We start from the raw sequence: 72,089 nt of genomic DNA, 5'->3' as shown, positions 1-72,089 counted from the left end.
ATCAGTTGTCTTCATCACAGGCTGAGGTGCTGACAGGGAGGTTGCCTTCTACAGTGCTGGAGATCTCTGGTAAGGGGCAGTATGCTGGAGGAGACCTGCTGAAGAGAAGGTATGAAGAGAGGGGTCTTCAGATCTTTAGATGTCTTAAGGAGCAGCTCTTGGATGAGGAGCCAAAAACTTCTGTTCATCTGAGCTCTTTCATTTGGAAAGTTTAAAAGTCCAGCCAGTGCACCCCCAGCTGTGAGCTCCACCTGGACCCCAGGCATCTTAGGCTTCTGATTGGATGACAAGAAGCTTGTGACCACCTCTCCACCCTGGCCAATATTTACTTCCTCAGCAATGAGACAAGTCCAGAAGACAATATCAGGTGAAGCTCCAAGTGCTCAGTGAGGTCACCACCTAAGGACTACTACATCAAGGACTGAGATGAATTCATACTTGGATTATGCTGGGGATGTTCTTGCTTTTTCACCTAAATTCTGCCGCAGTGACCAGAGAAATGCTCCCTTACAGCACTATCCTGGACCTGGTGCTGACAATCAGTATATGGGGAATTTATCACTTGGTGTCCACCCAACATCTTCTCACCAACCTCCACATCAGGCTCCAGCACTTTATGCCCCATGCAGTCTAGATGTCCCCTATGAACCAGCTGCACCTGCAGATTACAACTATCTCCCTGTCAGCTCAGAATATGACTATTCCTATGGATCTACTCATCCGATGGAGGATACTGGTGGACACATGCAGTACACCAGCTTTCCTGGGAATGGATCTTTCCTTATCGGTGGGCAGCTGGCATACAAAACCCTTGGAGAAGACAATCACTTGGCTCCACCTAAGGAACAACTAGACTTGTATTCAGGAAACTTTCAAAACTTCTCCCCCTCTCCTGGTTCTTATCCAAAGCAAAACTCACCAGTTTCTGAGACCCAGACTTCTCTAAATACTTTTGACTGGATGAAAGTAAAACGAAATGCTCCAAAGAAAGGTAAGTCTATCAATCTATGTACCTTATAGTCAATATACTTAGTATATATGGAGAGATCTATCTACCCATATATCTATACCTACCTTATATCCATTATACTATCTATTCTATGTATATATGTGTCCTTCTTGTGTATATATATATATATCACATATATATGTATTCTATATACCTACCTTATATCCATTATGCTATCTATTATATCTATTAATCATATCATCTATCTATCCATCAAATGTATGTCCATTATACTATATATTTATATATCACTACTTATCAGTTACGCATTTTCTATGTATTATCTATTTCTCATATATTTCGTATATAAATATAGAAATATCCATATGTCTACTTATCTATGGATGTCATAGTTTTTACTATATAACAGGAATATATACAATGTTACAATGATGTTTACATTATGGAAACGTCTTAACAATAATAATAAATATTTGACACATTGTAATCATTTGTATCATTGGTTTTGCAGCAATGCCTCCAGAGTGTGGGCTCTCCACTTCCTCCAGCACAATGAGGACAAATTTCACAACTAAACAACTCACAGAACTGGAAAAAGAATTTCACTTTAACAAGTATCTGACCAGAGCCAGACGTATAGAAATTGCAAACTCCCTACAACTGAATGACACTCAGGTCAAGATCTGGTTCCAGAACCGGAGAATGAAACAGAAGAAGAGGGAAAGGGAGGGGGTTCTGCCAAGTCCTCCATCCACAGATCAGAAGCAGAAATCCCTACATAAGTCAGAACCTCATTCCCCTTCCAGTGATGTCTCATCATAGATGTCTCTAGAACTCTAGGACTATTCAGAGAGGACTTTGCACTATGCAGTGACTTATGCAATATGAATGACATTTAACACATAGATGTACATATACAAATGGTGACTGTTTCGATCTATACTATGTCCAGTCCAGTATGTACTACAGTATATGCAGATCATATTGCATGCATGAGAATGAGTATTATTGCTAATGAATTAAACTGACCTTATACTACTGGGGGGTCATGCCATGTATGTACCCCTGCATTACTACTTATGCAGTTTATGACCAAAGACAGACTATTTACACATCTGCCTTCTTTTATTATTTATATTTGCACTATTCTATACATGTGAGATGGCTTTTTCCCTGTGCCTGAATAATAATATGCAATTTTACAAGAAAAGAAGGGAGGTGACTTTTGGGACTTCAGGTATTATTTGGCCATATGGCTGAATGTCAAAGATTGTATTTGTTGTATATAGATATATATTTTAATACAAAATAAAATTGTAATAGTTATAAAAAACAAAGTTGTGTGATCAGTACAATCATTAGAATATTTGGTGTATGGAATAATATTGGAAAAGTGTACCCCTTTAGGGACATGTGTGGTCAAGAAGGGGATGAAAAGGTCACCAGGAGTGGAGCCTGGGAACATGAACACTGTCTACTTTGTAATCCAAAAGAAAACCAAGTGTATGTGTAAGGTTGGTTGTTCTTTTAGATTCATCCACTTGCATATAAAAAGGACTGATACACTTCAAACGGGGATCTGACTGGGAGAATTACAAATTCTCACTTTCAAAGTGGGAATGACAAAAGCCTGATCAAATCAAAGACACACGTGTCAACAAGTTCAGGGGGTCAGCAGAGGTGTCAGAGATAAGAAAACTTACTAAATATCTATATTATAGGGTGGTGCATACAGTGCAATGTGTGATATTTGTCATATATATGATACAGTGTATCCATATAATGGATAGTGTCGTGTGGGAATCATACATGTATTAAAGGGTATATAATCAGAATATCAGAGATCAAAGTACTGTATGCTGGACTTTTAAAATTAGATAAAATATTTATTTTAAAATATATTTATATATAATCCCTTTAATGTAGTGTCCAATACACTAATAAGGACCCGACAATTGTATATATTGTATATTTATAGAATCTATGGTATGCTAGGGGGTAATTTGTGGACATATCATTAACCAGAGGCTGTGTTTGGCCACTTTGCTTATATTTATATCACTGATATGTAGTTTGATTTCTCTATTTTTCACCATCTGCCTTTAGCAATCTCATGTAAATGACCTGTTGACTACAACAACAGCTTTTCTGAGTGGTTGGTGACATCAAAAGAAGTCACCTCAGTCATGACCCCAGGTTTCCCCTGGTGGCCTTTGATATTGCAATGTCTTCTTCTTTGATAAGCATCAAAATCCTCTCCCTCCAAAATAAGACACATTTAGGAAACAAGACGTCTTGGCTTTGGTGGGACACAAAGTGTAGCAATGTATACACTTTGGAGTGACCTGTGTCAGAGAAAAGAGGCTGTCTACTTGTGAATGTCATCTCAGGTGTCCTTTGTGGAGATCAAATGTGTCAAGAGACAAAAGTGTATTTGGCAAAGGAAGTTTCAGTGTACAGGCGGCCATTTAAATGTTTATTTCTGTAGAAAACTGAGTCCACCCTATCTGTGACACTTTGTGACAACAGGATGGCATCTTCCCACCCACAGTCCTTGCAGGACGCCAGGGTCACACAAAGTTCGTAGAAGACGATACCTTAGATGCCAGTGTGGACAGCTCCAAAGATATATATAAGATATATATGTAATGATATTAAATAATGCAAAATTTATTGTGACCAATTTATTGAACTATTTTAGATCAATATCCCAATTTCTTTATGCCAAATAGAATAATCATTTTCTTACATATGATGCATTCTACCACGTATACCACGTATACCATATCTACCATGTTTATAGGTAACTCATCCTGCCCTATAGTATCCTTTTTAATTTTATTTCCCTACATAGAGGGAATTGGCTATTCTACCCATCCATCTATTGAACTATATATGTATATATATATATAGTTATATGTATCATGGAATCTAGAGATGTTTTCTATGGAATATTTGTAAATATTAAGAATGTTGCAAAAAAGTATCTATATGTATGTATGTATATATATATATATATATATATATATATATATATATATATATCTAGTTAACTAGCTAGCTCTATCTTTCTATTTAGATCTATCTATCCATCCATCTGTCTATCTATCAATTTTTGTACTATATAAAGATAGAAAGGATGTATTTTTTAGTTATCTATTATGAATTTTACTATATTAAGAGAATTTATCTATTGATTATCTATGTCAGACAATTTGACCTCACCTATTTAATAGGAATAATAAAGCTTTATTTATATAGTGTCATCATATTCCACAGTGCTGTACAGATCATGGGGGACAAATACATATAAAAACAGGCATTGCAGAGAAAAAACATAATCAGATGAAACAAGAGCTTTCAATCTTACAATCTATCTGTAGTTCACTACCATTTAAGTGAACTTTGCTGAGGTGCAATATCAAAGTCAACCACTATAAAATGTAGAGCACTGTACTTGGTAGACAATGAAGAAGGGCAGATGCTGCAGTCTCTTCTAATAATTTTTAATAGGAAGAAAGATTCAAAGTATTTTCAGATACTAGATAGCTAGTCCCATTGTTGTTGGCTTGTGTGACAGACACTTATCTAATGTGTGATCATCCCATAACTGATCATTTGTTCACTTAGCGTTCATTCATTGAACCATATAAGAGCAAATATCATGACTCATCCAAGAGTTGCCTTCATAACGTCTAAATTTAAGAACAGACTGACATTTCCAATTGTGGCTTTAAAAGGGAGATGGGATCAATCTGGTCCTAGAGATGGAACAGGGGTCCCACCAATTTTAATCAAATCAAGTTAAAGGTAGATATTGTAACAATGTATTATACATTGTATCCTTGTCTTGCAATACAGAACATAATAATATCACCTCTATATTGAGCTTTTGAGAAACCTCACACTTTTTACTTAATTTTACGTAGTTTTAAAAGTTATTTCTTTTAAATACTAAATTCCAGTAATTTTTAGGCTCATCTTGGGTGACCAAATCTTGGTGGACCTTGAGTAGTGCAGAGTTTTCTGCTCTAAAACTAGGGCTCTCTAATGGAGATGAAAATGGAACCTCAGCTATGGCTTCTTGGTGGATACTGGAGTGGCATCCAAGGTAAAAGACTGGATCAGAATAGCATTGATTCCAGGATCAGAGGCTTTTGATTCCAAACCCTTGCTTCGCCACCTGGCTCCTGAAGGTTTGGGAACGTGTTATTTAGGAGAGTGCCTACAATAGACTAAAGATTAATGCACATTTGGCACACAGCACATTTTTGAGTTCAAGATCAATGAGTGAGTTAAAATGTTGTTTAGTTTGGGTTTGTTAAGCTAATCACACAAAAAAATCAAGTGATTGGTGGGGGTTCAAGTGGTGGGACCCCAATGGATCACAAGAATGTGGGTCCATGGTATCCCTAAATGAACAGCGCAGCTGGTCCCACAAGTGTCCTCTTGCTCTTTCATCTCTATGGCACTGGCAGAAATAGTTGAGCGCAGTACAGGCGGTCCCCTACTTAAGGACACCTGACTTACAGACGACCTAAAGTTACAGACGTATCTCTCTGCCCACTGTGATCTCTGGTGAACCTCTCTGGATACTTTAGTTTAGTCCCAGGCTGCAGTGATCAGCTGTAAAGTGTCTGTAATGAAGCTTTATTGATTATCATTGGTCCCATTACAGCAAAAAGTTTTTTTGCTACAATTATAAAACTGACTTACATACAAATTCAACTTAAGAACAAACCTATGGAGCCTATCTTGTAAATAACCCGGGGACTGTCTGTACTTGGCTCACTTTGTCAGTCTGATAGACAGTGAATGGAGCAGTGGTGTGCATGTCCGATCTGCCAATCCATTGTTTTGGGGTACAGTGGGATCCCCACTCTCATGATTGAAGGGGGAACTAACTTGATCAGTAAGTTATAGCTTACTTATCTAAATAGTTATAACTTGTTAATCATTAGGGGTTCCAGTGATGAGACCCCCGCACTTGTTGTGACTGGACAAACCTTTGAATGCACACAAAATAACAACAACAATGATAATCAAAAATAATATTTATAACAAATAATAAAGATGATTCCATAATTTGTCAGTTTTTCCTGTGCTATATTTTGTGATATGATCTATTTCTTTATTACTAAGTGTCTATCCTATCCAGCAATGTATCTTTTCAGATATTCCTCTGTGGTTATTATAACTGCTCCACAATACGGATACAATAAGAACTTCATTGAGGAAATCCATCTAGGCCAAGTGAAAAACCACAATACCTAGCCGGGGGGAATAAGGGAGAAAATGTTAAGTAGGATGTAGCAAAGTAAACGTCATGTGATGAATGGGTATTGTATGCACTAATATAATGTAATACGTGTAAGTGTGGGTGGAACAACACAGGATTGATGTAATGATCGCCTTGGGAGGCATAAGATAACAAAGCTAGCTGTCAATGTGGTAGGAGTAGGTGAAAAGTGAAATTGCCTGGACAACACTGGAGTTCAAAGAGATTATCACAATGTAATGAGAGCCAGGAAAAGAGAAGACCACATCTATTCCCTCTGCAAACTCTTTTTACTGGATGGAAATAGTTTAAGTAGAAAGGTGTACCAGGTCAGCCGGCAATGGCAGCAGCAAGCCTTGGGTAAGACAATGGGGCTCATTTGCTAAGGGTCCAAACGCCGCACTTTCGTTGGGTTTCCCGAATATTTCCGACTTGCGCAGAATTGCCCCGGGATTTTGGTGCATGCGATCGGATTGTAGCGCATCGGCGCCAGTTTTCACAGGACAGAAATCGGGGGCCACCATTGTAAAGCAGATGTTATTCTAAGTTTATGGGGGTCATTTATCTTTTCCTTCTGTTGGGGTGTTTTTGTGCCTTTTTGCAGAGTAATGGCGGTTTTGTGCCTCAATTTGCGGTGTTTTTGTGCCTTATTTGTCATTACTTTGCACCTCTTTACAGATGTTTGCACCCAATTTATTATACTATTGTACTATTGTGCAAATTATTTGTGCAATAACACAAAAGTCCTAACCATGCTTAGGAAAGGCAACAAATTGTGCCTTATAAGGAAAAGAGCCAAAACGACAAAGACGAATGAGGTGCAAAAAATAGTCTCACAACAGGCGCAAAAAGAGTGCAGAGAAGGGGAAAATAAGATAAATGACCCCCTATATGCCTTGTGTTTTGTGACTTGATTGTACACCTTGGCAGTGTTTATCTCCATATGTGCATGATTTGTGAGTAGTGATATCACTGTGTGCTTTATCCCTTTGGTGCTTTGCTCCACAGGAAAAGGAGATCAGTTTCCAATCACTGGTGTTCTCCAGGATCAGCTGTAAGGAACAGGGCGAAAAAGTCTTCATTGTATGGAGGCGGAGGACACTTACGATTAAAATAAATACTAATTTATTGATACCCCAGACAAAGCAAAGCAAAATGTGTATGTGTCCCTTATCCTCTGTTATTCTTTTGGGTGATGTTTAATACTTGTTTGCAAGCAAATTCCTTGACTTGTTCTGAGGACTATATGGACAATTATGATCGACTTTCAAACAGAAAACTGGCAGAATTTTTTCTCCCCTTGTTGCGCCTCTTGCACCATAATTTAAGAAGTGTCCGCGCCACAATTTTAGGTGTTTTTCAACACTCTTGACTTGTTCTATGTTTGGGTGCAAAATCGTGGCGCCGCTTGGAAATCTGACAGTTTTATAGCGCTTCTATTTTTCGAACTCCCTTTATGGCGCAAGATTAAAGCAGCATAAATCAAGTCTAGGGAGTTGTAAACCTTTTAGTCTGTGTGTCAATTCATGAATCCCTTGCACCACAAACTTACAGTCCATTGAATAATATAGCGCGGTTCCTGCGCCCAAAATAATAAATGCCCCCATATACCTCTATAAAGTTCTTCTGTTATCTATTTATGTATATTTAGTTATTTGACCTTTGGTGGACTATTTTTGTTTAGGTCTCTTTCTAATTGTATTTGTTTTAATTGATCTAATAAAGTGTTATTTTATGCTTTCTACATTTTGCATATTGTTTCCTTTTTTGTGGTGTAAACACTACGGTAGATGCATTACAGTTTCAAAGATTCTGCTCCTTTAAAGAGGACCTGTCACCCATAAGTTTGTTTAAGCATTAGGAGCTGCTTGTGGGGAGGTATGGGAGGGTAGATGAATGGATAAGGAGATGGAGCATAATAGTGGGGTTATTGCATGTTGAAGGCATTTCTAAAGAGGTAGCTTTTCAGGTTACATTTGAAGGTTCGGAAGGTGAGGACACTTTGATATGTTTTGGTAGAGAGTTCCAGTGCAGGGGGGAAGCCTCGGAGAAGTCATGGAGATGGCATGTTTTATTCTTGTACTATCCTATCACTATAATTATTATTCTGATGTTGACTTCAAATGGGAAGTGCAACATTTCCAACATTTTCTTTTTAAAGAACCTCAACCATTTGAAAAAACAAACAAAAAAAAAAAAAAATAGAAATACTCACTTCTGCTACTCTTGATTTTGTTCCCGGCGCTGCCCTCTGCTAGTCTTGACAAGCTGGGATCACCTAAAAAGAAACATATAATTAGCATCACGGAGCCCAGGGACAAGATGTCCAGTGCCCCGGGCTGCTAATTATGCACGCCCCAGACACCTCTCTCTTCCAGCATGGAACCCTTGGGGCTCATTAGCAAAATTTTAAAAGTTTATTTAAGAAGCAAGATTGCCACAGTCTTGCTGGTGCCTTTTCTTGCAGGATCTTCTCTTCTTTTAGCTTTGAAAATTATGCAAATAAGCCTAAGGGGCTCCAGTCTAAAATTAACAGCTATGGAGTCTGAAGCCCCTCAGACTCGGGACATGGGGCCCTTTTTTTTAAAAAAAAAACAAGAGCATAAGAAGCTAAAAGAAGAGCGGATCCTGTCAGAGGGGGCAAATAAGTGTGCTTAGTTTACAGTCCTTCATCCTGGTGGTAGAGTTACTTTAAATTGTCATCTGAAGGGTTTCTCAATTTAATACATACAAAATACATTTTCGATGCTATGTTCAGGTTATACAAGTTACACCTCTTAATATGTCTCCAGCTTAGGAGAAGATGAAATAATAAACCATTGGTGTCTAGCAATACAATGATGCTTCTCTCTCTCTGTGCATCAAAACTAGGAGTCTCCAGAGTATAGGGTAATGCTTCTCATGACTGGAGTTATTAATAATTGAATGGACAATGACTATTGAGGTGAATTTATATGAGAAATGCTTATTATATTGTATGGATTTCTTATTCCAAAACTGTTGTGTCTTTTCAGTGTTGTTAACACCCTTTTTTTTTAGTTTGTCCAGGCTCCAATTCCAAAAGGCATAACTTTTCATTTTTTATCCGACATAGGCATATGAGGGCTTGTTTCTTGCGGTAAGATTTGTATTTTCCAATGGGTTCATTTTTAATGTAGAAATAGCATGATGATTCAAATTTATTAACTCTTTCCTGCAGAGGAAAAGAATAAAACAGCTGTTTTGCCACTTGTTTTTTTAATTAAAACTTTTACACAGTTCACTGTACAGTTTAACAAACATGATACAATGATTCTGTAGGTTAGTACGATTAAGGAAACACCAAATATTAAGGTAAATGCATTATTTGTCTTTGTGTCGCCATATTCTGAAAGCTATAACGTTTTTATTCCTCACTCAAAAGATGATTATTAGGGCTTGTTTATTGCAGGAAAAGAAACACAGTTAGAATGGTACTGATGTACTGTACATCTGACTTTTTGATCATTTTCGATTACATATTTTTGGAAAGTAGGAAGCACAAAAATGTCAATTATTAATTATTTTTTTAAATTTTTTTTTATAGCCTTCACAATACGGGTATAATAATGTTATATCTGCTTGACCAAGGTTGCTAGGGATGCGACCATACCAAATTTTTGTGTGGGTGGGGGGAGGTAATTTTTTTTTTGTTAGCACAACATATAATAATATATAGGAAAATAAGTGATTTTTTGGTGTTTTTTTTCATGTTTATTTTGTTTAAAACCTTTATTTAACTTTTTGTTACATACCCATTAGGGGACTGAGGCCCGTTCCACACTTGCGAGTGTGATGCGATGAACTCGCATCACACTCGCAACGCAAGCTGCCGGGAACGCACGGCCCGAACGCTGCACACCGGGAGTGAACTGACATGCTGAGTTCACTCCCGCATCACACTCGCAAGTGTGGAACGGGCCTTACACTGGGGATACCTTGATCCCTTATACAATGCATTGCAGTACTTCTGTAAAACTTAGATTAAAGTTCTACCTTTTTATTCTGCAGAGAAAAAGAGACTAAGAAAAGTAAAACCACATTCATGAAGGGGTTTATAAGATTTGCTTTTTGTTGTTTTTATTATGTGCCAGACAATGCGCCAAAAAAGTGTCGGGAAACTAGAAGTGGATAGAAGTGCAGGAAAAGTGTTGGGATTGAAAAGCATAGGCGAATAGAGCAACAAAAAAAGTTGTGAGTGTTGGAAAAGAAGCTAAATTGTGGCCCAACATAATAAATATAAATATAATATAATATAATAAATATAGCGCACATGGAAACATGAAAAAATGGGGTAAAAAAATGCCCCCCCCCAGTCTGTTTTTCATGGATTGACCATGGTCATGTGCAGGCGGCCTTAGTGGGTCTTGTTGATAATAAAATGACATTAGGTTCTTGTTATGCTGCATAGGGTCATACAAGTAGCTATTGACTTGATTGAGCTGCAGATTGTTAATTCACATTTTCGTGAATTTAAGTTGTCGATTTTCACTGGAGATTTCACCCTTAGCAATGAAAATTTTAGAATTGTATCGCAGATTTGCAAAATCTGCAACAAATAATTTACAACATAATTTATTTTTTAATCATGCCAAACATTCATGTAAAGTGACCTACCTGAATCGTTCCTACTACTAGTGCCAAAAATAATGAAAGCCCCCATAGTATATCAGAGACCTGGAATATTAGAGAATCTGTATACAATTTCTATAATCTATAACAACACGATCTATGTACTCTATGCACTCACCGAATAATCTTAGTTCAAGACAAATTACCTAAACATAGAACTGTCTATATGGAAATCATCTGTCTATCTATATGTTTCTAAGTGTAGACTCCAAGTCATTTAATCCCACAATCTGCTTAGATCTGAAAGCAGCTGATAGATTGAGAGTTTAACCCTCATATCAAATCTAATCATAAAACAAAGATTATAAGTGATGGATTGTGTAAGGTGAAAAGCCCTGACATTGGATACCTGTGCTTCTAAAACTACAGATACAAGAGATCAAGCTCCGGGCCATAAATCACTGCACATTGTTCTGCTCTAGATAGAATCTCACATCATGGTCCACCTGAATGTAGGTCTTATTAGAACAAGGTTATGACTGCAGAGCTGGGAATTCACATGTTGGTTGCTGGCTGTTTGTATTCCAGTTTGATATATTTGTGGATTTCTATTCCACTATAATATGATAATTTAGCTGAGGAGAACATTATGATGGGAGGTTTTTCCCCATGGCAGCACATAACACTTGACCTTCAAGTTTTAATTTAATATTAGATGAATTCTATCTGCAGAGAATCTAAGAATATACCAAAACATAAATTGTATCCTTGAAGAGGACCTGCCAGGGCAATTTGGGACTCCAAACCATTCCTTATGGACCAGTGGTTTCGTGTCTATAAGGCTCTCCATATTAAAACTAAAAACTTAATACTCACCTTGGGCCAGTGCTCCGTGTGCCTGCTCAGTCACGCAGTAAATCCAGCGTACTACACCCCAGCTTCGCTGCGCATGCGCTGTAGTAATGGCACTTTCGCAATGAAGGACTTCATCGTAGAACGCCGCAGGCGCGGAGAGTACAAGAGATGGGTCCGAAGCGCCTATGTAAGTATAAAGTTTTTTTTTATCGTGGCCACGAAGAGACTTGGTAAAAGGCTATTTGGCACACTAAACCACTGGTTCCTAGGGACTTGTGGGTGTTTAGTGTCCCAAAATGCTCTGACAGATCTTCTTTAAAGTGGTTTTCTGGGATTTAAAAACAAAATAACCCTTATGGAAAAAGATCCATTCAGACCTGGTCCTGACTTAACTCTAAGTACAGCTATTTGTGTTGGAAATTACTCAGCATTACTCTAAATTTCTGACACTCCTGCACTCCACTCATTAGCAGTCAGATCCTCACCAATGAGCTTATTATCCTTCATTAGGGCCGGATTAAAGGGTGGGTGCACAAGGCGCGCACCCCAGGAGCCCCTACACTTTGCCCCTAAATGGGCCCCACTTATTGTGGACGATTCGGGTGGTCACATGGCCGCCCAAATAGCCCACTATGTGTTCAGGTCCAAGTCCAGCTCCGGTCTATGGCAGAGTCGGGAGTAAGACGTTTCCTAATCTGCCATAGACCACAGAGTGCACAGAACATCGGGGTCTTGGCGCCTGCGGCGCGGTGTTGTCAAGCCCTGCACCACCTGCGCCAGGACACTGACATCTTGAAAGAAGACGAGGTCGGTGTGAAATGGGGAAAGGCAGGTACAAAATTATGTAGGACGTAATGTGCCTGGGATGGGTGTATATATTTATATATTTCTGGGGGGGGGGGTATATATCTATGTATTCCTGGGGTGTGTGTGTGTATATATCTATGTATTCCTGGGAGGGAGGCTGTGTATCTTTGTGTTACGATAGTGATTTGATTACGCTTTGAAACAAAGCCATAGGAGGCGTGCCACGCCTAATCGCATGTGCGTTTCTATGCAAACACATGCGATCGGTGATCAGCACCCGGTGTCTTGTAGCGTCTAAATGCAAGACACCAGGTGGCCCAGGCCCCATGCGCTTTCAATCTTTTTCAAAACATATAATAAATATGTCACACATGGCACAGCAACAAAAGAAAAAATGCAGCTGCCAAAAAAAGGGTGCAAAGCAAATAATAAATGCCACCCTTTGTTTTTGGTATCCTATCTGAATGATTGCACTCATAGGGGCACATGTATCATAGTTTCAGCTAGGAAAATTGTGAAATTTTAGCCATTTTTGCGACTTTTATCTCTGTTGTTTTTCAAGTACGCCTTGTCTGCACCTTTGTACAGTGTGCCTTATGCATCTTTGTTTTGAAGATGTTCCATGTGACTTTTGCAGTTTTTGCACTATTTTTGGCGCAAATCTGCACGTGGTCCAGGGCAGGTGCAAAGGAAGTTTTTTTTTTTCATGGACCCAATTTTAACATGTAAATTGGAATTATTTCACATTCTTTAAATGTTTAACATTTTGCACAGTAGCCTCTTTTGTCAAAATTCTAAAATGTTTGCATTTTTTTAATGGTTATATCTAAGGGTGAGGTCACACATATCAGTTTAATTGTGTTTTAAATGCATTTTGAAACCAATTACAACAGCTGAGGAGAGGTGATTTGCCTTATTTCATTACTGTTAACATTTGTGTTTACAAAACGCAATATAAACGGCACGTTTACGCATGTGTTAACATTGCATTTACTGTGCGTTTTGTAAATTCAATTATTAACAGTAATGTAATTAGGAAAATCACCTCTCCTCAGGTGTTGTAAGAGGTTTAAAAATGCAGTAAAAATGCAACATGTTAAATCCAAAATTAACAGTAGTATCAGCTCCTGTATATAACCCCCTCATGTGGCTTGTGTCCTCTCCTGTATATAGCCTACTCACATGGCTTGTATCCTCTCCTGTATATAACCACCTCACGTGGCTTGTGTCCTCTTCTGTATATAACCCCCTCACATGCCTTGTGTCCACTCCTGTATATAGCCCCCTCACGTGGCTTGTGTCCTCTCCTGTATATAACCCCCTCACATGGCTTGTATCCTCTCCTGTATATGACCCCTCACATGGCTTGTGTCCTCTCCTATATATATATGACCCCTCACGTGGCTTGTGTCCACTCCTGCATATAACCCCCTCACGTGGCTTGTGTCCTCTTCTGTATATAAACCCCTCACATGCCTTGTGTCCACTCCTGTATATAGCCCCCTCACGTGGCTTGTGTCCTCTCCTGTATATAACCCCCCTCACGTGGCTTGTGTCCACACCTGCATATAACCCCCTTACGTGGCTTGTGTCCTCTCCTGTATATAACCCCCTCACGTGGCTTGTGTCCATGTGGATTTGAGACATTTGCAACAAAAAGTCACAAAAATAAGCCAAAATTTGCGGCTGCCAGGATAGGAAAAACTGAACATGTAGGATAGTAAAAAGACAGGATCATACGTAAGGCGCAAATAAGAGCCACCAAATGTCTCAAAAGTTCACCACAGAAAGACAAAACTATGATACATGTGGTCCATAGACTCATAGACCCTATAAAAAGGAACCTGACATCTACCAGACCAATAACATTTGAGGGTCGTGCTTATTCACATCTCCATTGTATCAATGAAATATCATCTGCAAAAAAAGTAACACAAGGTAACCAAATGATGAATGGGAATAGTTGGTGAGCGCTACATTGGAATATTAGTTATGCTGAACATGTTAGCCTGGAGCTAGCAAAGATGAAGTAAAATGAAGAACAATGTGATTACATAAATTCTCAAATGTACTGATCAATAAAGCTAAATAAAATTATTTCGCTAATATCTAGGACCCGGATCTATGTGCTGCTCTGAGAGGCAGAGTACAGTTTAAAGCGAAAGATGAATTATTCTTTACAGGAGGCAGTGGTTGGATTTTCTGTATTATAGTAACCAGATGTATGGGTAGGGGCAGTAGTGGTTTATAATACTGTATATGCGGTTTGGATGGTAGCCGGAGGGTCCAAGTCTATTGGGGGCCCGTTGCCACCCAAACCACACACCCAAATTTCATACCAAGAAAGAGGGACCTTCATCCATGAAATCCCTGTACATCTGTTAATACTCTCAATACACATGTATACAAGAGCCATTAAAGGACCTTTGAAGGTCCTTCAAAGTTCCTGAAACTGCAGATTGACAGATTTCCCAAAAAGCTGATTCTAATACCGTATGTAAGAAGTGAATTACGGACTTGTACAAGCTAAAATATTTATACAGCCCAGGATCTATGGCAGTCTTAATCCACAACTGGGTTCACACTATAGGTGTGGGAGGAGTCTCCCCTTTACCTATACACATCGGGGCACATTTACTTACCTGGTCCCTGAGCGATCCCTGAGGTGCATTGTCCGACGAGGATGAAGTCTGCTGCGATTCAACAAGATCATGCGCACGATATCCTGCATGTGTCGCTTCACCACTCAGGTCAGTTCATCTTCTTCTTCCTATTGCATGTAAGTGCTTGGCTTGCGACACAATTTGAATTTTAAATCCTGGGCTTAGCTTAGTCCGAATCAGTTGGGTTGTCTGACGGCCACGCCCCCCAATTGGTGTTGCATGAAAGACGGCGCCAAATTCCGATTTTGTGCTCCAAAAACCCTTGTAAAATGCGGCACAAAACGGAAATAGATGGGAAAGCCGGCGGAAATGCGCTCCGCGGACCCTTAGTAAATGTGCCCCATCATGTACCATGAAACTCATTTAATTAGGAAACTCCACTTTGTGGATATGTAAATTTGTTATTGATTTGTAATATTCATGTGTGCAAACTGATGTGTATTGGCTGTGTATGTGTGTTGTATATACTGTGGTGAACATAACTTCGTCTTGAGGGATCATTAAAGTTTACTCCTATCCTATACGGAGCTTTCTTCTGCTATATTCTGACAGGCCATGGGTTTAACAGATATGAATTGATACAATACGATATCCCTTAGGAAGAGGAAATTGTTTTGTACACAGAGTACATTTAAACTAAGCCTATAGCATCTAAGCATCTTATCTCCTTTTCTTCACGCCCTCTGAAGCTTTCTCTGTTTTTATATACACAACAGGGATTTTGAAATAAACAGTGTGTTTTTTTTATTCTCTTGTTAATGATTTATGGTGATTATCTAGGGATATGACTGGGGGGGGGGGGGGGGGGTTGGGTAGGTAAGGGGTAGGGAGGGAAGGGAAATGGGGAGGGAAGGTAGGGGAAGGTCAAGGGGATATAGGAAAATTGTATCATGTTTTATAACGGTGACTACCCAAGTTAAAATTGTAAAGTTTGTTGTATATAAAAGTAGTACCTTATACGTGCTTAAAATATTTGCTATGTCCTGGTTTAAACATTGTTAATATTGGTAATGCTATGTTTATGCGGATGGGTAGATGTATAATATATGTGAAAGATTGATTTGATCTATGTATAATGCAAGCTAGAGGCCCACCTCTAAACCTGAAAGTAAATAACTAGCCGGTTGGACTGGCAATTATTTAGCAAGCATCCATAACTAGTAAGGGTAGAAACCTAATACATGTTATAAATTTCTTATATGTAATGTAGCACTTTATTTGTTATATGATTGTATTGCTGGAAAAATCAATAAAAAATTTTATAAAAAAAAAAAAGAAATAAACAGTGTGATTTGAGTGCATCTGAAGACCGTGTCTGTGTCTTGGGTTTGTTCTCTCTCCCGGTACCGGGGCAGCCATGAAAGAGTTAATTTGAAAGTCAGCTGTACAACTGAAGTAAGTCCTAGATAAAAATCTCTAACAATACCGAAATTATATAGGAAAATAGTACAACTTTTTATTACACAGACAATATAAATTATTTTCTGAAAGTAAATAACACAACCATCCAACCCACACTGCCGAAGTTATTAAGCCACTAATCTCTATAAACCAAGTTATGTGTAATAATGAGAAATAACAAAGGAATACAGAATTGAATACGTGAAGATAGAGAGGTGCAAAAAGCCATAGAAAGTTATGACACTGACCAAAATCACTCAGTAATTAGAAAGCAATCCCACTGCTAACAGAAAGACACAGACATGTGAAAGATCCCAAAATAATTCATAATCTTTATCATTTCATCCACAAAAAATCTTACAAGCAGCTAAAAACACATGCACATGTGTGTGATTACACCTTCAGCTGCAGGCCAATAAAAAGGTGTTTGATTACCAAGGTGCCACACAAGAAACATCTCATGATAGGTAAAACCAGTGACCAGTCTCAAAACCTTTGCAACCTTACTGTCAAGGGTGTGTTCAGATGTTCAGTTTTTGGTTTCCAAACCTGGAGTGGCGTAACTAGGAGAGGCAGGGCCCCATAGCAGGCTTCTGAATGGGGCCCCCCTTCCCACTTCAAAAATATACTTATTTTTATACTCCCTTGTGTGAGTTATACACCATACATTGTATACATGCACATACAATGTACATACATACACACACACACACACACACATATATGTACAATGTGCAGTATATAATGGTGCACATCCTCCACTTTTTAGTTTGTCAGGTCCGATCATGGGGGCCCCTGACACTGTGGGCCCCATAGCAGCTGCTATGGCTGCTACCACTGTAGTTACGCCCCTGCCTGGAGTGGAGTAACAAAAGAGGAGAATTAGCACCTCTCAATAATAGGTACTTAACCCATTATCATCCACCCCTGCGTTTGGCTTCAAAAACTGCATCTGAAAAACGGAACGCGTGAACGGACCCTAAAGAAGAATTTCTGAAAATCCCAGTGAGCACTTTTAGTAATAGAACAGTTAGTAATAGAAATGTTGTGTCATGTATTATGTCATATTTGCAGGTTTACCAAGTAAAATCACTGTGAGAAGTGGTGTCATGAGATGAAAAGTGTTCTTACCTATACTCCTAGCCTGCTTATTGTATGCCAGGATACTTCATAATACTATTAAATGCATAGCTGACACTGTCTTACCAGTAACACAATGTACATATGGAGGGTGGACTAGGAATATTACTTTATAATAGAAAGTGTCAATCACCCCTCTTCCTATATCATAACTACTATAATTTTGCCTTTGTTAATCACATTTTCCACCAGTTATAGCCTTGCACTGGTTTCTGATGAATTATGCATGAAATCCTGAACACGTAGGAATATATTCAGTGATGCACTAGGAGAGAACTTGATAAACACTTATTCATAGACTACCTGGCAGCGTTGCTGACTCCCTGGGATGGCAACAAATGCAATATTGCAAAGTGGAGGTTAAGAGGATATTGCACCTTGAAATACTATTGATAAACAATAAAGAAACACATTTCCATGATTCGGGGTTCATAAAGGATGCAACAATAGATAGCGCTACCAAAAATATCTGCAGTAACCATCTCTACATGTGTATGCTCATGTGAATATAACTGACTACATGCAGCAAAACCAAATAAAAATATGAGCAAAAGATGTGATAAATTATACATTGATAAACAAAATCTGCGCAAGTCGTGAAAAGGCCGTCGCTCCTCCATATGTGAAGTGTTACACTGTCCTCTCCTGATTCCTTTATGTTTTTATTGTTGCCTGTACGTATGATGAAGAAACAGTTCTATTGAGAAGATTTAGGTGGTGAGGGCAATTCTTTTCTCCCTCTTTTTTGTTACTACATACTGTATATACTCAAATATAAGCCGACCCGAATATAAGCCAAGGTACCTAATTTTACAAGAATAAAAGTGGGAAAAGCTATTGACTCAGGTATAAGCCTAGGGTGGGAAATGCATTGGTGCCAGCCCATGCCCCCCAGTATATAGCTAGCCAGCCTTCTGCCCCCCAATATATAGCCGGCCAACCCATGACCCCTAGTATATAGCCAGCCCATGCCCCTTAGAATATAGCCAGGCCATTCCCTCAACCAACAAGCCCCTAGTATATAGCCATCCAGCCCCTGCCCCCAAGTCTATAGCCAGCCTGTACCCAGTATATTGCCAGTCAGCCCCCTGTTTCCAGTATATAGCCAGCCCCCTGCCCCCCAGGAAATAGCCAGCCAGCCCCCTAGTATATAGCCATCCAGCCAGCCTACATTATACAGCCAGAACTTGCCCCTGTATATTGCCAGCCAGCCCCCTTATATAGCCAAAACCTGCCCACATATATAGCCAGCACCTGCCCTCTTATATAGCCACCTCCTGCCCCCATATATAGGCTTCCTCCTGCTCCCGTATATAGCCAGCACCTACCCCTGGCCAGCACACACTATGATGTCATAGGCGGCTGATGTCATAGTCATATTCTGCATGGCCGGGTTGCTTGGACCTGCCGGTCCCGACAGAAGAAGAGAAGACCTGCGGGTGGCACTGGAAAGGTGAGTTTTTTTGTGCTGAAAAACTTGGCTTATACTCGAGTATATATGGTATATATACTCGGCATGTGAATAGAGCACCACTCACTTAGAAGAAAGAGTAAAAAAATCCTGTTAAATGTCCATTTGAAATAATGAAGTTATCGTGAGTGGACAACACTAAAGTTTTGATTGTATGGCAGTGCCATTGTTTGTGTTTCTACATAATTGAAAAACTTACTGTCGCCACTGTCTTCATTGGAGCTCTGTGCAAGCTTAGACAATGCAGAACGCGCAAGCACAGTAGCTCCAATAATGACAGCGGTGCTCCTGGAGTTTGTGTGCAGGCACGAGCTGGATGAATAGTGCGACCAGGACGTGAATGTAGACAGAACAGAAGTTCTCGGCACTCTACAAGTCTGCACCACGCCCCAGTAGCCTTTAAAAGTAATTTGCATATAACTAAGAAAAAGTGTTTTAGGACGTTGAGATTTTACTAGGACATGACAAATACAGTTTCGGGTGTAAGTAGCATTTTACTTGTGTATGTAGATTCCTGATAGTAAATTTCCTTTAAGAGACATCATTTATTTCATATAAATGGATTATTATGTTATATACTCATGCCTATTCGAGATCATAAAATAGTTGAGACCCTGCTTCTATAAGTCACATAGAAGTGCATAGAGAGCTGCGAATGCGCCGCTACTGCTACTGCTACTACAAGACATGGGTAATAGAACCCTATTTTTTAATTTTTAATAAGGATGAAGCATCTTGAGAAAGATTCATGTCTATGGGATGATGGGATTTATGTCACATAGAAGTGGATAGAAAGATGCGCATGCATGAACCCCTCTATATTTACTGCAGCCGCTAGATAAGAGTTTGCAGACCCCCATTATAAGGATATATGTAGGCCCCAGAGGTGAGGCCTCTATCGCCCATAAGTGACCTGGACTATGGAAATAACATGAATTTCCAAGATGGGAAACCACATAGGAACTATTTCTGCTGTACAGATGTCTGAAATATGTATCAGAACCCCATTTGTTCAGCTGTACTGGTGTCTGAACGGCCACCAGACCTGGGGATTGTAAGGACGCATTCACACGATGCATTGTGTTTTTGACGCATTCTACTGTTTTCAGCCTTGATTACATGCTATGGTTACATTGCGTTTTAGCAGATGCAGTGGAAACGAAAAGTAACCATAGCACGTTATCAAGCCTGAAGCCAGTGGAATGCGTCAAAAACGCAACGCACAATGCAACACAACGCATCGTGTGAATGCGCCCTGAGGGCGCGTTCATACGTTCCGCTAGCGCGGCGTTCATAACGCGACGCTAGCGCACAGTGGGCAGGGCTCGATTGCATATGCGTTTCTCTGGAAACGCATGCGATTAATAATCCAATCGCATGCGTTTCTCTGGAAACACATATGCGATCGCCCCAAACCACGCCCCCTGTGCGCTAGCGTCACGTTATGAACGCGGCGCTAGCGGAAAGTGTGAACGCGCCCTGAGAGTATGTTCCCCCTGGCTATAGTCAGTGCCTATGTTTGAACTCCTTTCACATGACAGAAAAAATTCTATATGCCATACTATTTTTGGTGTCCAATCAACAGATATCATGTTAAACCCAGCTTTCAACATAAACCTCTTACAAAAACTTAAGATTTTTCTTAATTTAGCTGCTGCCCAACTCTTAGCCAGTTTAAACACCAACATGGGTGTATATGATAAATCACGCTTTTGTGTGACCAAAACAACACGGTGCTTAAAATCAGTTCAAATTTGCAGAATCACCAAACTTCTTGCAAAGATTTTGTTTTATTGAAACCTTTACCACAGTTAAAACAGAGTTGAATCACCCGACCTCTCCTGCCCAAAACCCCTTGCAGTGCATAGTTTTCCCAAAACAAAGATGGCGACAACAGTTTCCGCTTTCAGTCAGCAGAGTCATGTGACTATCCCGGCTTCTTTACAGCTCGGTTCCCAGGCAGAAGGCCGTCATTTTTTTTTCTTTTCAATAAACTTTATTGGGAAACACAACTCAAATTTAATGGCGTCCCCGTTACCTTAGATATAGACGGAAGTAATACCGGGTCGTGCTGTCATCCGTGCATGGACTTCCTGTTATTCTGACCTTAACCTTGCATGTGGAGCGGAGGAATCCCGGCAATGTCTCTGGTGACTGACGCCTTCGTGTCGCAGATAGCAGGTAACTGTGCAGTGTGTACGGTCCTCAATAAAGACATCACTACAGCCCCTGTCATCTCACTCCCACATTATATGATGGGGGCTTGCTGGGAGTTGTGGTGCTACACAGGGCTTGAGTCTTATGGAGATGTTACACTTGCACTTGTCTTTTTGTAATTTAAAATATTGCATATTTATTTTCATTATAATCATATCCATGTGCACATGGCTATATTTAGGGTAACCTAATGGGGTAATTGTGTCACCCTTATTACAGAGTGAGAGCCTGTATGGTCATCCAGAGCTGCATTCGTAATTCTGCCATCAATGGAAACAGTCAGCAGGTTAAAATTCTATAAAAGTATAAAAACAGTTATTCGTGGCGGTGAAACCCGTAACAGAAAATGCGCCCAAATGTCCATATTGTCCAAATTTTTTTTTTTTTTTTTTATAAAAAGTGATCAAAAGGACGGACGGTCCTCAAATTGTAGCACTGAAAACGTTACCTCATCCCACCTTGGCCAACTCCATATTCCTATGTATGGAGAATATGGGAAAATGAATTTTTTTTTTTTTTTTTTTTTGTACAAAAGGTTACTAATTTTTTCTAATCAACTAATTCCTAATAAAACTTATATAAATTTGGTATCCCTGTGATCGTATCGAACCAAAGAATAAATTAGAGAGGAGTAAAGGTTTGAACGTTAGTTAAAACTTAGCCTTATCTTAAATGGGGAAAAAAAGAGCCAGCATAAGTTTCTCAGTAAAACAAAAAAGACAAACAAAGAAAACAAACAAACAAAAAAAACGCATGCATAACACATACCTGGATAACTGAACATAACCGATGACATGAAATTAATGCTGATGTCATTGGGATTTTTAACGGATGCGTTAAGGGACGTCTACCATCAGATTTACTTATGGGAGATGTCCCAAACATACATTCTCGTCTTTTTGTCTAGAGGATGTTCTGCTGCCCCCTCTGTGTTCCGTTCTGCATGGTCCTGCGCGCCAATCCACAGATGTCACATGTGACAGACTGGACCGGACTTCACTGAACACGGAGGAGGCGTGCATGGGTTATTAGGTAGACCGGAGTGACTCTTGCTTATTTAAATATTTTTATACAGTCTTTTTTTTAGGGTAATCTGTTTACCAGGACCTCTGGTAAGTAACAGCGGTTCAAATTGTAGTGTGAACTTACCTGCTCTGATACTCTTGTGTACATCTCTCATGTGCACAGCAAAGTCACTGGACTAGTGGTCCTCTTAAGTCTATGACTCGCGACCCTGAGGCCAGTGATTGGCTGCAGCAGTCATGTGAACAGAGGGGCACATTTACTTGCCCGTCCCGTCTCGATCCCCGAAGTGCGTTGTCCGACGAGGATTTGGAGCTGCCGCCATTCACTAAGAACTGACATGCTGAGTTCACTCCCGGTGTGCAGCGTTCGGGCCGTGCGTTCCCGGCAGCTTGCGTTGCGAGTGTGATGCGAGTTCATCGCATCACACTCGCTAGTGTGGAAGGGGCCTCAGGAAACCCGATGAAAATGCGCTCCACAGACCCTTGGTAAATGTGCCCCAATGTCTGCAAAGTTGGTGCTGCCCGATTGACGCAGTTGTGATTTGAGGATCTCCAGGTTTTCTGTTACTGATCGTTTGTCTTTAGCATAGATGATGAATATGTGATTGGCAGGGGAGCCAGACTTAAGGACAGGTGATGATAAATAAATCCTGAAGTCCCTTTTTAAATAATAATAATCCTTTATATAGCGCACACAGAATACGCAGCGCTGCACAAAGCATGTAAAATTGGTCCCTGTCCCCAATGGGGCTCACAATCTAAACAACCTAACAGCATGTTTTGGAGTGTGGGAGGAAACCGGAGGACCCGGAGAAAACCCACGCAAATACGAAGAGAACATATAAACTCTTTGCAGATGTTGACCTGGGTGGGAATCGAACCTAGGACCCCAGTGTTGCAAGGCAGAAGTGCTAAACCCCTATGATACAGGCAGCGGTGCTGCTATAGCACCCAGTACTGCAGTCACTTTGGTGTAGAGATTTCATAAATGTATTAATGCTTTATGTCTATTGAGGGGTTTGGTTTTTATCATTCACCTGAATGATCAATACATTTGCTGTTAATTAAAGGGGTTGTCCACTTTTAGCTAATTTAGATAATTGTCTGACAGCTGGGTATCTGATCATTGGTTTCCTCCATGATATTAAGAACTTGAGGGCTCTGTGTGACTACAGTATCTTTACCTAAATATCCTCCCTGGGACTGATAATGGTGTTAAAGTAAATAGATTTGTAGTTACTTGTGTACACCGCAACTTTCACATTGGGACCTAGGTGAGCTCCAACAATCAGACAAAACAAGGGGCCAAGTCACATAATCAGTTATTTTGCATCAGTTATTTTGGGCCACACCAGACTACACAGCCATAAGGTATGATGGAAACAGGCACCTCTGTGTGCTTGACCACCATTTGTCTCAAAAATACTGATGAAATAAATTGCCCTTACAGACACGTAACCCCCTCCTGTTATACTGGCGCTACACTTCTATAGAGATGTGAACTGGATGAGGCAGCGGTCATACCTCGTTATTAGCTGTCAGTTTTGTAGGATGTAAATGGTGAAAATGGACAGCACATTGGCTGCGGATGTTCTGGGTGTCTTTTTCATGACGTCTTTACACTGTCTTTGTGGACACCCAAAGCTCATTGGAGGCCAGGGATGGTTTCAATACTTTGCATCCGTTCCCCCATTGCTTCTTATGGCCTCCACTGAACAAATACTAAGCTCTCCAGCAGAATGATTTGGTGCAGTCTTTTGTGCTTTTTTCATTCAGTGTCCAAAAGATCTGACCCCACATAACTTGGTGCACACTATTGTATAGATTGGTATTTTACACTATATTGATGGGGTCGTCATGGACTCTTCTGAACCCTATATGCAAAAGAAAAAAAAAAAGGGTCCATATCATGTCATCTGTATCTTTAGAGAAACACGTGGGCCTCAAACACAGGAATAGCGCCTGCTAGTTTTCTAAAGCCTCTACCGGGATCTGTGAAAAACACATTCATTAGCATGGGTCATTTAACATGAACGTGTCAGTGTGTCACGTAGAACATGAGTGTATCATGTGTGTAGTCTAAATTGTTATGACTCCTTGCTCTCCCTGGCAATCACTGGGTGTGGGTGGGATAATCGGGACACTCCCTGGCAATCGCTGTGTGTGGGCGGTGTAGTCGGGGCTCTCCCTGGCAATCGCTGTGTGTTGGTGGGATAATCAGGACACTCCCTGGCAATCGCTGTGTGTGGGTGGGATAATCAGGACACTCCCTGGCAATCGCTGTGTGTGGGCGGTGTAATCGGGGCTCTCCCTGGCAATTACTGGGTGTGGGTGGGATAATCGGGACACTCCCTGGCAATCGCTGTGTGTTGGTGGGATAATCAGGACACTCCCTGGCAATCGCTGTGTGTGGGCGGTGTAATCGGGGCTCTCCCTGGCAATTACTGGGTGTGGGTGGGATAATCGGGACTCTCCCTGGCAATCACTGTGTGTGGGTGGGATAATTGGGAGACTCCCTGGCAATCACTGTGTGTGGGTGGTGTAATCGGGGCTCTCCCTGGCAATCACTGTGTGTGGGTGGGATAATCGGGAGACTCCCTGGCAATCATTGTGTGTGGGTGGTGTAATCGGGGCTCTCCCTGGCAATCACTGGGTGTGGGTGGGATAATCGGGACACTCCCTGGCAATCGCTGTGTGTGGGTGGTGTAATCGGGGCTCTCCCTGGCAATCATTGTGTGTGGGCGGGGTGATCCGGACTCTTACCGTTGTTGGTTGGAGTCAAACCAGAGACTGCAATAGTTCCATATATATGGCTCAGTCCTCTCCCATTATGATGTAGAAGCAGAAAGTAGTATTACTGTCATAGGTTATTTCTCTGAGATCAGCACTGTCGTTGGAAATATTTAACGTGGATTGTGTCTCCTTGTAAATAGTTAACCTTCTTGGCTTGGACGTGATGTCTGAAGTAGTTTGAGAACCAGCGGAGGAAATTGAGATTTGGGGTAATGAAATGGGGAGCGGTGAATCAGTCCGTTAAGCCTGTGCGCTGTGAGAGTGGCTGGCATGTCCGGGCTAGCAAGTCAGCCAATCAAAACCCTCCTAATTGTGTTCTTTCTGGCTGCACGCTCTTATAATTTTAATGAGATATGGCTTTCTGGAGCCACTGACTTCTCGACTGTGCGATCTGCTTTCTTGCTATTGATATTTTGCAAGAGTCCGTGCAGTAGTTAATCATCTCGGGGAAATTTCTCACAGTTTTACACATGGAGGAACAGAAATTTATGCTCAGGGAATAAAATACCCACCTCTGAAATTATCAACGTGTTGTTAACCCCCCCCCCCCCCATTAACGATTCCTGCTCCGGAGGAGAACGTCCCTCTCCACCTATTAATGGGGATTGAAATGGTTGCTTTACAGTTTTTCTCTTTGGGTACATTGCACCCATCCAAAATATGTCACACCCCGGTGCTGGGTCTACATTACTGTCATGTTTTAGATAGAGAGACCCTGTTCTGACACAGTATAAATCAGGGTACAGGGTCTGATGGTCCTCCTGCTCTTCAACCTAGACTGCAGATGGTCCCCCTCCCAAATATGTCTACTGTATGATCAGTGAGAGCTGAGACATGAAGTTCAGTAAGCTAAGGTCTGGATAAAGTGAAAGGTCCTACTAGGACACGACACCTGGAAATAAAACCACAGCAGGAGTCAAAAAGTTAAACTTGTCCTAAAATCTAAAGTGATAACTCGAAGCATCAGCAAAACTCCAAGTACATGGACATGTAGGACAGAAGCGAGTGGAGATTCGGGCAATGGAGGAAGGACCTAGAGACCTTGACAAATGCTCATTCCATCCAACGGCTTTTCCTACGGACTTCCCCCATGCACATGGATGCTCGGATGTCTTTTCAAAGGGATGAGGAGAGTAAGACCTGGGTATGATACAAATACAAGCAGATGCATAAGATATAAGCTGGGGATGTCTGATGTGTTTGGGAAGTTGAGTAAGACAATTCGGGACTGACAGCCAGAAATATAGGGGTGTGGGAGAGGTGAGGAGGATGACACTAGACAGAGGATTGTGGGTCTGACACCGATCACTACCACATGACTGATGCGGTGGTCCGGCAGGGATTTCCTGGCAATATGTAGGGCAATAGACACTCAATGTGATGCTATAGAGATCCCCCCATAAAGTCACTTTGCATCTTTACTTCTTGGAGACTTTTCGGTTTCTAAATGGTTTAAATGACAGCTATGTGCTCCTGGATTTTGGCAATGTTTCTATTGCAAAGCTGCGAAGAGGGTCCACCAGAGGGTCTTGGTATGTTATGGGTGCAGGGGTCATGTAGTATAAGCTCCCCATACACTTCACCTCATAATCTGACTATTTTGGCCAGCTCTTTCTCCTGACCTCCCATACGCACAGTTGGCCAGCTTAGCATGCATGTGATCTGAATGGCTAGAGGGGAATAAACTGGTTAATAAATGGGTCTGGCATGTGTCAGCTCCACTCCATTCAGATTGTGTTGCACCAATGGAAATGGCAGCCCACGGTACTTGGCCGTCTTTGCTAGTCTTTAGGACCTATTTATGGCAGCCGCGGTGATCACACTATTATTAAATTACTACATAATTGTGGTTTCTTGGACAACCCCTTTAACACAACCCATTCAATGCACCAGTAGTAAATGGCTGTGTATATAAGCAAATTAGCATTTTGGTATACTATAGGTGTGCCCCCCCCAACTGTGTTGGACCCTTTTCTGCCCAGGTCTATCCCCCAGTACCTCTCACTCAGCCTTGACTGATGGTGTCCAAACTGGTTGATAGAGGGTGCACTGAACCATGTGGCCACACCCACTGTGCACTGAAATTCTCATTTGCATGTAAAAAAAAATAAGGATTTCTCTGCGTTCAAGCAATGAATTTTCTCAAGTCTGCAAGACCATGGGTCAGATTAATGAGGGCTTGTATGCCTATAAAACCCCAAAATTGGCGCTAATCCTGTGTTATGGCCAGTAATTTCACCTTTTTATGACGCCTCCACGTCAAGTGGATGTGAAGGGGTGAGTGTCCTTTGGCGAAATGGGTTGGTACGGAGCATTCCTGTCTTGCGGCTGAACCCTACCCGTTCAGGTGTGGGCTTTGACGTAGTTCCACGTTAGGCACTCGATGGATGTGCCCCGTATATTTAAATGGGGCACAGAGCTGACGGGTTCCCTTTAATGATCGTCCATACAGCATAACATGTAGACACCAGAGGTGATCATCTTTATGACTAACTTAGTTCTGGAGCTGGGTACTGCCCTTGGTGTTATGGACAAGGGTTGTCCTAAACCTGGACAGTCCTGATCCTCTCCAGGTGTTGTACCTCCTGATAATATCCCATGCTCTCAGTCATTGCTTCTCACATGTTTGTTTTAGAAGCTCCACAGTTCTGCCTCTGATTAATTAGGGAAGCAATAAGACGTAATAGATTCTGCTATAAAATTGTCTCTGCTCCACTTTTCCTCCCGCTTGGCAAGTGCACATTTAATCATCGATATATCTAACAAACATTCAGACTTTGAAACTTCTATTAAAATTGCTTAAGACTAATTTTCTCAGTCCTGTAAATCAATTTAATAAGAGCAAAACTGCAATAGAGACTGTAAGTTATTAGAAAATGTCTTCTACTTAGCCGGGTGAAGTATATAATGAATTTTCTATCTGTTAAATATCTAGGAACATGTATATTACTATCAATATGATGAATTGGCTTCGTCTTGGAAAAACAAATATTATCCTTAGGGGGTTTTAAGTTCCTCACAGAAGCCGCTTTGTATTTCTCTGTCTTGTGATGACAGATCTTCCAATAATTCAGACCACAGAACATCTTTACTTAAGACGAGTCGGACCATTTATTCAGTTGTAGGTGTAAGCTGTGACCCCCTAGCATCCAGGTTTCTAGAATCTCTTATAAAATGATCCTGCCCTTTCATAAATGTGGGAGACGGTCGCATTCACCCTATTCACTAAGACTAGAAAACATGGCCAGGTGCATATCACTGGCTTATTCCTCTATCCATATTGAGAAGACATGCACGCTTGGATAAACTATGCATGCCCCTATATAGTTATGTGTAAGGGCTTTCTCTAATTTTGCAAAAAAAATCCTTCTATAGCAATCAGCGATAATGATATTACTGGAGAGGACCGTCTGCAATATCATTATCGCCGATTGCTATAGAAGGATTCCCGACTTAAAGACAACCCCTAGTTACAGACGGACCTCTGGATGTTACTTCAGTCCCAGTCTGCAGTGATCAGCTGTAAGGTGTCTGTCATGAAGTTTTACTGATAATCCTTGATCCCATTACAGCAAAAAATATTGAAACTCCAATTGTCACTGGGGCAAGAAATTTTTGTCTGGATTTACAATTATAAAATATACAGTTTCGACTTGCATACAAATTCAACTTAAGAACAAACCCTTGAAACCTATCTTGTAAGTTACTCGGGGACTGCCTGTAATGGTAACTTACTATCAAAGATCTACCTCTTAAAGTGCATCTACCACCAGGATGAAAGACTGTATACAAATGAGCCTGAGGGGCTCCAGACTCCACTAACACCGGCTATCTCCTGCACTCACACAGACAGTAAATGGGGAGTATAATGAAGTAATAGTCTGTTCTGAAAATGTAATGGGGGTCGTTTAACACCCCCCCCCCCCTCCCCAAATATCTGTTAATTGCATGGCCTGGGTGCTGGAGAACATGGCCACTCTTACTTACCTGTGCAGATGCCTAGAGGAGTCTGGTAGTCCTAGAACTGACTTCATTACAGCGTGAATGATAAGTTTATAGGGAGTTATTATAACATTAATCAAGTTGATGGATTGGAAATATGACAGAGCGGTAGCAATGTGTAATTTCCATGCCTACTGTTCTGCAAATGTTGTTCACCTCTGCGCGCACAATTCAGAAGAGTGATGCTGCAGGTTTTGTGTGCCGCTCGTCGTAACCCTTGCTGCGCCGAATCGGTAGTAACTTGTAAGCGATGTTAAAGCTGCGTTTTTACACGGCTTATATCTATGTACTTAACCGGGTTAACCAGTCAACGGGTTACGTACAAGATAGGGTCTGTAGGTTTCTTCTTAAGTTGAATTTGTATGCAAGTCAGGACTGTATATTTTATAATTGTAACCCCAACCAATTTTTTTTTTTTTTTGGGCCTCTGTGACAATTGGATTTTAAAAATGTTGGGTTGTCATAAGAATCAGGATTAATAATAAAGCTTCATTACAGACACCTGTGATATCTGTTATAGCTGATTATTGTAGCCTAAGGCTAAAGTACAGTAAATCACCAACATCCAGAGATCCGTTTGTAACTAGGGGTCGTCTGTAAATCGGGTGTTCTAAAGTAGAGGATCGCTGGTAGTTGAACTCATCAGTAGTAGTGCAGTCCCTAGCTCTTGTAGTCTGCATTATGCTATACTTAAAGGGAGGTTCCTTTAGACAGGCCAGATGTCTGACGCCTGGAACCCCCATTCTTCTATGAGGGCTGCTTCAAATATCCATGGAAAACCCCTTTAACAACATTGTCATTGCCTTTAATTTGTCATGGAACCTATAGAGCTTTACCTTGCCTTCTGTTTCTTTCACAGCTGTGGAGCCATGGCCCGAAAATGCCACCCTGTACCAGCCACTGAGAAGTAAGTTCTGGTTTCTAGTAGTTCATATATTTCGCCAGGTATGAGTATAGCAACAGGAATTTTTGTAGGTATCTGCAGGACATTGTATTGAGGACCCCCCCCCCTTTGCCGCTGCTGTGGAAGAACCTGTGTAGACCCATTCTTTCTAAAGAAATGCACTGTTGACAAACAAGGGGGTAGGGATCGTTCCCAGGGTCATGGAGAGGACGTAGAGACAAAAACAAACACCAAGCCATTTGGTCTTGGGTGTAAATGTGGCCTAGAAGGATCTTTGATATGAAGCTTCTTCTTCAGAATTCATGTATGATCTAGAAGAAGTTTTTTTTGGTCTATATGGGTTACTGTAGTTATTTATTTATTTAGTTTGCCGGTTGTCACCCAACTTCCCAAGAACCAGACATATGGAGGAACTTTGCTAAATAGAATCCTCATGACTTGAGGGAAACTTAATTGTTCAACTTATTCACACCGAGGTTTTTATTCCTTTGTTTAAGCCAAATTCTTATGAATTAAAAAGATTATCCAGTGTATTAAAAAAAAAAAAACCTTCTCCAGTTTTCAATAAAATTAAAAAAAGACAAAAACAAAACAATTACTGCTTGTATTTAGTAGGAATCTTGAAAATTCCTAAGTCGCTCCAGTGTTTCTGGTTTTTGGCGCTGCACCCAGCTGAAAGTTCCCGGGCGTCATGGGACCCGATTTAACCAATGAAAGCCGTCCCTGGTCAAAGGAAGAAATGTCCTGTAGTCTGAGTTGGGCTGAAGCAAGCCCCGTGCCCCCCATGATCTCTAGGTGCAGTGTTTAAAACTGTAAGTACCGGAGCGACCCAGGAGCTGGAGCAGGATAAGTGCTTTCTTTTACTTCTCCACCTCTGAACTGGCCCCTTAAGCATTTTGAAAATACATTTGACGAAGACCACTAGAGATCATGACAATGTTGGTCCACAAGTGTCCCCAAGTACTTCCTATGAATGGGGTCAAAATCAGTCAAAATTTTGGTGAACACTCCATTAGCTTGTTTTTGAGTTTGAGGACTACCGTCTCCTGCAGCCCCATAGAAAGTGGATAGGGTGCTGGTTGACCATCCTTTTGGGCCTCAATTCTGGTGATCGGACTTCCGGCTATTAGACACTAATCCACTATCTTTTGTGTGGCGGATGTGTTTGGGTCTCCTTAAAGGCATTTTCTCATGAACAAAAGTTAGGCCCTATCCATGGGGTAAGGCCTAACTTGCTGATCGGTGGGGGTGTCGGTCATGAGACCCCCACAGACTATGAAGATGAGGGGCGCGTCAGACCCTTCATCGCTCCGTCAGACTAGTGGAGCAGACTGACGGAGCGACGAGTGGTCCAATGGAGGTATATGGGACCCCTCGTTTTCGTGATCTGTGGGGGTCTCCTCACTTAGACCCTCACTGACCAGCAAGTTAGGCCCTATCCCGTGGATAGGACCCAACTTTTGTTCGTGGGAAAACCACTTTAATGGAAACCAAATCATTTGCACAAATATACTAACAGCTGAGGGTCCCTAAACAAGATCTGCACCCCTGCACACCAGGCAAAAGAAGTTCATGGTAGGACCCACATGATATATATATATATTATATTATATGTGCATTGTGTGCGAGCCCCTTAGACTGATGTTGCGGTGTGTAGGGGTTGTATTATTACTGAAATTGGAGTTTTACTTTGTTTTTATGCAACTACTTTACTCTTTCAATAAAAATAGCCTCCTCTATTGGGTTTCACAGTAAATGTTTTTCTAAACGAAGCTAAATTGATTTTTTTTTTGCATTGAATAATACACGTTATTGTATTTTCCGGCTGTTTGGAATCCTGTTAATAGCAAACACAATATGGTGGTGGAATGAGTCCTGGTGCGCGGAGCTCCGTGTAAGCCAGTTAATTATCAATATATGGAGTTATATTTCCCCCCAAACCGGCAACAGTCTGTTATCGACTCGGTAATGCGGCTGCCGATGGCTATATAAAATAATACCGAGGCAGGTATGGTTGGCATGGTTACTGCAGGGTGAAAAAAAAAAAAAGCTGAGCCAGCAGATATTGGAAGTGTCATGGTTAATGGAAAAAGGGTGGAGGGGCTGAGGAAGAAGGAGCTGCTAAAATCCGCACACAGGCTGGAGTGGTCCTTGCTCCCTTCAGCAGCTCTTCATATATCATCAGATTACATTATTGCCCACATTTGGTGAACTGCAGCCCCGCTACTCTTGTCAGAAGGCTGCAAAGTAATGAAGACTAATACATGGCGGCCCCCTAGTCTTTTAGGCAGGGAATTTTTATTGCAGTGATCCCGTCATCCCTCTTTTGTCTGCGGAGCTACGATGTGCAATATCAGCTGCAGGGCTGATGCTCCATACTGTATATTAGATTTTTTTCTACCTGTATATATACAGCATGCACATTGCTATATACAGCTATATACAGATTCTCTTCTCATCCCGTCTCCTCTGCAAACATCAGCTGGGAAATATTCCCGTCTATTGTGTGCTGCAGCCAGCCTCATTTGCATAATCCACTCGCTCGTCCTGGGAGGGGCTACGTTCCTAATTCTGCTAAAACGAGTTTACGGAGGTCAAACCATGAACAAAAAAATGGATGTACAGGCTTATTTTCTTACAACATTATTATAAAGCACAGGCAGAGGTTATGCCCTGAGATGAGCTGCTGCCTTGGATGGGCCTGATTGTATAGTAATGGTGGCATTACACAAGTGCTAACATAACCAGTATGGCTCATAGCTATGTAATGGTCAGTTTTATGTATACAGCTGTTAAGCAGATTTATGTGTCCCCATGATGACAGATTCTGAAGTCGTAATCTCCCTTATTTATTCATTCTTTCCTTTTTGCTAACCTACCAAATGAAGATTAGCAAGGTGACAAACGGACAGAATCTGACTACACATAACATGTTTGTAGTCTGTTACCCTGGAGACTTAGGGTGATGGCACACGAGGCGTTTTGAACGCGTATTTGGCACGGTTTTAAGCAGTCCATCAAACGCATGCGTTTTTGACCAGTTTGAATTAAGATAATTGGTCAAACCTGTCAAAAACTGATGCGTTTTTTAACGGACTGCTTAAAAACGGGCCAAAAACGTGTTCAAAACGCCACGTGTGCCATCACCCTTATAGGTTTTGCTTTAAAGCTCTGGACACAATTGTACTTGCAGGCGGTCCCCGACTTAAGGACACCCAACTTGCAGACAACCCTAGTTACAAACGGACCTCATGATGTTGGTAATTTACAGCACTTTAGTCCTAGGCTACAATAAACAGCTATAACAGTTATCACAGGTGTCTGTAATTAAGATTTAGTGTTAATCCTGGTTCTTATGACAACCCAACATTTTTAAAATCTGAGATTTAAAGAAATTTTGTCTGGGGTTACCATTATCAAATATACAGATCCGACTTGCAAACAAACTCAATTTAAGAACAAACCTAAAAGAACCTGTCCTGTACGTAACCCGGGCGTATTTTTATTTAAACAAGGTAATTTATGTGCTGCTTTATGTAGTATAACGTGACCATGTAATACATAAACTAGCCAGGTCTTTCCCGGATTTACATATCCCCATGATGTGCCGGATCATTGGTAGGGGAAAGGTAATTCATTAGATTTGTTATAAAAATAAATAGACTTTCATGCCAAGACGCCAAAACTGCTGACGGGGAATAAATCCACCTTCCTAAATCATCAGATAAGTCATCCTGTAGTGATATTTCGGCACATTCGCATTGTTAATCCTGTTGTGTGTTTTGCTCTTCCTCAGGTGAACAGGTCCTGCTGTCTGACAATGCATCTTGTCTCGCTGTCCAGGTAATGATTTATTCCTGAAATCAAAGTTCCCCCTACACTACCTTGTTAAAAATCTGCAGCTGTGACCTACAGCCCTCCTCTCCGTTTCAGGTTTTCAGCCAAATCCAACCCCCTCACTTCATGAGCTCAACAAAGACAATTTCATCTGGTAACCTAGGTCATCTGCTGGGGTGAAACTATTCACTGGTCCTGACCTGACGTAGATTGTCTCCTCATCCTAGCTCTGTACATTATTTCTAAAGATAGGCGGTGCTGCGAGTCTCAAATCATCCATATTTAATTTGAGAACATTTAACTATTTGTGTCCGGCATCGGCGGGATATCGAGCCCTCCACCGCGCTTTACTGCTGAGCTGTCCATGGCGTTTTCATCAACTTCTACTCAATCAAACTCCTGGACCTAATGGTCTTCAGTTCTCCAAGACTCCTGGGATGGCCATTAAGCCTTGCGTTCCCCCAATGTTCACGGCCTTATTTAGTTTAGTCTGAGTTCATCTTATCCTGAGGTCATCCTTTAGCTGAGACAGCCGGCAAAATCCATATCGGCGTAGACTCTTCCTTGTGATGGTCTTTGCCGTGAAGAGGATTATCAATATTTCAGAAGTGTCTATAACAATAAAACCTCAGAGTGGAGAGAAATTGCTATTCAACCACATCTGCTGCGTGGTGGTGGTGGTGGTGGTGGGGGGGTCTGTGTAGGACTGACCTGTAAAGGTTCATTTACAAGTAGGGAATATCGAATTTACATCAAAATGATCAAAAGTAAAAATAACTGCTCGTGATTGTCCTTCGAGCTGTTACCACTGAACTGTGTTTATCCATGACCGTAACTGGCCAACAATCTGGTGTCCTGGGTGTCCCCCAATGGCAGCATCATTTACTGTAGTTCCTTCCTGAGCCTGAATGTGACCTCTGTGTTTGTGTAGGGTCAGTAGTGTTTGTGTGACTGATGGTTGGAGATATTGTATTACAGGTCATGTTACTGCCAGGGACTTGTATGAGTGGCTACAATCAATACAGCTATTTAGAATGATCTTGCACTATGTTCATACTATACATTTAGTTAACTGCCTCGTCCATGTGCTGCAGAGAAGGGTAGTGAAAACCCCCCAAAAAACAAATACAAAGTGTGTATTAGAGCTGCTATTCCCAATACCGGTTGTGCCTTTCCTAGAAGTCTACATCCCAGTAGCTGATTTCCCATCTGACTTGGATGACAACTGCAGACAATCGCTGTCCTCACTGGTGACCCTGGCACCTACATTGATCATTCAGTATTGTATAGTGGTTGATGCATCACTGAAATTTGTGGGGCTGTTAAACCTGGTGTGTTTGGTCTCTTCTAAAGCTTTACAAAGAACACACATGCTTCTTATATAGGTGGTGTAGATCAGGATGTGGTATTAGCAAAGGGGGGAAATCTATTTGGACCAAGGGGCTATTTTAATAATTGCTAAGTTTTAAAGGGAACCTGTCATGGCGGTTTGGGACACTAAACTGCCCACGGGTCCTTACAGACGGGTGGTTTAGTGTTCCAAGTCGTTATCTGGTATTTTTAAGCGATCGTGTTAATAGTAATAAAAAATTTATACCCGCCTCTTCCCTCTCTCTTTTCATAATGCAGCAAATGAAGACTGGGTAGTGCACCCCAGCTTCACTGTACAAGTGCCATAGGTACGACGTATGTGCTTTATCCTGGCTTCACTCACCGCATTGTGAGAGGTAGCCCCGCCGCCGGGTCTTCTGATGTGAATCAGATAATAAAAGTTTATAATTTTTTTTTTTTTTTTGGGCTGAGACCATAAGGACCTGTAGTGGTTTAGGGTCCCAAATCGATGTGACAGGTCTTCTTTTAAGGGTTTTTTTTTTTCTTTTCTCTTTGTGCATGTGTTTTCCAAGTGAGTTATGTGTTTATTGAGCTACAGACAGTCCCCAACTTAAGGAAACTTGACTTACAGACGACCCCTAGATACAGACAGACCCCTCTGCCCACTGTGACCTCTGGTGAAGATCTCAGGATGTTACTTTAGTCCCAGGCTGCAATGATCAGCTGTAAGGTGTCTGTAATTAAGCTTTATTGATAATTCTTGGTCCCAGCACAGTAATTGATTGATAAGTTGACAGCTGTCTCTGGGACAAAAATTTTGTCTGGATCTATAATTATAAAATATACCAGTTCAAAGTTACATACACATTCATATTTTGGCAGGTTAGATAAGTCAAGAGGTATTGGCCAGATTGTGTGTCAGGAATAATGACACAGATGGGTGTCTATCATCTACGGCCGTCTTTTAGACTTGTCTTGGGTAACGCCCATGGGGAGATATTGTCCTATTATACAGTGAAATTCTACATCATGGTAGAAGTGACATCTAATGGTTGGGTTAATTATCAAGTTCTTTTTGCCCAGTAGACTTTTTTTGGACCAGGAATTTTAGGCCTGGATTACCTGCCTCGCACATGGGACTGATTGTCCTTGTGGAGATACAACTAGCAGGGAGCATATAGGGCAGTGCCATAATTATAGGACAACATACAGATAAGGGTCTCTCCTAGTCCCAATGTCCTTTCTCTATTCATATACCCTAGCAGTGTACGTGCAGGTACTCTCTGTAGTAACTCCGGCTCTGGCGCTTTATCTGTCAGTTCAATGATAAATTAATCGGCGTGCGTATTGAATCGGCATCCTTTAGTTTAATAAGCCCGGCTGACAGCTGATAGTAGCCATGGTTATATGTGGTCACTTTATGAAAATATCAGATTCAAATGGCCTCAAAGGATTTTTATAGGAAGTTCATTAAATACAGATTCAGTCTGCGGATTGTGCATATTCCTGATCTATAAAGATATCTAACAAATGACAGGAGTGCCGAGATATCAGCTTATAGTGCGGCCGGGCCGGAGAATACAAAGCAGCCTTGTCTTATCGGAAGCCAAAGCCTCCCAACTTTCAGGAAGAAAAACACGGCTTGAATACTTTGTCGCAGTTTTTTTTTTAGCCTTTCGTTTGATATTCTGTGATTATAACAATTGGTCTCTGGGATGAACCAAACCATTGAAATCTATGACCGTTTTGCACCCTGGTTAACTCGATTGGGTTAAAAATGAATTTCAAAAATTTTGGGCAGGTTTATTTTTTAAATTTCTATTTTTTGCACTCTGTGTATAATGTGTGGATTTAATTGTGGAAAAATCTGCAATGTACAGTATCCACAGGACGTTTCCTAAATCTGTGATAGATGTGGGGCCCCCCCCCCTCTGGACCCATATCTTGGGGGCTATGGACATGTTGCCGCACATGGGGTGAATGGCAATCTGCATTCAGCTATGCGGGAGCTACAAAATAAGCGAGATATTATGCTTGCCTCCCCAATACAGTTGTATAGAGAATTGCCGCGTTCAGCCCGCTTGCGCAAAAGCGGTCAGTAGATCTTGTGGATATTCCATAAATAGTGTTGAACGGACATGAAGCTGCAATGGCCTAATCCCTGAACCTGTACTTCAACCAGAACAGAAGGGGGCTCCTGTGCTAGGGGAGAAGATGCGTGGCCCACTACTATTTCATATATTTATGATATAGAGGGAGGAATTGAGTATTTTTGCAGATGACGCCAAGCTGTGTAGTGTAATACAGTCTATGGAGGATGGGAGTAGCACACGCTGTGTAGTGTAATACAGTCTATGGAGGATGGGAGTAGCACAAGCTGTGTAGTGTAATACAGTCTATGGAGGATGGGAGTAGTACAAGCTGTGTAGTGTAATACAGTCTATGGAGGATGGGAGTAGTACAAGCTGTGTAGTGTAATACAGTCTATGGAGGATGGGAGTAGCACAAGCTGTGTAGTGTTATACAGTCTATGGAGGATGGGAGTAGTACAAGCTGTGTAGTGTAATACAGTCTATGGAGGATGGGAGTAGCACAAGCTGTGTAGTGTTATACAGTCTATGGAGGATGGGAGTAGCACAAGCTGTGTAGTGTTATACAGTCTATGGAGGATGGGAGTAGTACAAGCTGTGTAGTGTAATACAGTCTATGGAGGATGGGAGTAGCACAAGCTGTGTAGTGTAATACAGTCTATGGAGGATGGGAGTAGGACAAGCTGTGTAGTGTAATACAGTCTATGGAGGATGGGAGTAGTAGTACAAGCTGTGTAGTGTAATACAGTCTATGGAGGATGGGAGTAGTACAAGCTGTGTAGTGTAATACAGTCTATGGAGGATGGGAGTAGTACAAGCTGTGTAGTGTAATACAGTCTATGGAGGATGGGAGTAGTACAAGCTGTGTAGTGTAGTACAGTCCATGGAGGATGGGAGTAGTACAAGCTGTGTAGTGTAATACAGTCTATGGAGGATGGGAGCAGTACAAGCTGTGTAGTGTAATACAGTCTATGGAGGATGGGAGTAGGACAAGCTGTGTAGTGTAATACAGTCTATGGAGGATGGGAGTAGCACAAGCTGTGTAGTGTTATACAGTCTATGGAGGATGGGAGTAGTACAAGCTGTGTAGTGTAATACAGTCTATGGAGGATGGGAGTAGCACAAGCTGTGTAGTGTTATACAGTCTATGGAGGATGGGAGTAGCACAAGCTGTGTAGTGTTATACAGTCTATGGAGGATGGGAGTAGTACAAGCTGTGTAGTGTAATACAGTCTATGGAGGATGGGAGTAGCACAAGCTGTGTAGTGTTATACAGTCTATGGAGGATGGGAGTAGTACAAGCTGTGTAGTGTAATACAGTCTATGGAGGATGGGAGTAGTAGTACAAGCTGTGTAGTGTAATACAGTCTATGGAGGATGGGAGTAGGACAAGCTGTGTAGTGTAATACAGTCTATGGAGGATGGGAGTAGCACAAGCTGTGTAGTGTAATACAGTCTATGGAGGATGGGAGTAGCACAAGCTGTGTAGTGTTATACAGTCTATGGAGGATGGGAGTAGTACAAGCTGTGTAGTGTAATACAGTCTATGGAGGATGGGAGTAGTAGTACAAGCTGTGTAGTGTTATACAGTCTATGGAGGATGGGAGTAGTACAAGCTGTGTAGTGTAATACAGTCTATGGAGGATGGGAGTAGCACAAGCTGTGTAGTGTTATACAGTCTATGGAGGATGGGAGTAGCACAAGCTGTGTAGTGTTATACAGTCTATGGAGGATGGGAGTAGTACAAGCTGTGTAGTGTAATACAGTCTATGGAGGATGGGAGTAGCACAAGCTGTGTAGTGTTATACAGTCTATGGAGGATGGGAGTAGTACAAGCTGTGTAGTGTAATACAGTCTATGGAGGATGGGAGTAGTAGTACAAGCTGTGTAGTGTAATACAGTCTATGGAGGATGGGAGTAGGACAAGCTGTGTCGTGTAATACAGTCTATGGAGGATGTTCATAGACTGCAGGGTGACTTGGACAAACTGAGTGTTCGGTCATCCACTTGGCAAATGTTTCAATCTGGATAAATGTAAGGTTATGCACCTGGGGGCTAATAATCCACAGACAACATATGTCTTTTGGGAGAGTAAATCTGGGAGAGTGCCTTATTGAGAAGGACCTGTGTGACTAGTAGATCAATAATCGACATTACAAGCTGTTATTTAATCAGGTGCCTCTTAAGCATGATCTTGTCATGTATCAAAAGAAGTATTACAAGCCATTGGTTCGGCCTTATCTGGAATATGCCATTCCAGATCCCATTTGGTCTGGGTTGTGGTATTTAATCTCAAAAAGAGATGACATGATTAATTTCTATAAATATATGAACGGTCCAAACAAAAAATATGGTGGAAAGTTGAAACAAATAGGTTAAATCAAATTGAAACAAAAAGGGCGAGGGGGCGCTGTCTGCGTCTGGAGAAAACAAGGTTTAATCACCAGAGGCGCCAGGGCTTTTTTACTGTAATACCAGGAAATCTGTGGAATAGCCTGCCTCAGGCGCTGGTCACAGCAGGGACAGCAGAGAGCTTCAAGAAGGGTCTATATGCCTTTTTACCTCTACATAACATTGACAATTATGTTCTATAGAATTGTTTACTCTAAATCCCTTCATCATCTGATCCTTTCCCTTCCTTAGTTAAACTTTATGGACATTTGTTTTTTTGTTTTTTTTTCCACCAACTTTATGAACTATGTAACGATGATGTCTTGGGAAGCGACGATCCTTGGGAAAATGGTGGGGGTACGCGCCACTGCAATTTAAAAGGTAACGGCGATTGTGTGGGTAAGTGTTCTTGGCAATCCCGAGTATTCTCCGTGATCCCCTCCTCCCTAATCTTTAATAATCTAGATGGGGAAAATCCCTTGAAGGGTTTAAGACTTTAGAAACTTTTACCCCCAGAATGGCTAAAGGCCACACATGCGGCAAAATTAAGCCCCTTTTTGGCCCTTTGTTTGGGGGGGTGTAAACTAGTGAGATGCACAGAAGGGGCAAAGGTAGACTAGACGGTGTGAACGGTCTTACACGGATTTGTCTGTCAACATCCTTCCGAGCACTCGGAGTCCCTGTCACTACCCATCTATATTTTTGTTTGGTGATCTAAACTTTAAAGTGTAAAATCCTGGGCATTGACCTCCATCAAAAGCAGATGCCTTCAAATGGGGGATTGTATGGCGTCCATAGTGTTTCATCATGTGCCGGCTCGTACCTATCCCTGGTATATGAAGCGGCTGATGACAGGACGGGGCCTTGCTCGTAGCTGGGAAGCAATTGTCAGATCTGGGTTAGTAGAAGAACTTCCACATCTCGGTCTGAATGTGATTAAGTCGACTTGTGTTTTTGATTTCATGGCTCATCAATCACAAACCTCCCCCCAAAAAATTAACAGATGCTAAAAAAATTCCCACATTAATACGGCCGGTTTATGTATAAGTTAGATCCCAGTAAATCTGTGTAAGTGATGCCTTGGTGAGGATAGGACATGTCCTGCACCCGCAGTGGATCTCCAGCTCTCCTCTGTGAGGGCGACCATCTCTCATAGAGGCCTCAGATGAAATTACAGCTAAATGAAAAGCATCTTCATTTATCTTCCGCACCTCCCCTGTGCCACAAGTGAATTTACTCTTCCCAAATCCTGCACCAATTATATTATATCATTACTGAAGTGTTCAGCGCGGCCACAAAATAAATTGTTTCTCAAACTGAATGTGACTTTCCTATAAATTCAATTCGCAGGTATAAAAGAAATTATTTTGCTGAAAATCGACACAAACATAATTAAGACCCCTCGTTGTGGTAAAGTATAGAGGCCACAATTACCTGATTGGAATTAAAGGCTTTGGATATCACAGGGAAAAAAAGGATTGTGATATGTATTTACAAGGTGTGACACCAAGGCAGTGACATGTTTTATCAGGGGATAGAGGCTGATTTTTGGGTGTATGAACACACCTACACACACACCTACACACACACCTACACACCTACCTTTAAAACATGTCACTGACTTGATGTCAGACTCCAATACATACCAAATATAAATATATGTATGTATATGCCTAAAAAGAAAAATTAACTTCTGGCTGTGGTCTATTTCCAGTTTTGACCATACAAAGATGCAGTGTTAGGTGTAGTCGTACCGTTGTGGTTATTCTTGGTAGTGACAGGACTGTGAAAAGAGAAGGACCTCTGTGCGGCTCCTTCAGCCTGAAGAGCTTTCTGTTTCCTGCACTGTGCTTCTCCACAGCCCTGCCCTCTGTTACCAGTAGGAGCTGTATCAGGATTTTGGTTGGATACTTATTGTAGTCACTCAGATCAGAGGGGAGGAGCTGAGTAACAGTTAGCAGAAAGCTCTTCAGGTTGAAAAACCTGCCGAGAGCACTTGCGTAGCTGCAAACCTGAATCTGCATTGGTGAATTAACCTAATTTGACTATCCGCCCGGCCCTAGCACCATGGTACAGAACCAAAACCAGGTACATGACTCTCACAGGCAGAAATCATATATAAAACTGAGGCTGCACTCTGTTATTAGTTATTTAAGGAAGTGGATTTGTTCACCAAAAAACACCTAAGTAAACAATTAAGATAAAATGTTATATCCACGTGTAAAAACTAAGCCTCCACTAGGATTAATATGTTGTATCTTTTGCAACTATAACTTGTATTTCTCTATGACTTTATCAGTCTCTTATTGCTTTCTGCGTAACGTTTTACCCACTCTTCTTTACAACATTTGCATTAGTTTATTAGGTAATACACAGCTTATAAGACCCCACCATAAAATCTAACTTGGGTCAAGGTTTGCACTATTGCAACATCTTCATTCTTCTCTTTTTCAGCCATTCTGTTGATTTGTAGACCAAAAAACAGTCAAAACCTCTGCTTTTATTGAGGTGGTCACACTTGATAATGATCAATTAACGGCATTCTGCCGTTTTTTTGGTAAGAAATTAATATATAGTTAGTAAATTGAAATTGGTTCATCAAGTCTAATCTATATTTCCATAGTTTTGATGCAGAATTAAAGGGAACCCGTCACCATATTTTTCACAGATTTAGCTAGTGACAGGTTCCCATAAAACTCTTAAATAATACCCTTCTTTTAGCTAAAAATTTTGGCCTGGGTTCTTTAACTTGTTAATGCTAGAGGATGCTGAGACCCCCTCTTTAAAGGAAGTGTTAACAAGGGCTCCTTTAAGTTTTGGAGGCATCTGGCGTGTTAGATGTAATGTGAGTGTACTGGAGCCCAGCATTTTTTGGGCTTCAGCCTGGGTCACATTGATGACTTTCATAGTTGTAGCTTCCCTGTACTCTATACTTCATGTATCTTGTCACATCATTACCAGTTGTGTACACTGACTATTCCATCTGTCCATCTGTTTGTGAGGAAGAGCCGTAAGTGAACCCAAACAAGGCGGTAATTAACATTGAATGTGTATGCGTTGGCACGAGTTTCTAATATCGGGACTCATTTAAAGTAACACATTTTAGAGTCGTTCCTCTCGTTAGGATGTGGTCCAAATTTCAAGGATCCTTCCAGCTGTTCCACTGTGGTATTAAGGAATGGATGGAGGATAGTCATCTGGCTACTTTTTTTTATAACTTTGTATGCTGTTCTTCCGTGAGTTTTAAGGTTTTTATTCTTAGTTTTATCTTTGCATGTTATTGCATGTTTCAAAACTAGTGGCCACCACAAAAAGCTATTATCCAAATTCATGGAAACTTTTCTTGTTTGGCAATAATTGCAGCTACATCGTGTGCCATGACTGTGCCATGTAGTCAGAAAGGGCCATCTGTGGAAGGCACACTGGTGTCGTGTATTTTCGGATGGGGGATTTTCAGTATATGTTGCAAGTTGCACTTTAGGTATGCGTATGGTGTCATTAGCTTGCATTTGTGTCAAGAGATGGAACGGTGGCTTAGTAGTAAGCATTACAGCCTTGCAGCGCTGGGGACCTGGGTTTGCAAAGAGTTTGTATGTTCTCTCCGTGCTTGCGTGGGTTTCCTCCAGGTCCTTCGGTTTCCTCCCAAACTCCAAAACATACTGGTAGGTTGATTAGATTGTGAGCCCCATTGAGGACAGGGACTGATTTGGCAAGATCTGTGCTGCGCATAATATAAATGCACTATATAAATAAAGGTAGTATTATTATTATTAAAACTTGTGCTGTGCCTGTTTTTACACTTATTTACACTAGTCCTTTTATTAAAGGAAATTTTCCATGGAAATCTGTCACAATAAACCGGTGGCACATAATCTTATCCATGGCCTCCTCTTTTCATATTAAATTATGCTAATGAGCCAGAAGTGCTCAGTGGGGCATTACCAGAGCCCCTCTGTGCTTCAGCTTCACAGGCACGCACTTCCCCCCTCCCTCTGCCTGATGTAATCTCACTGCAGCAGAGACAGGTTTAACAAAGAGTGTCAGGGGGAAATGCTCCTGCACAGTGTAACATCCTGGGAAACTATTTAGGTGCTTTAGACTCATTAGCGTAATTGTTAATGTTGATTTTTGAAGGAAGGGGGCCATGGATAAGATCTATGATTGTCCCTGGTTTATTATAGTGGATTTTGATGGTAGGTTACTTTTAAAGAGAATTAAAGTTTTCAGAAAGTGGGTTCTGCAATCTCAGCACTTGCCTCTCACAGCCCTGTGTATAGTATCCAGCTTTCTAAACTCCCTAAAATTTTTCCATTATGTCTTTGTAAGAGTCGCTGTAGTTTCGGAAGCTCCAGGTGAATGGGATGGGATGTTGTCTTAAACGGCGTTAGACCAGGGACACATGTCGGGATTCACATTAGCAGCATAGTGGGAGGGATTCATACTGCTCCCATCTACCTGCTGCCAAAACTACCCCATAGTGTTAAATAATTTACACAGCAGGGTGAGAATCCACAGCACGTCAATTATTGCTGCGGATGGTAATTGCTGAAATCAACCTTTGCATAGGTTGACCTCCGCTCCACCGACACAAGCAAATCCTGACTGATTGGGGGGGAGCAGCGGTAATCTGCTACGAGACGGTAGAAATTGTCCCTGTCCCAGTGTCCTATTACACGTTTACGTTTCGACCCTCATGTACTGCCACTATTTCCAGCATTGCGCCTAGACCTAAAGCTGTCACAAGTCCTGATGCAACCCAGAGTTATCAATAACTTGTGGTAGCAGACCCTGGCCAATAATCATATAGAGGCGCGTTTAGGGCAAATTTGAGTGGCTGAATAACTGGCCTCCAAGTCGGTCACATCGCGGTTTTGAGCGCAACATTGAAGTACTGCCGCACTGTCGATGGTGGAATAGAACATTGAGTTTATTCATTTTTAATTTAATAACCTAATGATAATTGTAACCAAATGTATTTGGGGATTGTCGCAGAACCCCCGGCGTTGGCTCTTTAGCAGCCGCCGCCTTCTGTTATTCTGGTGTTTGTTGATGACTATAGACATTTCCATCAGTAACATTATCCCAGTGAAATCTAGTGTCAACAAATCGTCTTCTCAGTATGGAAACAGCAGGAAGCTTCGTGTTGGGGGGGAGAACATGTTGAGAAATAAGTTCTGCAATGTCGGAAGAAGCTCTTAATGATTCATAAGGCCCCGGTCAAGGTCATGGAGGTAAAACAATCACGTAAAGACGCACTCAAAGGGTAAGAAGGATACTTTTCCAATTAGCCTGACGTCTCTATTCGGCGGCATCTGTCGGCATCTACTACAAGTTCCTCAACCTCCACATATACCATATATCTCTGCCATTCATAAGGGATGCCGCTCTCTTTGATCATCACTATCCTTATTCAGTAGGGATGATAAAGTACATAAGCAAACTCATGCGTCTAGTGCTTGCAGGATAATAGGTGGGTGGTGTACACTGTGGAGGTAAGTGAAGAGGGTTGAAGTTTCATGGGAAACTAAAGAGATGGATTTTTGAAGTTGGGTATTAGCCCGGTAGTCCGGGGTAGGGCACTACAGAGAATTGGTGAAGCTCGGGAGAAGTCCTAGAGACTTGAGTTGTATGTTCAAATTAAAGAACAGAATTATCTTAGATCCCTATTGTAGTGAAGTCCCACATTTTAGATTGTGAGCCCCATGGGGACAGGGACCAATTTGTCATGCTTTGTGCAGCGCTGCGTAATCTGTGTGCACTATATAAATAAAGAATTATTATTATTCCTCATGAAATAACAATTCTCATAAGTCTTTGCTCTTTACCTTGTTATTGTTGTTGTAATTGAATAGTTATGAAGAAATTGACAACTGGCCATTTGCTTTTCTCTTGTCAAGAGGGCGTGTCACTAGTATGCATCTGTCAGCACTGATTGGACAGTGCTGTAATGTGCAGAAGCACCTTCTCAATGGTTACCACCCAGTTGCCAGTTTATTTAAAACTTTCTGGGAGATTAACAAAGGAGAGGCAGAGGATAAGTTCTCCATAGGAATTAATTATATACAGTACAGGAGGTCCCCTACTTAAGGACACCCGACTTGCAGATGACCCCTAGTTACAGATGGACCCCTCTGCCCCCTGTGACCTCTGGTGAAGCTCTCTGGATGTTACTATAGTCCCAGGCTGCACTGACCAGCTGTAAGGTGTCTGGAATGAAGCTTTATTGATAATCCTTGGTCCCATTACAGCAAAAAATGTTGAAACTCCAATTGTCACTGGGAGAAAAATATTTTTGTCTGGATCTACAATTATAAAATATACAGTTTCGACTTGCATACAAATTCAACTTAAGAACAAACCTATGGAACCTATCTGGTATGTAACCCGAGGACTATCTGTATATAGTGTGTGTGTATAAGTATTAGACCTATAATTAAAAGTTAGATGGGCTTTCCAGAATGGTGAATCGGTTATCAATATTCTGGAAAATCTCTTTAATATTGCTGACCCACGTGTAGGTTGCACATATTGGGGGTTGGGCCACTAGTTTGGCACCATAAAACAATAAGGAGTGCTGTGAAATTCCTACAGAATTACTTGGGTGTACGTGACCTAATCACTGCAGGACATGTAAACAAAGACTGGCCGTGACCGCAGGATCGATGGATAGACATGAGTGGACCCAATGTCCCCGGTTTTAGTCTGACCCAGACGTATTGTTGGATTGGCGGCTGAATAGCAGAATGAATGCACCTAACAGCTAGCCATGACTACGATTGGCCAATCCGGAAACGCGTTCAGGTCGGGCTGCCAAACCCAAGGGGTCCGCTCATCTCTACCGGCGGATAAAAGTTTTTTTTTTTTTTTTTGTCTTCTTTATACTCATTTTTAAATTCGGTCCACCCCTTTAAAGTGATGTGCACAGTGTATTAACCCATTGTGGCTGAGTTCTATAAATGCACATCTCCTCCCTTTTATGAATGTCTCTGTGGTCTCGATATCAGATTCTCCGACATTTTAAACCGGCAGAGTGAATGTTAAATAACTAATGGCTATTGAGACAAAGTGTTAAATCCGTTCCCAAGAATCTATTTTGCTTGACTTCCTTTTGGCTGCGCAGGCAGAGTTTTGTCATTTCTCCGCTGTCTGACTCTATTATCCATTCTTTGATAAGTAGAAGTCTGAAAGCCCTTAGATCATCGGCACAGACCCCACTGTAATGCAGACACAGTGTCTCCTGAGCCATCGCTAAAGCCCCACGTGATGCGCAGCACAATATTCGGACACAGGCGAGACTTCACTTATAGGCCGGGTATTAATTTTCCATAAATCATTCCATGCGAGGCAGAGAGGAAGATTTGATTTGCAAGTGTGTGATACAACCGTCCTAGATGGTAAGGGAAGGAACGTACAGCGCTGCACTTACATGTTACATGCTAGATTTTTTTTTTTTTTTTTTAAACCTTTAAATTGATTTTTTTTTTTTTAATTTTATTTTTTGCTTGCAGTAAATGGCTCTGCAGTAATGGTGTGTGATTTCCATCTCTGTGTTGCAGTATCGTACAAGTAACACTGATAATGAGGGATTTAAACGGGATTCTTGCCCCTTTTATCAACTTTTAATTCTATGGATGGGTTATCAGTATGTGGTGGGGGTCCAATCACCTCTTCCAATTGGTGGGTCCAAGCAGCTCTAACAATTGGTGGGCGCCCCCACAGCTCTGCCGGTCGGTGGGCGCCCCCACAGCTCTGCCGGTCGGTGGGCGCCCCCACAGCTCTGCCGGTCGGTGGGCGCCCCCACAGCTCTGCCGGTCGGTGGGCGCCCCCACAGCTCTGCCGGTCGGTGGGCGCCCCCACAGCTCTGCCGGTCGGTGGGCGCCCCCACAGCTCTGCCGGTCGGTGGGCGCCCCCACAGCTCTGCCGGTCGGTGGGCGCCCCCACAGCTCTGCCGGTCGGTGGGCGCCCCCACAGCTCTGCCGGTCGGTGGGCGCCCCCACAGCTCTGCCGGTCGGTGGGCGCCCCCACAGCTCTGCCGGTCGGTGGGCGCCCCCACAGCTCTGCCCGTCTTCAAGTAAATGGCACCTGCATTCGGAAACAGATGACCTATCCTCCAAACCCCTTTACAGAACAACTTTTGTGTTCTGTGGGTGGTTGTATTGGTTTCCTTAGTGAAAGTTATCATTGTAGCATATAACTTTTCAACCTAATATTGTAAAACGTTGCAGGTAGCCTGGTTACCTGTCAGATCTTCCTCCTGAACCATCCATGGTGTGGTGGTGGTCCTTGTTTTTTATCATCATTTGTTTAGTATAGCTGTGTCATTGGTCATGATGGCCTATTATTTATTTATTTATTTATTTTCTTAAACCCTTTTTGATAATGTTAGTGTGATGTAATTTTTTTGGTGAATTTGGAGACCTCAGTATATCCTGGATAGGTGGTAGTACATGTTAGTTAGCACCTCTTGAAATTTGTAGCTTGACCTTTTGTGACCAACCTTAGCTCCACACTACATTTGCCTGAGGTTTTGTGTGTGTAGTTTTCCTCCCACACATTAAAAACAAGCCAATAGGTCAAGTGGCTTCTCATTAGAGATGGTGTCTAAAATTGGGATGATGGATTGATCCCTATAGGTAATAGGAACTAATCTGACTGACTGACAGTTCGTGTATTTTGGAATAGTTTGTCCATTGCTTTGCAATATGGTGATGCTATATACGGAATAATGTCACCATTTAACTTTTTATTTGGTCTAAACTAATGAAGGTGACATTCCACGCCCAGGTAGTGACAGCAGTGCCAGTATAATGATGGGCATGCGCCCAAAAACTGAACGATGGTTGTACCACATGTCAGACCCCACCAATACTGAAGAATTGGAATACACAGGTGGTTAGGAAAAGAGAGTTGGTTACATGCAGATTGGGGATGTGATGGACCTGCCTGAAGAGATGGGTTTTAAGGATGTTTTAGAAGCTTTACTGGTAGGCTATTCTAGAGAATTGTTGCAGCTTGGGTGAAGTCCTGGAGATGAGTGGGAGGTTCGAATGAATATTAGAGCAAGGTGTTAGATAACTCTTTTTAAATAACAGTTTTCATAACTCTAAGATTGCAGGGTTTGACACCAGGTACCCCCTAAGCAAGCCCATCCTCAAAGAATAGGTTCTCATTATTCCATAAACCCCCAAATCTACCAATTTTGGTAAAATTCACCGATTTTTCTAATGTGTATGGGGTAGTCCTGGCTTTCCACTGATGGTAGACGTTGGAAGAAGGAAGAATTGGGCATCAGGAGTTGTACATCCCTAGTACTTCCGCAACCAGAGGTGTCTAGCAATGTCTGTTCCCCATATGTATATGGGGGGGGGGGGGGACTTGTCTGTCCAGCTTGGTAACCACTTGTAGAAACTGCTTGTAGACTAGTATAGATTTACTAGTTGTTAAAGCGAATTTTGTGGCCATTTCCTCCACTATATATTGTAAATCTTTTCGAAACCAAACATCTTGGCATTTCCTTGAAATTTACCCAAAACGAGCAGCTCCTCTCTGTTTATTCTGAATCTCTAGAGAGAAAACATTGTACAAACAGCTCAGGACTTCTGTCTTCCCTGTCTTCCTCCAATATGGACAGACTTGCCGTTCTTCAGGATTTTTCCTTCTGGTACAAATCCGAGGCCTGAAATCTTGATAATTGTGCTTAATGATCCGCTCAATATTGTCTTTTGATATGTGTTCTTTTCCTTCTTGTTGCCATCAGCCAACAAATGGTCTATTTCTGTTTTTCGATGTCTTTCAGGCCTTCTTACGAATGTGCAATCTGCCAGTCCAGGTGGTTTGTAGGGCAAACGCTGAATATATGTCTCCATCTGGTAAGCATGGTATTCATTGAAGACGCTCCCTAGCAACTCCCCGCGAGCCTCCCGGTCATAAATATATCCGCATTACTCCGCACTCTGATTTTTCTTCCTACAACTTGTAATTCTCAGTGCTTGAAAGGGCTATAAAAATGATAAATCTGGGCATATTACGCTCACCTGTAAGAGCGGCACATTTCTGTATGCCGCTACAGTACTACAGTATAAGCCTGCGGCCACTTACATGTGCTGCACGACAACGCTAAAGTCACCTTCCCTAACTAATGCTGCAAATCATCATATTACCGCTCAGGCAAATTGAAAATATCCAGTTTGTGTCGGAGAAAATATGTTATGTAGGAATACAGAAAAAAAAATCACTGCTAATATCATTAGATACTCAGTGATACATTTTGGGCTTTGTTCACACTAGCACCATGGGTTCCATTTATAACAAAACACGACTGCTGGGACCGATCCGTTTCATGATACTGATGACTCATATTGATTTGAATGGGTTACATTGCGAGTACACATATTCTTGACCAGATTCCTTGACTTGAACCCGGAGAAAGGAACATTGGGAGTCGTTGCCATCCTCAAATTTAAAGAAAATCTACCATCAAAATCCAGCATGATAAACCAGGGACACTAGATCCAGGCGATGGATGGCCTCCTTCTTTCTAAAATCAACTTTTACAGTTATGCTAGTCAGAAGATGCACCCTCCCACTGTGTGAGATTATAGTGCGCAGAGGAGGGGACACAGTGTAACAGCCTAAGAAGCTACAGAATGGAGGCGCTCTGGTAACACATCCCCCCCCCCCCCCCCACAGCCACTTTGGCTTATTAGCCGCATTTTAAAAGTTGATTTTAGAAGGGAGGAGGCCATGGATAACAAATATAAATAGTCAGTCACGGTGCCTGGATCTATGAGTAAGTGTCCCTGGTTTATCATGATGGATTTTGGTGGTGGATTTCCCTTATAAGGATGGACCCAAGTGAGTTCCGACAAATTTGGCCTTTATAACTGTGTGAAATCGGTGCAATATTGGAAAGTGACCTTTATGAAAAAAATAAATAAATTTGCATGACCAAAAAAATTTGCTATTGCTATTTTTTTTTTGCCCTTTTACGCTTGCACTAGGCAGCTGTACTCCAGTTACGTGTTATGGTTAAACATCCTTTTAGGCTTAGTGCTTGACACGTTGGTAACTTTAGGGTTTACAAATACTGAAAAAAAATATGACCATGTATTTTGACACGGTTTTGTTTTAAAGGGAACCTGTCATCAGAGATTAGCCTAATGAACCAGTATGTAGTCAAGCACCTGAGTGGTTTCTAGATAATGTTTCTCTCATTATCCCGCTTGGTGGCATCACCCAGAAAATCAACTTTGAAGTTAGATGTATAAAGTCAGGAGTCAGAGTTCAGCACTGAAGTCAAGCTCTCCCTGCCTCTGAACACTTCCTCCCATGTGATTGACATCGTGCACCAGACTTCAGGAGATCTGATCAATGATGTCCCTGGACACGGGACCACCGATTAGTGAATGGGGCATTTTAAGGCAGGGAAAGCTTGACTTCAGTGCTAAACTCTCCGCCTCCTTGACTTCATAAAACCAATTTGCATATCACTTCAAAGTAAATTTTCTGGGTGAGGCTATCACTTAAGGCCATGAAAGAAACATCATCTAGAACGATGTACAACACAATTCTATCAGACTTTGCATGATAAATTATCTTCCCGACGGAGCCAGGAGGGGCTCGACTAGCAGAGAGGTGAGTGCCTCTGACTCATACAGTTATAGAGTCTATATTTCGGAGTAGCAAACGTGCCGGAACTGGGCAGAAGTACTCCCCAATCACCCCTTAGGTAACAAGCATGTATTCGGTGACTGTCTACCACCCCTATATGTGCTGGTAGATGTTCCTTAAAGTATGGAGAAGGGAGAATATCGCCCCGACCCCATGTGTGCTCTGCTGACCGCTGCGCCAATGGGCAGAAGAGAAACGCATTAGAAATGGAGCTTTGATGGCTCTGCATATCCAGAAAATATCTAAAAATAATAACCACTCTACGGCTGTTGTAGGTGTTACAATAAAGAGAATATTGATCTCCGGGGGGAAGGTGCTGAGCTGACTTTTCTCTACGCATCAATTGATAGAGAAACTAATGGAAAGCTTGAGCGAGGAAACGGAGGAAGAGTTATTAAGGCTGCTGAGGCCAAATGCTTCAGTATAGTATTGGAAAGCGGTTAGTACAGCGGGAGACATCGGCCTTTGTGCCAATACTATACTGGACGACGGATTGGGAAAAACCTACAAATGGTCACTTTTACATCAGCGATTTATTTCACTCTCTTGTGTAGGTTTTAGGTTGTGGTTTTCATTAATGTTCACACGTCTGTGTATAGAATCTCATCACAGAGATCCTAAAATATTCCTCTTATTTAAATTTTTATGAATATTGAGATAAATTGGTAGAAAAGAATCCTCCAGGCTCCACTACCAGGCCTTATTAACCCCCCGGTACATGCAAAAAACGTTACCCAATAACTGCTTCTCTCTCTGGTAGTTGAGTCATCTTTATGTTATAATATAACGTACGTCAAGATATTTGAAATCCGCCCCGGAATGGAATGACTTCCTGTTTATACCTAGCAGCCAATCAGAGGAGGTGGTGCTGGAGAGAGCTGGGGAAAGCAGTACCAAGGACCAATCATGAGATGGGGGTATGACTCTGACTATCACTAGGGAAACCAAGTTAAAAAACCAGCCATAAAGCAAGATCTGCGTAAACTAAGTAGCAGGTGATCATCTCCTGTGAGGACTTTGTTTGATGGCTAAATGATATCTGACTCCTGGCTTTGGTTTGCCTTTGATATGGATTGGATATTTGCCTTGGAAACCCTCATATTATAGGTGTTGGCACAGGCACCTTTGTCCCCCCCCCCCCCCCATTTGTTGTGATACTGCAACTCTCTACATGCACTTGTCACCAGAAGAAGTGTTCATAATGCAATTTCTGGAGACTCCAGTCTGAAGTTGGGGGAAGATGCTTAAGTAATAAACTCAGCGCTGAATGAATCCCTAGCAGCTCGGCGCCGGCTCTCTAGGCATACATTTTTTTTTACGGGTGGAAATAGTTGAGGTTCCTTCTAAAATGCAAGACCATTCATGATATTGACTCCAGATTGGCTGTCACTTTTTTTAGGTCTTGTTAGCCTACTGGGAAGGTAAACCCAACATCTGACTCTTCTGTAGGACACTCGTTGCCTATTGAGATGTCTGCGAAGCTCCTCGTTGGCATGGACATCACAACAGGAGTGCAGTTTTATAATTTATTAGCTACCAGTGTCATCACTGAGGCACGAGATCCTTCATTCTCAACGTCTCAATGTCTATCATGAAGCAGTGTGCAGCAATAAGAGAATTGTTGTTGAGAGGTGGGAGATGATAAAGCTCCATGTTCATCCTGCATCTTGATGCTTTCTTTGAAAAGGATGAGTTTTATAAAATTACGTTCTCAAGTGAATTTCTTCTCATTTTTAAAAAAAAAAAATTTCTTTGGGATTTTTTCCAACGAGATTGGCAGGTGGTATTGTCCATTGCATGATAAGGGGGAGCCTATGAGATTGCTAAAATGAAAGCGCCTGAGATTGTCACCCCCTTTTTCTGAGCTATTGAGGGTGTTTTCGATACGCCACGTCTCTTCCCTCCAGTAGAAGAATGTATGGGCGGTTTCCAATGTTGAATATGGATGCCAGAATTTGAAAAGATCTGTCCAGCAGCAACATGGCAGTACAGTGTGAATGAAACCTTTGACTCCTTGCAGTTCAAAAAGCCCTTCATTCCCTTTGTAATACACTTAGGGTATGGATGCAGATGAGGTCTTTGTTGGTGCCATGCACCTCATCCATTACCCTTAGGCTGACTGTGAGCAAGAGAAGAGGGAATCTGTTGAAAGGGACCATGACAGAGCCTGCTGTTAGCATGAACTTTGTGTGAACCAGGTCTAACAGCAGGTTTCCTGCATGTGCTTGAGGGGAACATTTGGTGAAGAACACTCGAAAACCTCTAAGTATCATGTGAAGCCACAGGGAACTACACATTTTTCTACCAGCTTCGTATGGTAATCCTTCCTCCTCTGGCTGTGAAATCATTGTACTCCATCCGTATGGTAGAGGGGAAAAAGTAAAGTTTTTGAGAGCCCTACTGTCACAGATTTCTAAAATACCATGGAAATTTCATGGAGGATCTGCCAAGGATGACGTCTTTATGAACTTTGTGTGTTCTTCTGATGCTACATTGTCGTCCTGTTCTTCAGAACATTTAGTTAGAATAATTGTCCAACTATATTCAAAAACATAGCTACAAATTAATTTTTTTTTTTAGATTGCCAAGAGGACATACGTTTTAGTTCAGATGTCCAAGCTGGAGGACATTGGCTACCGGATTCAGATGGTCCACAAGGTCTAATTCCTAGGGATCAGCTGATATCTGGAGGGACTTTGTGTGGCTATTTGTCTTCTAGGGCCTAGATAGGAAATGGCTACACCGTAAAAGGTTGTCTCCTATACAAGGCTCCCTATCTTATATGTACGGACAACCGGAGTCGACCCGCTCTCCTTATTCTCTAGTGTAGGGAGTGCAACTTTACTAGTTGGTTTATCTAGGCACCACAATGGTAGTAATAATGAATATTGACTACATCAAGGGAGCTGCTGGTCCACAGTCCTTGATTGAGATGAAGATACTTGGGAAGGAACACTGCAAAACAAACAAAAAAAAAAGTCATTGGCGTATAAAAAATTTTTCAATGCACTTTGGTATTGGACTCAACTCTTGATGGGCCTTCAAATAAATTGTAGTACACTTCATTTGGAAGGTGGTGATTATCAGGAATCTCCATCTTGGCAGACTGTATGGGACATCATTCAACGCATCAGAACATCATCAACTCATTATTAAAGTTGATTTGCCAGGAGTCCCTATGAGCTAGTTGCGGGATTGGCTGTTCGGGCCACCGATCCGGCAATATGTCTGGGTCAAGCGGCTGAACCCAAACTTGAATGTCGGGTCCACTCATGTCTACTCATCATCCTTCGGTATCCAATTGATGGTTGCGCCCGTACTATAACAACTTGCCAAAATCGACCAATGGATATCATAGATTTTTAATGGTCCTATAACTGATTATAACTGTAAAATGTGCTAATGTGAACAGAGTCCATGTTATACCAGTCAAGAACCTTTTACATGATGATGTTTAGGCTGATAAATTCACATTTCTGAACATTGCCCTCTATGAGCATAGCAGCGATCGCCCAACTAGTTGCCTTTTTTAATATTGATCCAAAATTAATCAAAGGGCAATTGGGGAAGTGCAACCAACAATATGCAGTGTAAATGGGGGACTCAATCCTTATGTTAATTTCCATATGTTTTACATGGGACAGTGCAGAAAAGTGCTGATGGTCTTTATATATCTCTGATGGCCAGGCCTGTATGAAGTCCTCTACTGTAAATCGCTATGTTCTGTGATCTCTTTTTTTTTTTTTTTTTTATTAATATACTGTATATGCTAGTGATTTTTTTTTTTCCCTTTTTAAAATTTAACAAAGTTGTTGTGTGTCTCCTTTCTACATCGTGTCTCGGTGATGATTCTTGTGTACACTCTTGTATATCCTGCAGGTAAAGTGCCTTTTATTCATGTTGGGAATCAAGTAGTATCTGAATTGGGACCAATAGTACAATTTGTAAAAGCCAAGGTAAGAATTCGAACAAAGGACATTACAATAATTATCCGAGCATGCATGTCTATGGTGGAATTGGGGAAATGCTTCTTGGCCAGGTGTTGATGAAATGGTTTTTTGGGGGGTGAGGGTGGGGCGAGGGTGTCTTCTCAAAGAAGAAGAATAATATGAATAATATATGGTGGAAATGAAAATCTGGCCCGGGCACTTTGGTCTGGGAAAGGGAGGGTCTTCTCAAAGAGGTGGTCTTCTGCAGGGGGGTCACTGTATTGTCTTACAGTTTTTCCTTCTACAGTGAAATCCTCTTTGTGACAACCACCGTAAATTTGATGTGAAGCTCTTCTTTAAAAAGACCCCCACCTAGAAGATGGTCATAAATATATCATAGAGTCATAGGAAATATGGTCTGGATAAAGGACGGTCTTCTAAATTTCTTAATCCCGAGCTTCCCTTCCCGCGTTGGTTCATATTGTATTATTTATATGCTCTACATGGTATCAGATACTTTTTACCATGTAAATACAGTTCTATCTGCAGGCAGCATGTTATAGAGCAGGTGGAACTATGTAGACTCTACATACTGTCCTATCTGCTTTCAGCATGTTGTAGAGCAGAAGGAGCTGAGCAGATTGTACATAGTGTCCTATCTGCTGGTGGGATGTTCTAGATCAGGATGAGTTTTGTAGACTGTACATACAATCTAAAGGTAGCATGTTGTAGAGCAGGATGAGCTATGTAGACTGTACATAGTGTCCTTTCTGCTGGTAGCATATTATAGATCAGGATGAGTTTTGTAGACTGTACATACAATCTAAAGGTAGCATGTTGTAGAGCAGGAGGAGCTATGTAGACTGTACATAGTGTCCTTTCTGCTGGTAGCATATTATAGATCAGGATGAGTTTTGTAGACTGTACATACAATCTAAAGGTAGCATGTTGTAGAGCAGGAGGAGCTATGTAGACTGTACATAGTGTCCTTTCTGCTGGTAGCATATTATAGATCAGGATGAGCTATGTAGACCATGCATATTATCTAAAGACAGTGTGTTGCTCAGCTTCTCCTGCTCTATAACAAGACTTCTGAAGGTAGGACACTATGTACAATCTGCTCCGCTTCTTCTGCTCTAGTATACACCTGCAGGTGCACTATAAATAAATGACTTTTCCTGGAATTGATCATCTATAACAGTGTCCAGGTTTTTGTTACTTTTTGTTTGCAAAGAAAAATAAAAGCAAAAAGCTGTCCATATAAGACGTGGCACTAATCCTTGTTTTCCACATAGGGCCATTCTCTTAGTGACGGCTTAGACGAAGTCCAGAAGGCAGAGATGAAAGCGTACATGGAGCTTGTTAATAACATGCTCCTGACAGCGGAGGTACGGGGTGTAATGCCAGGGACTCTTACACTGGGGGGATTGTAGCCGTGTTTATTGGTGGGACAGCAACATTCTCCAACGCCTATTAAAAAAAAAAAAATAATCAAAACCTGTTGAAACTTAAAATTATTCCTTTTTTTTTTTTTTTTTTTTTTTTTTTTAAGATTGAATAATCCTAATTTTTATAGAACAAGTGATTTATCTGTGTCTCATGATCAACCTGGTGCTTCTTTATACTGTTTGGTCTAGATTAATAGGTCATGTTGATTGGTTCACTCTATTCAATAGTATGGGAGTGTTAGTAATTGCTGCTTACAGCGCTCTGGTATCTCTAGCACTCACATTCACTGCGCACAGCAAGAGTGCTGCGATCAGCATTTTCTAACATTCTCGTATTACCGAATGGAGCTGCAGGACCTCAATTCTCTGGATTTTTGGAGGTCCAGTTCTTATGGTGTGTCGGCACAGGTCCTAGAAATGGATAGAGGATCATTTGTAGACTTGGCACAAACCCCTTTAAGTTCAAATTAAAAACTTTTTCTTCTGTTCTAACATAGAAGAGATTTATCCCGGGGACATATTATCGATTTCAGATCACATAAACCTCATATAAGTTGTATCCGAACATAATGATATGTAAATTGGCTACATTTCTGTATAGTCAGTCATCTGTTCCTCCATCGATTCTAGTACACACCAAACGTACAGGCTGTGTGGTAGGGGACCGTAATTTACCAACAGCAACAATAAGTATTACCAAATACTTGGATTCTAGTGTAGCTTATTGTGTAATGATATTATGTAAAAATATTGATAACATATTGCATACATAAACTTACTATGCCTAGTGCACCTGTATGTATATGTGTATATACATGAGTACCCGTATGAGCTTCCCTATGTACACTTGTCACCCACCACCACCCGCTGTGCTACAGATTAGTATGATCCATAAAACTATCAGGTCTGCGAATCTGAAGCCGATTATGTCGCACGCGTGAAGCTATTCCACACGTTGTCCTAAATCTGCTGGGAATGACTGAGCGCTGGTCCTCTACATCTCACTATCGGGACTGAGGGGCCGCACGCTACAGGGGAGCTTCAGTGCAGCTCTGCGTGTGCTGCTATGTAATCTGTAATATCGCTTGTCTCAATTTATAGATTTGTAGGAATATTTTTTACAGTCACCCCATCCCACGTCGCTTTCCGGGGATAGTAGTATGTACATTGCAGCTTGCTGTGACGTCTATGGGGACAACTTCAGTACAGGTACCAAAATAGGGAGTCATATATTATATACCAGTATATAAGATTTCTGTAAATAAAGGACACAGGAGACTCTTTCAGATACTTAAGGGAAAATTATATATCTGAATACCCCTGCAAGTGATGGGTGAGCGGTTCTATGTTTTCGGCTCTGTCCTGAACATGGCTGCCATATAGGAACAAGACCAAATTTTCTTAAACGGGAAGGGGGTCATGTAGCACATCAAAGACCAGAAATCGATGATCACCAAGGGACTTGCAATATCTTTTGTGGTTTGAAAGTTGTCAACACAGATTCTCCATAGATTCTCATGCAGGTTCATAGGATCCGGCGCCTTCAGCTCTGTGTTCAGCATCCGTAACAATAGATAAAAATGTTGGAACTTTAAACTACAAGCGATATTGCAAATTGCTCTGAAAATAAGACGTCTACTACCAGGATGAAGGATTGTAAACCAAGCACACTGATATACTGGTGTGTTCCCCCTCTGGCAGGATCCGCTCTTCTTTTAGCTTCTTCTGCCCTGGTTTTTACAAAAAGGCTTTTTAAAATTGTGCAAATGAACCTCAGGGGCTCTGGGCTCCATAGGTGTTAATAGAACCTGGAGTCCCTCAGGCTCATTTGCATAATTATTAAAGCATTTTTTTTTCTTGAGGGCATAAAAAGCTGAAAGAGGAGATTATAGATCCTTATTCAACTATAATCATATCATTATGTTCTTAAAATAAATCATTATGACTTTCCAAACTATGAATCCTCTTGTGTGTCTAATGTCTTTACATACATTGTCCCCAATTTCCTCATGTCCAACAATTTGCACTTTCCTTGTATGGACCTTTCTTGTCCATGTAGCTCCTACTTCTTTAGCTGACAGACTGGAGGGGGCACTTTTTAATCGGCTATATCTTGTTATGTTCTGTAACTTCTGCTGTCGTTTTTAGATTTTAAAATCTCCCCTTTAAAATTGCATAAGGATTTTGTTTCTAGATGCCACCAAACCAGAGATATCCACAGTTAAACTTTTCAGTTGAGCGTGAGAGCTTTCAGTGAAAATCGCACTCCAGAAACAATCCTTTTGTGTTGTTAAAGGAAACCTACCATTTCAAATGGTAGGTTTAAGCTGTAAACACCGAGCACCAGCTCAGGGTGAGCTGGTGCCGGTGCTTAGTTTCGTTAGTGTTAAAACCGCGGTATCGCGGTTTTAACACTTTTTAAACTTTATAGCAGAAGCCGCTTCGGCGCTGCGCGCGACCGTGCGCGCGCAACGTCTGCGGCATTTCCTATGTAGGCGCGCGCACGATCGTGCGCACGCAGCGCCGAAGCAGTTTATGCTATAAAGTTTAAAAAGTGTTAAAACCGCGATACCGCGGTTTTAACACTAACGAAGCTAAGCACCGGCACCAGCTCACCCTGAGCTGGTGCTCGGTGTTTACAGCTTAAACCTACCATTTGAAATGGTAGGTTTCCTTTAAAGAGAGGGTTCTTTTCTTAAAAATGATAACAGAACTGTGTTTCTAGGTAGCAGCGCTCAGAAGATATAGCAGTTTGTAACCAGGGCTTATTTATTTTAGATTTCAGTTGTACTCTACAAATCCCTCTAGGGTCTGCTGTATATTTGGGGTAGGTCTGTCTTTTGGAGAAAGCGGTTTTATGGTTCTGTTTAGGAGTCTTTATATCCTGGAGTTATCTGGGTTACAGACTATACAGTTTGGGGGTACAGCACTGGTATACACAACCTATGGTTTCTCCTTTGCTTTGTGAAATAAATGCAGTCATTTTCTTATCTATTTGTGTATGTTGTGTAATATATATGAGCCGTGGGTCCCGCTGGATGTGCACACATGTATTATGTATGTGCAGGGATCTCTTTAATTGGTTGGTATTTGGAAGACAAAGCCCCCGTTTCCATGTAAATGCCGGTGCCCCCTCTCTCTACGTGATCTCCCTGATATCATTTCTTGCCTTGCAGTTGTATATTCAGTGGTGTGATGAAGCTACACTCGAGGAGGTGAGTGACTCCCAAGCATTTATCTTGGTTAAATTTTAATGAGAAAACACTTTTGCTCACAATTGTCGGTCCCTTCTCATAAATGAAACATTGAGGTTTTATACCATTAGTTGATACAATGTATTTTTTTTCTTCTTCTTCCGCTGGCACATACATTTTGCAATCCATCTGGCAAATTTTAATATAGCAGTGAGCTATTGTCTATATATCTCCCAGAAGTTATGTACGAAGAGAGGAGATTTCCCGCTGCAAGTGGAGGGTTTTTCTCTAGGAAAGAGAGCGGATTGTAGAGGTTTTTTAGATGTAATATTGTTGAGTTTTGTGTTCTCTCTCTCTCGTTCTCTAGATAACGCAGCCTCGGTATAGTTCGCCGTACTCGTGGCCCCTCAATAGTATATTAGTTCTGCAGAAGAAATGGGAAATTAAGAGAAAAATGAAAGCCATCGGCTGGGGTGCAAAGAGCCTCCGACAGGTCAGTGCTTTTATGGATCCAAGGCTGGAAAATTTTAATACTGTTATTATTTCTGACCCACATGAACTGATGTCATACCGGTTACCATTATCGGGTCGTTTCCAATTCATTTAATAAATTCCCCAAAATATAATGTAGTATTCTTCTCATCCATCACTCGCTACTTGAAGACTGTGTTAAAAGCCATTTGAGTATGGCTGACCAATCCCAGCACACGGATTCAGCCAAAAACCATCTAATATGGAGTGACTTCCATCCCAATGGTCTCATCAGTCCATTACTACAGGATAGGGGCCTCAGTAATTCATCATTGAATTCCGATGTTTTGTTTAGTCCCATTGCGCCAGTGTTTTCTTGGAAGAATGGCTCTTTCCATTGTGAGCAGTTAGTCCTCTGAGATAATAATTCCTTAATTATAATTCCTTTATTTATATAGCACGCACAGATTACGCAGAGCTGATCAGATCTTGCCAAATTGGTGCCTGTCCCCATTGGGGTTCACAATTTAATCAACCTACCAGTGTGCTTTCTGTGGGAGGAAACCAGAGGACCCAAAGGAAATCCACGCAAACACGGAGAGAACACACACTCTTTGCAAATGTTGACCCTGGGACTTGAACCCAGGTCCCCAGCGTTGCAAGGCTGTAATGCTAACCACTGAGCCACTGTGCTTTTGTTTCTCAATTAAGTCTTGGGGGGAGATTTATCCTCTGACCCTCTGGGCCTCAGCGGCTATGAGGTTAACGAAATTTTACCCCACCAAACCAACAATGCATGCTAGTAAAGGGTTACAAGTACTCCCCATATTACCTAAAATTAACTGCCAGTGAGCCACTAAACCTTAATAACATCCATTTTTCTGAAATGTAAATTAGCATACTTGACTCTTTTTATATTCAAGATATGACTCCGGTTCCAGTGACCAGGTTGATGTCATCGAAGGTCCTATACCCTTTACATTTGGAAAATGTACCCCATGTATATATCTGATTACATAAATTCACAGCTGTCTCCATCCACTTCTACTCCTTCCCATCCTCCATGGAAGCTTCTGTGATTTCATGTGATCAGATGCATACACAGGGTAAATTTTGCAAATGCAAATGGCGTAAAACTTGGATGACATCACCCTGGTTACATAACATGAAGTGGAGAATAGTGAGGAGGCATAAGACATGGGGCGGAGTAGATGGGAGTGGCTGGCTGAGCAGGACACTCCCCTCTGATGCCAGGTTGGATAATACAGTTGATGATAAAGTTGATTATATATGGATGTGAGGGGAAAACAATTTTCAGCTAAAAGAATGGTGTCCCTTAATTAACGGGGCTCTTTAGCCTGTCACTAGCTGTTTATGCGAAAATATGTTGACAGGTTCCCTTTAAATTACTTGCAGCAACCAATAAGATTTGTAACTTTTGACAACTGTTTAAATAATAGAAAATACACAACTCTGTGTAATGGGGCTCCTTTTCTGCTATTCCTGAACGTCTGTACTCTGATGTCTCCCATAATGTTCTCTCTTGTGCCCATAGTGGGTGCAGGAAGATAAGTCATGTCCTAATGTTTTAATACATCACCATTCATGTTGTACGGATCCTACGCTCAGAGATATGATATACTGGATTCCCCGATGTAAACTCTTCTGCCTATACTGTAAAGGGGGTTTGGGGTTGTTATGGAAAAAGAGAAGTGCATACAAGTCATATGTATATGTGTGTATATGTGTATATATGTGTATGTATATGTGTATATATGTATATGTGTATATGTATATAATATATATATTCTATTCTTCTGCTGATAGCTATAGTATGGCCATGTGACTGCAGTCCTATACATAGGAGTGATGACGTTGTGTATCATCCATTCCTTTATTAGGCCCTGTCTCTTCATTGCGGTTCTGACGATGTTCCTTTATTAGGCCCTGTCTCTTCATTGCGGTTCTGATGATTTTCCTTGTGTTCCCTCAGGTCTATGATGACGTTGATCAGTGTTGCCAGGCCCTTTCACAGAGGTTAGGTACCCAGCCATATTTCTTCAATAAGCAGTAAGTACTTCTAGCACTTTCGTTATTATGAGTTTGTTTCTTAATTTGGTTCCTGGAGGACCCCAGCTTTTAAAGGGAACTGGTCATGGTGATTTGCGGGCGGCACTAAACCACCCGTAGGTCCTTTATAGCATGATTTGGGACACCAATTTATGGGTCCATGTCTTCTCAGTCTGGCCCCCTCAGACCAAGAATAGTTCTGCTTCCCTCTATTCATAGTTCTCGTTGCTCTTAGTCTTCTGGTGAAGCCCTTGTAGTGCACCCTGTAGGTATTGCGCATGCGCAGGCTACTCTTTGAAGAAACATACAGGCACCAGGGACCCCAGACTTGAGTCCCATGAGTCTTATCATACTCCTCTCTAGGTACCATACGAAACAGCACAACTTTGGACTGTAAACCACAATTCCTTCGATTTGGTTTAGTGTCCCAAATCACCCTGACGGGTCGTCTTTAAAGTGGTTGTGTCATGTTTTACATGGGCAGGTAAGTTACTCATCAAAAGTCCTGATCGCTGAATGTGCTTGGAATCACATACGGAGAGGTAAGTGTATAGTTTTTTGTTCAATTGTATATATTTTTCTTCAAGTGATGGCCTGTTAATAGGGGAAGTTCTGATGAGCAGTCCTGCTGGAGCCAAGGATGCCCGCCGGAGGGGTAAGTATATAGATTTCTTTAATCTCTTCCCTCCAGATGTTGCCCCTTTAACTGTAATGGCTGAGGGTGATATGAGATGATGTTGTAGAGTTTAGGGGTTGAGCGTAGAACTGACTGGGGGGATTATTAGTGTCTTTAGCCTTTATTGACACCAGAGGAATTGTGCATTGTTCATTACATATATATAATATATATATATTAGTTCTGCGTTTTTGCGCACACCGTCAGTTGTAGCCTGCGGCCATACGTCCATAAATTCTGATTAGAAATGAAAGCCCAGACACATGTAAGCCTAGAAGGAAAACCTCATACGAGGCCATTACGATACATCTTGATGATGATGCTACCTTATCTCTTCATTCCATTAAGCCGGTGATACAGCGCCGGCCATATGGCAGCCATTCAACTCTAAACTCATCAGAAGTGAATTATTCCCATGGTATTCATCCCATTGATCATTTTAGCACAAAGTTAGAAAGTAGGTTTCATTATCTAAATTTTTCGAAGAATTTAAAGGATGAATGTCCTCCTGCATTATGGTTACATATAACTCTAGAATGACAAGGGGATGGCTCGGTTTTCGTTCCATGAACAGACAACACGTGGCTCGTGTGTAGATTATGAGCAGTGGGATTAAACTGGCAATGGACATCAGCACTTGGCCTACAGCTACTCCTTAGGAAGCCCTTATACACATGCATGCTTGGCTTAGCCAGGTGGGCCTTAGATTTGGCACAGTAGAAATCACTGCTATTCTATATTTAATGGGGATTATTAATCTCTCAAAAAAATTAAAGGGACATTCAAGAATATCTTATCACAGACAAACCTGTTTTATATGGGACCACCAGTCGTCTGATCACAAGACTCTGTCTCTTAAAACACTCATGGCCTCTCACAAGTGCTCATCATGGTACAGGGAGCTTGTAAATATGTCATTACATGATGGCCCCGCTTATACATAAAACCCTCCTTACCTTATAGATCTATCATAGGTTCATAGCTGGTCCGGCTGCTCCCCCGTCCTCTTCCTGACACAGTCACTAATTGTAGCAGTGACTAGCCTTAAAGAAACATGGTCACCAGATCTTATTCCATTAAATTAATAATCTCATTACTAACCCCCTCATGTAGGGTATGAAATATCCACTCTTGAATTGCTACTTTTATGTGAATTTTCAGCGATATACCTAATAAAAAATAAACTCCTTTCAAGTCATGTGAAAATGAACAGAGAAGAGTCATATTTTCATATTTTCATGGGGTTCTATGGGTCACACGCACTCTTATCTCAGACTGTGTCCACCACTTTCAGGGCTAGAACGGCTTGCACAGGTATTTAAGAAGTGTCTGCTCGGGGGTTGTGGTGCAGCTGTGCTGCTTCCATGCGACACAAATTAAGGGGGCTTGCTGCCAGACCGTACGACTGATTTGGACTGTGCGCGGGATTTAACTTTCAAATTGTGTCGCAATCCAATGCACTTACATGCACCACAAAAAAGATGGTGAACTCTGTCGGACCTGAGCGGGGAAGCGACACATGCAGGATTTCTGGCGCACGATCTTGGTGAATCGCTGCACCCATGTCTTCAGTACCTTGTGTCTAGTGTCATACTAAAGATAAGAACCACATCTTTCTGATCACATCAGGATTGCAGTTCTGTGATCTACAGAACCGGACATAAAGGCAGTTGAAGACAAAGTTGGAAATGTGAGCTGCAGATAAAGATCCAGTTTCAACCGATTTATTTTACTTCCTCCGATTCTGTACAGAACCAAAATCCTAAATCTAAATCATGAGATTCTTCTCTTTAATATGACACCGGCAGCATGTTTCTAGGTATTGTAGAACTGAGGATACGGATGTCTGAAGTGAGGATACTCCTATACCCTGTAGACTTAACTCATTTCTGGCAATATATGACTCTTCTCTGCTCATTTTCACAAGACTGGAGGAGATTTTTTTTTTTTTTTTTTTTTTATACGGATGGGATTTCACATAAACAAGGGAATTTTAAAAAGGACCTGAGTGGCTTCTAGTTAAATGGGGTAAAATCCGGTGACAGTGTCCCTTTAACTATGAATGGCCATTTTTTGTGCATCGTGATGGAACCCTGTTGGTCATATAAGAGGTGTGTGTGTGTGTGTGTGTGTGTGTGTGTGTGTGTGTGTGTATTAAATGTAGAAAATGGACTGTTCTAAAGCTGGAGAATAAAATGTGAGGAGCTACTGACTCGGTAATTTCCCAAAAACAACACAGTCAGTGACACTGACTGACGTGAGTGTGTACGTATATGTGTTTACTTATATGTATGCGTGTGTACATGTATGTAAGTGTGTGTACGTACGTTTATATATACGTGTATATTTATATCTGTATGTGGATGCGTGTGTACGTATATGTGCGTATTTATAATATTAACCTGTTCCATGCCCTTTCCATTATACTGCTGTAGAGGGCAGGGGTTACCTGGAGGTAGGGCTGGAGTCCTGACATCTGCATGGGTGACAAGGTCACAGCAGTCAGGGCTGTCAGGTGGAAGTGCTGCCTTTCACAGAAGCTTCTCCTCTTTGATTTTGCTGTGATGTCTATTACCATTTGTTTAGACATTTGCACAACAGAAATGGATGTGACTTTCCGCCACCATGTAGTTCCTATTCTCACTTAGTAGGAATCTGAGAGCCATGAAGAGAGTAGAAGAGCCAAGTGTTTGATGTGCGCTCGTCCTTTCTTATGCGGCGGAGCTGTAGGGGACATCACATAGAGGAGAGGCAAGTCATGTCCCACCAGCTCAGAGGCGAGAAGGAGTTGGCACTTGTCACACTGCCGGTCAGGGTGAGGACACGGGGACGAGCCGGGGGTATGGAGCTCTGTTCTATGCCGTGTGTTTCTATGGCTGGAAGTGATAACCAAGTGTCGTTCACCCCATATACTGACATATTTACTGATATTTATTGCTTCTTGTACCATAAAATCCCTAAATATTGGCAATGAGTCCGGGCCTGAGTATTACATTACACCACTGTGCACTATATATAATACTGTCTTGATTAATGACAAGTTTTTTTCTTGCATCCGGACTTCTTGCATGTTAATAAATTATATAAATTTTTAGAAAATGAATGCAATGGATCCTTCATCCGTGGTATTGTCCGTGTTCACATCCTATCTGTGCAGCCATTTCCGAAAACGTTTGCCTTGGCCCCTTTCCTTCACCGGTCTCTTCACAAATGACGTTTATGACCCTAAAGTAGAATAAATCTTCATTCAGAGCGACAGTAGTTACCCCACAGCATTGTCTCATTGAGATTGTTGTGTAGTTTACGATGGGTTATCTGCATCACCTTTCACATAGTACATTGTGACTGTCTGCGACATATTGAGGGACCCAAACAGTTGTTCTCTCCATTCGTTGTCACTGTCCCCTGAGATGTGGGGGACCATGTGGCTATATGGGTGTCAAGTAGGACCATGCTGCATCTATCTGATTTCCTAAAGATTTCAGAGTCACAAGTTAGATTTACCAACCTGGGGAGAGAAAAAGAGCTGGACCGCACATCCACACATCACACAACGATCTACTGCCGCCAGGCTACATTATATAACTAACTCGAGGTTTTAAGTTATATTTTGATCAAATTGTATAAGACCAACCAAACACTTCACAGCGACCTCTTTTTGCTACGCTATTGTGTGCGGCATCACATGGCGTCCGCCACCACCACAGCACAGCCCCGGCAGGAACCAAGACCTGGTCCAATACTGGCAGGCATAGCCCCCATGGCTCCGGGTCCCCACCAGCACCGCACAACCGAAGCAGCGGACACCATGCAACACCGCACCATGTGAACAGGTGCTGAATACTCACTGTTCCATGTGGCCTCTGACACTAGCTGAGAGGAAGCAGGCGGCCACTATATGCCTAGCGCCAGTAGATCATTGTGTGATGTGTGGATGTGCGGTCCAGTTCTTTTTCTTTCCCCATGTTAGTTTAGTACATTCTATCCCTTCATTTATTTCATTTATTTTTTCTGGTACCAGCACTCCACCCCAGGTGCTTTTACATTATCAGGAGACTGCATATAGTAGCCGCCTACCTCCTCTCAGCTAGTATCTGAGGCCACATGGAACAGTGAGTATTCAATACCTGTTCACACATGGTGAGCCTTTTGTCCTGTTCACATGGTGCAGTGTTGCATGGCGTCCGCTGCTTCTGTGGTGCGGTGCTGGTGGGAGCCCGGAGCCATGGGGGCTATGCCTGCCAGAATGGGTGCTGGGGGGCAACCGGGTCTTGGTCCCTGCCGGTGCTGTGCCATGTGATGCCGCCCACAATAGTGTCAGGACCCACCATAAAGAGGTCACCCAGAACTGGTTGGTGGGCTTATATAATTTGATCAAAATGTAACTAAGAAGCTCGAGTTTGTTATATAATGTAGCCTAGCGGCAGTAGATCATTGTGTGGTGTGTGATGTGCAGTCCAGTTCTTTTTCTCAAGATAGATTTAGCATGTGCTTAAAATTGGGACTTTATAAAAGTTGTACAAAGTGGGGGATGTTACGCTGTGGAACTGTACAACAATATGACTATTTAAAAGTGTCACATTCTCACCCCAATAATGGAGGTAGAAAGTGGAGTAGGAGTGTTATGATGTGAATGGGCATTCCAGTAGTATAGGGGATAATTTGCTTATTATTTGGGGTCCCCCTCAAGAATGGGAGTCTGTTGTACCCCAAATGAAAAGGGCAACTTGTCACATGTGCCCAGCTGCTCTATTCTTCTCTATGACACTGATGCAGGTAGCCAAGGGGCTCGGCTAAAGACCATGAATGGAGCTGTAGCTCCTGCCTCACTGTTGATTGGTGGGTATAGTGATCCCCCCGTTCTGAAGATCTATGGGATCACACCATTGATCAACAAGTTTTCCCCAATCCTGTTCATAGGGGATAGCTGTTACTGGAATACCCCTGTATCAGACCTGGTGCAATGTTTGATAATTTTGGTGCAAATTGCAGCAATCCTGACTCTAGGATCGAATACAGCCTTGCAGCGCTGGGGTCTAAGGTTCAAGTCCCAGGGTCAACATATGCAAAGAGTTTGTATGTTCTCTCCGTGTTTGCGTAGGTTTCCTCAGGGTCCTCCAGTTTCCTCCCACACTCCAAAACATACCGGTAGGTTGATTAGATTGTGAGCCCCATTGGGGACAGGGACTGATGTGACAAGCTTTGTGCAGCGCTGCATAATCTGTGTGCGCTGTATAAATAAATAAATAAATTATTTTTATTTAAAGAATGAAGTTGAGCTCCTCTACAGTCCCATAGTCATTGGACCTTCAAAATTAATTTGGGGTTTTGCAGATTTCAAAGAACCCCTTTTCAGACCAAAAACCTCAGAGGTCCTGGGTTGGTGGTTAAGAAGCATAAAAGAGTTTTAGTTCTTGATGTCATATTCATCCACTACCAGTAGCCATGGTCTAGCCACCAGATCAGGAACCTCATGAAGTGGACCTCTCACCAAGTACAATATGCTGAATAACCTGACCCCGGGAGGTTTATATAGAAGTTAGCTGATGCTGGCCAAGGGGGTGTCAAAACCTTTTATCTTCATACAGCACACGGACACCTCCATAGAAAAGGTAACCGCCCCGTTGGCTACTTTAACCTACTTCATATTATGGAGGCCATATCTTTTGAACAGGTGATTGGATCAGGGACACAGAACCTATGACATAAGGTATTTCTTTCAGTATTTGTTACTTGGCGAAAAGTTCTCCTTAACTTTTTAAAGGACCTTTGTGACATATGAAGGTAAACAAAAATATATTCGAGTTTACGCCACCACCAAGCCAAGTGTAAGGGGTCGCCTGGTGCCGGAGTGACTCAGCCATAGCAAGTTAAAGTGCAATACTACACTAGAATTGCCAATGGGCACGGCCGGAGAGGAGTGGGGGGCATCCTGCACCAGCATATGATAAATTACCCCAGTATCTCCATTGTCACACCTTGTTTGGGCTACAGGATAATGTATCACTGACGTCCCCCCTCCCCCCCCCCCCCCCCGTGTCATCCAAGGAGTTAATCTGGAAGGAAAAATTTGCAGAATTTATTTTACATGCTTTGCCCTCATTAGGAGAAATCACAGATGGTTTTGACTTGAACACTGCGCTGATCTGTTTCTTGTCCGTCTCTTGTAGACCCACTGAGCTGGATGCTCTGGTATTCGGACATCTGTTCACAATCCTCACCACTCAGCTGACTAATGATGAACTCCGCGAAAAAGTGAAGAACTACAGCAACCTTATTGCCTTTTGCCGAAGGATCGAACAGAACTATTTTGAAGATCACGACGGCTCTAGCAGCTCTTCTCTAAGATTACCCAAGGGCCCGGCACTGCCATAGCCGAGGATCGGTATATATCACTGCCTTGTACAGTACATACAATAGATAACCCTTTGTACCGCACACAAAGTCTCCCTCCATCTCCTGTATCTGCATTATAATAAATCTAAAACAAATGCACGGAGGCGACACTTCCTTCTTTTTGATCCTACCCCAAGCCCCTGACCAGGATCTATACAGATGTAGCAAATAGCGGCTTCAGATCCTGACAGCAGCAGAACAAAGGAGACCTCATTTGCATCACACACCGGGGATTATAGTGTTACTTACATGAGGCAGATGACTTGCTAGAACTACTGTTTTCAGGGTTTAACAAGCAAGCGCTCAGAAATCTGCGTGTTTACAAGGTGATTATCCCCGTCACAGATTAGCATCCCAAAGATGGAAGCGCAGCGTTAATCTGGTTAAGCCAAAAACAACTTTTAGGAGTAACTTCAGTATTTTTTTTTTTGGAGAGTTTAATCTACAACTTTTTGTTTCTTAAATTTTATTTTTTTGCAGCAGGAAATGGCTAAGTAGATAATTTTGGAGAAAAATTATATATATTTTTTCTTTTTTTTTTAGATAGACACTTAAAGGTGTGCGTTGGCTGTGAGCTTGCCGCACAAACTGCGACTAATTCACGGCCTCGTAACTGTCTATTGGGCTTCATTGTATCAGGGACATGCCATCTGGCGGATCCACACAAGTTTGGGCAGGTCCTATTTCTGTCCGCTTTTGCGCCAGGGGTGGTCACTTTCCTTGGTTATCGGCACCGGCACATGGGCTGCCGCCTGCAGAATGCACATGTTCATGTGCACGAGGTTTTACTCTTTCTCCATGACTTTTTCTTCAAGGGGTATTCACATGCCGTGTGCCCTGGGCGTGTATGACTATTATAGCCCCTACAAGTCTGGATGTAGTACTAGAATCAAGTCAATTATTGGGGAACGGAGGATGTGTCCTTTCGGCCTGCTTTTAATCTACGTTTTCAGGACCTTTGGAGAGGGTCAAAGGTCCTGAAATGGCTCTTGTGTACATGGGTATTAAGAACCGGAACAGATGTATGTGCATTTCATGAGTGAAGGTCCTTCTAAGTATAAGATTTGGGTTTGGGTGGCCACGGACCCCCCTAGAAGGCTTGGACCCTGGGCCACTGCCCAAACTGTCTATATTTTAATCCACTGCTGGCTTAATTTCCTTTAAAAACTGTTTGGTGTTAGTGGATTGATATGTATTGATCACAACAGAGAAGTTATAAATCTATCCCGTTCTAAAACTTGGCCCTCATGCCGATGTCATGGCATAATGTATAGCGTACTCCATTCCTTGCCTGTGGATATTGACTTACATTCCTCGTATCCTAAAGTAAGCAAAGGTCGGTGACTGGAAACATGGCCACAGGTCAGAAGTAACTTACCTTTTGACCTAGGATGTGATTAACTTATCAGCAAACATCATTGACTTATCATTAGTCAATTTATGAGCAGTAAAATAAGGTGTTAGATCAACAGATTAACCAAACCCTCAGAATCTAGTTATAATGTTATCGGCTCATATCAGGACACTGTGTGCTAGGTAAACATAGCCCAAGGTACACACACCCAGCCTACGGGATGGCCAGATCTTCATTGTCCTTGTGGTTAGATCAGTGATGGGGTCATTAAGGACCAGACAAAAGCATCTGCTTATTTTACTGAAAACAGCGCCACATCTGTATCTGCTATTGCAACTCATCCTCCAAGTAAATGAGGCTGCTATTACAGATTTGGACCATAGACAGGAGTTTAGATTTTCTTTTTGGGTAATTCAGAGGTTAAAAAACATGGCTGATTTCTTTCAGAAACAGCGCCACACCTGACCATTGCTGGTATTGCAACTCTGCTCCATTTATCTCTATGCAGCTTAGGTGCAATACCGGCACATACCACAGTGAGGAGTGGCGCTGTTTTTGGAAGTAACAACTTTGTTTTCCAATCTCTGGACAACCCCTTTAAATCAGGGGTTCCTGGCTGAAGTGGGAAACAATAGAAAGTCACTTAACCCCTCCAGCTCCTGGTTACAGTGCTGCTCCATTACTTCCAGTTTCTGGTCGCCTCTGACTACAATACAACAAAGGAAGAGACATTCCCTCTTAAACAGAATTGAGGTCCAATGTTCTAAGGAGGCCACTAATTGGCCAAAACGCGTCCTGTGACCCAAAAGTACCCAAAATACTAGATTTACTCTAGAAGTATAGTGGGGTAAGTATACTTTATCCCATCCCTGGACTCTCATTGGTTCTCCAGGTTCCTGGACCACCCCTTTAACAAATGGGATGCTGTCTAGTTACACCAGAAACCATCACATTTAAAAGGAATTAAAGAATTTACATTACCTCTAATTTTGACTCTATATAATTTTTGATATTTTTGGGCAAATATCTAAAACCTAATATCTTGATCCTACAAGTAGTACTGCCAAGTATTATGTGCTTCTACAGAAGATCATCACGCAATACAGAGAAGATGT

General features: G+C 41.8%; 2 protein-coding genes across 2 annotated transcripts; both read left to right on the top strand.

Annotated features, from left to right (window-relative positions):
- The first annotated feature begins 356 nt into the window (after nt 1-356).
- Nucleotides 357-1,792, top strand: HOXD1 (homeobox D1). Its single transcript, XM_072122668.1, has 2 exons — nt 357-991; nt 1,482-1,792. Exons 1-2 carry the CDS (start codon nt 427-429, stop codon nt 1,790-1,792), a joined length of 876 nt encoding a protein of 291 aa, XP_071978769.1. The 5' UTR covers nt 357-426.
- Nucleotides 1,793-21,161: 19,369 nt separating this feature from the next.
- On the top strand, nt 21,162-69,719 carry MTX2 (metaxin 2). The gene is made up of 10 exons (XM_072121647.1): nt 21,162-21,356; nt 30,072-30,119; nt 33,913-33,959; nt 49,563-49,635; nt 55,316-55,392; nt 56,661-56,753; nt 59,990-60,028; nt 60,375-60,500; nt 62,472-62,548; nt 69,395-69,719. The coding sequence occupies exons 1-10, from the start codon at nt 21,293-21,295 to the stop codon at nt 69,597-69,599; spliced, it is 849 nt and encodes a 282-aa protein (XP_071977748.1). The 5' UTR covers nt 21,162-21,292; the 3' UTR covers nt 69,600-69,719.
- Nucleotides 69,720-72,089: the final 2,370 nt, after the last annotated feature.

Source organism: Engystomops pustulosus, chromosome 8 (assembly GCF_040894005.1).
Source record: "Engystomops pustulosus chromosome 8, aEngPut4.maternal, whole genome shotgun sequence".
Taxonomy (NCBI): Eukaryota; Metazoa; Chordata; class Amphibia; order Anura; family Leptodactylidae; genus Engystomops; species Engystomops pustulosus.
The sequence above is the reverse complement of the archived record's forward strand: the minus strand, read 5'-3'. Positions and strand labels throughout refer to the sequence as shown.

Coding starts and splice junctions, on each gene's coding strand:
- HOXD1 (XM_072122668.1), top strand. CDS start 427: ATGAATTCATACTTGGATTATGCTGGGGATGTTCTTGCTTTTTCACCT. Junction 992..1,481: donor ACGAAATGCTCCAAAGAAAG/GTAAGTCTATCA, acceptor TTGGTTTTGCAG/CAATGCCTCCAGAGTGTGGG.
- MTX2 (XM_072121647.1), top strand. CDS start 21,293: ATGTGGAGCGGAGGAATCCCGGCAATGTCTCTGGTGACTGACGCCTTC. Junction 33,960..49,562: donor CATCTTGTCTCGCTGTCCAG/GTAATGATTTAT, acceptor GATGTCTTTCAG/GCCTTCTTACGAATGTGCAA. Junction 62,549..69,394: donor CCATATTTCTTCAATAAGCA/GTAAGTACTTCT, acceptor CGTCTCTTGTAG/ACCCACTGAGCTGGATGCTC.